We start from the raw sequence: 72089 nt of genomic DNA, 5'->3' as shown, positions 1-72089 counted from the left end.
AAGAAATTCGTAATACAGAGAATGAATTTTGTTGGTAAATAGTGGGAACGTTGAAATGTTCTCCTGAAAGTTCGAGATTAATGTTTCTACAAACTTTAATAAATATATTCACTCAATAATTCACCATCACTTTGTGTTAATAATGGGTACCTTTATTTCTGCTTCTTTATTGACAATCAATATTGAGTACAATCTCAACTGGAATTAATCAATATTGAGTCCAATATTGAGTACAATCTCAACAGAATCTGCTTCTTTATTGACAATCAATATTGAGTACAATCTCAAAATATAATAAACAAATTCCGTACACCATCACTGGTATCTCCTGGAATTAATATTGAGTACATTCATCGCAATAACGAGTGCAACAAAAACACTCTCTATCTTGTAAATTTTCAGTTCAATGTCTTGTGAGTAAAAATCTCCCTTAGAAGGGAGAGATGTAAAATATTATAGGAGTACTCCCATTTCGGGAGCTCTTTTATCAATAAATCTTTGTTTTGTTATACTTGAGTGTTCTTACAAAATAGAGTCATGAAACCTGTAAGTGACAGAGTGTCAGGTCGACGATGGTCAACAGTACCACAGGCATGAGGCCAACAGGGAAAGCAACCACATAGACCAATGATTGACACAGGCTGGCTTGAATAGTTTCTATCTATGTAAATAATACTCCTACTACAAAACACTTATTGATTAATGAGTTTTCTCTTTACAATTTTTTGCATCTATTTCCTTCTAAACATACAAAATTTCTCAACATAAAGATATACTTTTAAGTAATAAAAAAGATTTAGTGCATATAAATTTCAGAATTCTACAAGCACAAAATAAACATACTCACGAATATATACCAACCATGGTTAATATACGTAAGTACCTCCTTCATAGGCAAAAAATGCATCAAGAACACCTTGATAAAGCTTTAAACTCAGTTTCAGAACTCAGAAAAAGGATTTTAACTTGTTAACATTTCTTAAACATAAATAAAGAAATTTTCAACAATTCTGAAGAAAATGATTCAGAAGAAAAACAAATCCTAACTTATGTTGAGGATGAAGACGGCTTTCATGCAAACCTCTTAATAAAACAAGATCTTCTCTCTCGGGTCAAGAAAACAGATTTAAAAATAAAGAAAGAAAACATTTTCAAAAATGTTCCTTCTAAACTTAGTATTTTAAATCCGCTTAAAAGGAAAAATGAAATTTTCTACTTTGTTAGTACTAAAGAAATGTCTGTAGACATAAAAGACACAATAGGAGCTGTCTTTCTACCCCTTTTGACTAAAGAACAAATAAACAATAACTTAAAAAGTATTCCAGTTGAGATTAGATCAAAAGTAAGAATGGTCCATATCGGAGCTGTAAAAATTTTGATAAAATCCCAATTCCAAGCAGGAATAAATTCTCCCATAAAAATGGCCTTAATTGACAACAGAATTACTGACAGACAGGACTGCATCTTAGGTGCTGCTAGGGGAAACCTTGCATACCAAAAATTTATGTTTTCAGTCTATCCAAAATTTGCTCTAGATTTGAAATCTGCAAATATAGATAAAACTTTATCTTTTATACATCACTTTGAAAGAAGTGACCTTATGAACCCAGGTGATAAACCATTCACCATAACCTATCTCATAGGATATGCCCTGACCAATAGTCACCATAGCATAGACTACAAGAAAGACGAGTACATCGAACTTGATGATGTCTTTTCAGAAATAGGCCATGTCAAAGATAAACAATTCTGCGACATAAATCCTCAAGAAAACTCTTGGGTTTTAAATATAGCTAGAAACAAAAAAGCTCTAGGAGAAACTCTTAGACCAAGAATTTCTATGGATTCACTCCATATAGGAGAAAGCTCAGAAAGAAAAGATAGTAACTTAATAAGAAACATGTCTTTAAAAATTGATAGTCTACGTCAGAATATCAAACAAATCTCTGAGGTAATAAATGAGTAATAAAATAGATTTTCCTCATTTTTATAAAAAAGGTAAAACAGTAAAAATCAAAACCCTTGACGACAATACTGAAAAGAAAGAATACGTTTTCTCTACTTCTGGAAAAGCTGGTATTCAAACAATTGTAAATCATTGCAATAATCTCAACCAGATCATTGCAAGATGTCTCTTAAAAACTTCGAAAATATGCCATTACCTTGGTATTTCAAAAGATATTTCTAAAGATATTTCTAAAAATAAAATACCTTTTAACCAATTTAAAAACGATTTAGCCATTTTGGTTAAAAATAATCTTGATAAAAATAATTTTGAAAAATTCTTCGAAGTTATTGAAAGACAAAATAAACTAACTATCAAGCTAACCCAGTCTATTGACAAACATTCTATTCTTTTAGAAAACTCTTTAAAAAACAACCATTTTGTTGAAGAAGTCGCCAAAAAGGCAAATATTGAAGGCACTCTTAAAGAAAACAACCTTAAGATCACTAATATACAAGAGCAGTTAAAACAACTGATAGGATGACCTCGATACCCGAGCTAAATAGATCAATCAACCTCCTTAATGAAAAAATAGATGGGCTGATTATAAACTTTGACTTAACGGCCATTAAATACGTAACCACTACACAGTTAGAAGTAGCATCTGCAAAAATTATTGCAGACATTACTAAAGAGTTATCTGAAAAGATTGACTCTTGCCCTTGTAATAAAGACATTCTTGAACACATCAAGAATATTCCCATCATAGAACAAAAAACCAAAACTGGAAAATATTCAGGTCTTAAGAAATACTCACCTCCCAATCCAAGTATTGGAAACCCTGACTTAGGAAGCTCAAAAGACTCCCAGAAAATCGATATTTTCAAAAAAGAGCAAAAATGAAAGAAACAATCTCTGAGAAACTTGAGAAATATTTCTTTAACCTTCAATATGAAGATTATGATAAGGCTGACCAAAAACTTATTCAACTTTTATCTTTAGAAACTGAAGAATGCGAAGAATTGTATCAAAAAGAACCCAAACTTTTTGATCAATATTTTAGAATGACTAAAATAGATGAACCTGATACTGAATCAGAACAAGAAGATAACTTTAAGACTAATACAAAAACTGTAAAGTTCGAATATTCAGATATGGAAGATGATGAAGCAGAATCTTCTTATACAGCCGCTAGAAGAAGCAATAAAAAGAAATATGAGTTTAAAATGCCTGTCCACAATGGTATTCCAAATAGTGGTCAAGGATCCAATACGATCAATGTACTCAATATTGATTGTATCCAAGATCTAAAACTCAGAGAAAGAGTTGTAGAAAAATGGGTTACTGAGATTTCACTAATCTTACAGACAAACCCAGATGAATTTGAAAAAGCAAAAAATGTTCTACTACTTTTAGAACACAAAACTGATGGAATTGTGCAAAAATTCCTAAGAAACAATAATTGGAATGAAGAAATGCATGGTTCAGATCTTTTTGATAATATCATAAATGTCATATACACTACTTTCTTAGGTCTTGATTATATTTCTAATAAAGACTTCACCATTAATAAGAAAGTTGACATAGCAAGAGTTTCAATGACAAAACTCCAATTACATGATATTAGTCTTCTCGACAAATACACATGTATGTATGAATCATATCTGTATGATATTCCACAAAGAAGTGAATATGCGCAATGGATATCTGCTTACCTCATGAAAATTCCAATTATTGGAGAAACCTGTACAGACAGATGGAAAAAAGAAGTTACTGGAGAAATCCAGCAAACCAGTCTTTCTTATGCAACAAAAATTGCAAAAGAAGAAATTGATAGAATCTGTCAAGACAGATATAAACAACAAAAACTTAAAACAATAAGCAAAGATTGTTGTAGCATTCTCTCTGATTTCAAAAACTTTGATATTGGAAAGAAAAATTATAATAAGAAAAAGTATAAAAACAAAAAGAAATTCAAATCTTTTTGGAAAAAGAAAAGAAGAAAATTTTCACCAGGAAAATACTTCAAAAAACCTTCAAAAGAAACACCTAAGAAGAATACTTCCTGTCCGCAAGGAAAGAAAAAATGTAGGTGTTGGATCTGCAATGAAGAAGGACACTACGCCAATGAATGTCCAAATAGAAAAAAATACCCAGACAAAGTCAAGGTTTTACAAACCGCTAACAATGGGGGATTTGAAGCTCTTGAAGAAGAGTATGATGGTACACAACATGTTTTTATATATCATGTTGAGACAGAATCTTCATCAGACACTGATGAATACGAATCAACAACGGATGACTCAGACTAGTCCCATACAAACCCCACTTTTCAGAGAGGAGGAGATTAACCATTTTTGCGTAAACCTCCAGAAGATTGATGATTCCCTTATCATGAATCTTACTAATCCAAACTCTATCTATGTTTCTACTTTCCTTAACTTTAAAGGATATAAAAAATTTAGAGTACATTGTTTTGTAGACACAGGTGCATCTTTATGTCTTGCAAGCAAATTCATCATTCCGGATGAACTCTGGGAAAACGCTCCCAAAGAAATTAGTGCCACTATTGCAAATGGTGAAACCATAAAAATTAATAAAGTTTGTAGAAACATTAATCTCGAACTTTCAGGAGAACATTTCAACGTTCCCACTATTTACCAACAAAATTCAGGAATTGATATCATAATTGGAAACAACTTCTGTCAAGTTTATGGACCATTCATACAATGGATAGATAGAATCGCCTTTCATCTTAATAATGATATGGTAATTATAAAAAAGGTTACAGAAGCCTATAGCAAAGGAAAACCAGGTTTTCTTGAAACTCAAGAAAAAGGTTCTAAAGAAAAACAAATTCCAGGTACTAATATAACCCATGAAGGGATTAATAAAGAAAAGATTATTTCTATTCAAACTACCAGGTTCAAACAGATTGAAGATCTTCTTGAAAAAGTTTGTTCTGAAAATCCTATTGATCCAAATAAAACCAAAGGATGGATGAAAGCTTCAATTAAGCTTATTAATCCCAAGACGGTTATTAGAGAAAAACCTATGGTTTACTCTTTACAAGATAGAGAAGAATTTTCCAAACAAATCAAGGAATTACTTGATATGAGACTAATTATAGAATCAAAATCCCCTCATATGTCTCCTGCCTTTCTTGTCAATAAAGAAGCAGAGAAAAGAAGAGGAAAGAAGCGCATGGTTGTCAATTACAAAGCAATCAATGATGCAACTATTGGAGACTCACATAATCTTCCCAATATGCACGAACTCTTGACTCTTCTACGAGGAAAAAACATTTATTCAAGCTTCGACTGCAAGTCAGGTTTCTGGCAAGTTCTACTTGATGAAGAATCGCAGCTTCTCACTGCCTTCACATGTCCTGATGGACTCTTTCAATGGAAAGTACTACCCTTTGGGCTTAAACAAGCTCCTAGTATTTTTCAAAGACACATGCAGAACGCTCTTCGAGGCCTTGAAGGTTTCTGCACTGTATACGTTGATGACATCATGATCTTCAGCAAAAATGAACAAGAACACTATGTTCATGTCACACAGGTTCTCAGAACTATTTTAAAATATGGAATAATACTTTCAAAAAAGAAAGCTCATCTTTTCAAAACAAAAATCAATTTTTTGGGTTTAGAAATAAATGAAGGTACTCATTGTCCTCAAAAACATATTCTTGAACATTTACATGACTTTCCAAATGTTTTAGAAGACAAAAAACAACTGCAAAGATTTCTTGGTGTTTTAACTTATGCTGAAACATATATTGAAAAACTTGCAGCCATGAGAAAACCTTTACAGGTAAAATTAAAAAAAGATGTCATCTGGAATTGGTCAAATGCTGATACAGACTACATCAAAAAGATAAAGAAAGTTTTAATCAATTTTCCAAAACTTTATCTTCCAAACATTGAAGACAGTTTAATTATTGAAACTGATGCTTCTGATGAATTTTGGGGAGGTGTTTTAAAAGCTAAAAACCCCAAAAACGAAGAACAAATTTGCAGGTACACCTCTGGCAGTTTCAAAGCAGCTGAGAAAAACTACCATAGCAATGAAAAAGAATTACTCGCTGTAAAAAGAGTTATTACAAAATTCTCTGTATATTTAACACCAGTAAATTTCCTGGTTCGTACAGATAATAAAAATTTTACTTATTTCCTCCGAACGAAGATTGCAGGAGATAACAAATTAGGCCGGCTAATACGATGGCAAGAGTGGTTCTCACGATATACTTTCGCTGTTGAACATCTCGCAGGAAACAAAAACGTACTGGCAGACTGCCTCACTCGTGACTTCAGGTATGCCTTACATCATCCATGATCTCACTCGCTCCTCTCGAGCCCTATAAAAGGATATGATCCTCATGACATATTTCCTCACAAAAAACTTCACCTACAAAAAAGTGAGGAGGAGATTAGAGAGAAAAGTAAACAAAAATTGAGTTTACAAAAATGGAAGACCTCAACATTTTGAGGATGAAGAAACAAATGCTCCTCATAGAGCTATCTGCAATTGAGCAGAAAATCAACTTGTATGAACAAGTAACAACGGTCACCAATGTACCGGAAAGCGAAAGCTCAAAAACAAAGGCTATTCCAGTGCAAACGGCACCTGGTAAAGAATCAACAAATCCGTTGAAAGCTGATGCTTTGCTAAAAAGCATAATAAAGGAGACAGCTACTCCTCTTCCTAATGGAAAAACTAGCTTATTGGTTGATCCCAATCCTTGTACTGAAGGAATCAGTAAAATGACAACTTTGTCACCCACTAACAAATCTGTGCAGGAGTTCACACCAGATTACAAAAAAGCTCTTAACAAAGAAGCTGAAAGATTTTATGTAATCTATAAAGGACCCCATGCCGATGTTCATACTGACTGGGGAATTACAGAAACCTTCTGTAAAGTTGATAAAGTTACTTGCAAAAAATTCAGAAATGAAACATCTGCAAGATTAAGCCTTGCCACTTATCAAGACGATACAAGCAAGACTAACCAACCACTTCTTCGACCAAAAATTCAAAAAGTCAAAGAAGCCCACAGAGACCAAAGGTTTGACGTTCCAATTGACGTTCAACAAATGGTTAACTATCCTGAAATCTCTTTTGAAGATTTCAGAACAATCTGGAAGAAAGCAAGAGCTGCATGCCCAGAAGACCTTGTTCATGAAAAGTTTTTCACTACGGACAAGAAAACAAAAAGTCTGTTCAACTTTCTCGAAGGAGCAGATGCAAAATTAGTCTACCAAGCCTTTCAAGCTGGACTAATCGACAATATCTACCCAAGCTGCAACCTTCAAGAACTCAAATTCTTCCCAAGCAGCATGGTAGAATCCATTAAGAACTTTCGAAAGAAAGTACTTAAAGCAAAAGATAATCCGATCTACATCAGATGCATCTCTTCACTCCCAGAATGGATTCAAGAATCAACTCTTTCTCCATACCACTTTCTGGAAATTGGTCTTTCTAAAGCCAATAGAGAGATTGAACAATCTCAACCAATGGAAGATAAAGATCTACCTTTCACAGAAATTCTTCATCCTAACCGCGTCAATGGTTTAAGAAGAATATCAGAAAAAATCATTGAAATTATCTCTGGTTCAAAAAAGAAGATTAATTATACCGATTCACATTGTATAATTACAAGCTGGAGTTACAACAACACCAGCCAAGAAGATCTTCGTCAAGCCTCCAAGTTTGGAGAAAAATTCATGAACAATAGCATGGAAGTATCCAATGCTACACGCCAACACTTCTGCCGACATGCAGAACAACTTTTCGAAGAACATCTTTGTCACTTTTGTGATTGCAAAGATTCGGAGACAAAGGAGGGACCCCCCTCTGAAGATGACAAATCCTCATAATCTTAAAGAAAGATGCTTCACGTGTCAAATGGCCCCTCCACTCAAAATAATAATGCCTTTTCTCCATTATTAAAAGCTTTCCAGCTGTCCACAATAATGTAATCTTTAGTGGATAAAAACGTCATGCCTGACATAATAGGCAAGGATCAGACCCTCTCAATAGATCTATAAATTGAGAGTTATGTTTTGTAGAAAAAGATCATCGCAATAACGAGTGCAACAAAAACACTCTCTATCTTGTAAATTTTCAGTTCAATGTCTTGTGAGTGAAAATCTCCCTTAGAAGGGAGAGATGTAAAATATTATAGGAGTACTCCCATTTCGGGAGCTCTTTTATCAATAAATCTTTGTTTTGTTATACTTGAGTGTTCTTACAAAATAGAGTCATGAAACCTGTAAGTGACAGAGTGTCAGGTCGACGATGGTCAACAGTACCACAGGCATGAGGCCAACAGGGAAAGCAACCACATAGACCAATGATTGACACAGGCTGGCTTGAATAGTTTCTATCTATGTAAGTAATACTCCTACTACAAAACACTTATTGATTAATGAGTTTTCTCTTTACAATTTTTTGCATCTATTTCCTTCTAAACATAAAAAATATAATAAACAAATTCCGTACACCAACACTGGTATCAGAGCCTTGTTAAAAAATGGTACTACATTATAATAAAACACTTTACAGTGAATTATTTGAAGAAATTCGTAATACAGAGAATGAGATTTCTCAACATAAAGATATACTTTTAAGTAATAAAAAAGATTTAGTGCATATAAATTTCAGAATTCTACAAGCACAAAATAAACATACTCACGAATATATACCAACCATGGTTAATATACGTAAGTACCTCCTTCATAGGCAAAAAATGCATCAAGAACACCTTGATAAAGCTTTAAACTCAGTTTCAGAACTCAGAAAAAGGATTTTAACTTGTTAACATTTCTTAAACATGAATAAAGAAATTTTCAACAATTCTGAAGAAAATGATTCAGAAGAAAAACAAATCCTAACTTATGTTGAGGATGAAGACGGCTTTCATGCAAACCTCTTAATAAAACAAGATCTTCTCTCTCGGGTCAAGAAAACAGATTTAAAAATAAAGAAAGAAAACATTTTCAAAAATGTTCCTTCTAAACTTAGTATTTTAAATCCGCTTAAAAGGAAAAATGAAATTTTCTACTTTGTTAGTACTAAAGAAATGTCTGTAGACATAAAAGACACAATAGGAGCTGTCTTTCTACCCCTTTTGACTAAAGAACAAATAAACAATAACTTAAAAAGTATTCCAGTTGAGATTAGATCAAAAGTAAGAATGGTCCATATCGGAGCTGTAAAAATTTTGATAAAATCCCAATTCCAAGCAGGAATAAATTCTCCCATAAAAATGGCCTTAATTGACAACAGAATTACTGACAGACAGGACTGCATCTTAGGTGCTGCTAGGGGAAACCTTGCATACCAAAAATTTATGTTTTCAGTCTATCCAAAATTTGCTTTAGATTTGAAATCTGCAAATATAGATAAAACTTTATCTTTTATACATCACTTTGAAAGAAGTGACCTTATGAACCCAGGTGATAAACCATTCACCATAACCTATCTCATAGGATATGCCCTGACCAACAGTCACCATAACATAGACTACAAGAAAGACGAGTACATCGAACTTGATGATGTCTTTTCAGAAATAGGCCATGTCAAAGATAAACAATTCTGCGACATAAATCCTCAAGAAAACTCTTGGGTTTTAAATATAGCTAGAAACAAAAAAGCTCTAGGAGAAACTCTTAGACCAAGAATTTCTATGGATTCACTCCATATAGGAGAAAGCTCAGAAAGAAAAAAGATAGTAACTTAATAAGAAACATGTCTTTAAAAATTGATAGTCTACGTCAGAATATCAAACAAATCTCTGAGGTAATAAATGAGTAATAAAATAGATTTTCCTCATTTTTATAAAAAAGGTAAAACAGTAAAAATCAAAACCCTTGACGACAATACTGAAAAGAAAGAATACGTTTTCTCTACTTCTGGAAAAGCTGGTATTCAAACAATTGTAAATCATTGCAATAATCTCAACCAGATCATTGCAAGATGTCTCTTAAAAACTTCGAAAATATGCCATTACCTTGGTATTTCAAAAGATATTTCTAAAGATATTTCTAAAAATAAAATATCTTTTAACCAATTTAAAAACGATTTAGCCATTTTGGTTAAAAATAATCTTGATAAAAATAATTTTGAAAAATTCTTCGAAGTTATTGAAAGACAAAATAAACTAACTATCAAGCTAACCCAGTCTATTGACAAACATTCTATTCTTTTAGAAAACTCTTTAGAAAACAACCTTAAGATCACTAATATACAAGAGCAGTTAAAACAACTGATAGGATGACCTCGATACCCGAGCTAAATAGATCAATCAACCTCCTTAATGAAAAAATAGATGGGCTGATTATAAACTTTGACTTAACGGCCATTAAATACGTAACCACTACACAGTTAGAAGTAGCATCTGCAAAAATTATTGCAGACATTACTAAAGAGTTATCTGAAAAGATTGACTCTTGCCCTTGTAATAAAGACATTCTTGAACACATCAAGAATATTCCCATCATAGAACAAAAAACCAAAACTGGAAAATATTCAGGTCTTAAGAAATACTCACCTCCCAATCCAAGTATTGGAAACCCTGACTTAGGAAGCTCAAAAGACTCCCAGAAAATCGATATTTTCAAAAAAGAGCAAAAATGAAAGAAACAATCTCTGAGAAACTTGAGAAATATTTCTTTAACCTTCAATATGAAGATTATGATAAGGCTGACCAAAAACTTATTCAACTTTTATCTTTAGAAACTGAAGAATGCGAAGAATTGTATCAAAAAGAACCCAAACTTTTTGATCAATATTTTAGAATGACTAAAATAGATGAACCTGATACTGAATCAGAACAAGAAGATAACTTTAAGACTAATACAAAAACTGTAAAGTTCGAATATTCAGATATGGAAGATGATGAAGCAGAATCTTCTTATACAGCCGCTAGAAGAAGCAATAAAAAGAAATATGAGTTCAAAATGCCTGTCCACAATGGTATTCCAAATAGTGGTCAAGGATCCAATACGATCAATGTACTCAATATTGATTGTATCCAAGATCTAAAACTCAGAGAAAGAGTTGTAGAAAAATGGGTTACTGAGATTTCACTAATCTTACAGACAAACCCAGATGAATTTGAAAAAGCAAAAAATGTTCTACTACTTTTAGAACACAAAACTGATGGAATTGTGCAAAAATTCCTAAGAAACAATAATTGGAATGAAGAAATGCATGGTTCAGATCTTTTTGATAATATCATAAATGTCATATACACTACTTTCTTAGGTCTTGATTATATTTCTAATAAAGACTTCACCATTAATAAGAAAGTTGACATAGCAAGAGTTTCAATGACAAAACTCCAATTACATGATATTAGTCTTCTCGACAAATACACATGTATGTATGAATCATATCTGTATGATATTCCACAAAGAAGTGAATATGCGCAATGGATATCTGCTTACCTCATGAAAATTCCAATTATTGGAGAAACCTGTACAGACAGATGGAAAAAAGAAGTTACTGGAGAAATCCAGCAAACCAGTCTTTCTTATGCAACAAAAATTGCAAAAGAAGAAATTGATAGAATCTGTCAAGACAGATATAAACAACAAAAACTTAAAACAATAAGCAAAGATTGTTGTAGCATTCTCTCTGATTTCAAAAACTTTGATATTGGAAAGAAAAATTATAATAAGAAAAAGTATAAAAACAAAAAGAAATTCAAATCTTTTTGGAAAAAGAAAAGAAGAAAATTTTCACCAGGAAAATACTTCAAAAAACCTTCAAAAGAAACACCTAAGAAGAATACTTCCTGTCCGCAAGGAAAGAAAAAATGTAGGTGTTGGATCTGCAATGAAGAAGGACACTACGCCAATGAATGTCCAAATAGAAAAAAATACCCAGACAAAGTCAAGGTTTTACAAACCGCTAACAATGGGGGATTTGAAGCTCTTGAAGAAGAGTATGATGGTACACAACATGTTTTTATATATCATGTTGAGACAGAATCTTCATCAGACACTGATGAATACGAATCAACAACGGATGACTCAGACTAGTCCCATACAAACCCCACTTTTCAGAGAGGAGGAGATTAACCATTTTTGCGTAAACCTCCAGAAGATTGATGATTCCCTTATCATGAATCTTACTAATCCAAACTCTATCTATGTTTCTACTTTCCTTAACTTTAAAGGATATAAAAAATTTAGAGTACATTGTTTTGTAGACACAGGTGCATCTTTATGTCTTGCAAGCAAATTCATCATTCCGGATGAACTCTGGGAAAACGCTCCCAAAGAAATTAGTGCCACTATTGCAAATGGTGAAACCATAAAAATTAATAAAGTTTGTAGAAACATTAATCTCGAACTTTCAGGAGAACATTTCAACGTTCCCACTATTTACCAACAAAATTCAGGAATTGATATCATAATTGGAAACAACTTCTGTCAAGTTTATGGACCATTCATACAATGGATAGATAGAATCGCCTTTCATCTTAATAATGATATGGTAATTATAAAAAAGGTTACAGAAGCCTATAGCAAAGGAAAACCAGGTTTTTTTGAAACTCAAGAAAAAGGTTCTAAAGAAAAACAAATTCCAGGTACTAATATAACCCATGAAGGGATTAATAAAGAAAAGATTATTTCTATTCAAACTACCAGGTTCAAACAGATTGAAGATCTTCTTGAAAAAGTTTGTTCTGAAAATCCTATTGATCCAAATAAAACCAAAGGATGGATGAAAGCTTCAATTAAGCTTATTAATCCCAAGACGGTTATTAGAGAAAAACCTATGGTTTACTCTTTACAAGATAGAGAAGAATTTTCCAAACAAATCAAGGAATTACTTGATATGAGACTAATTATAGAATCAAAATCCCCTCATATGTCTCCTGCCTTTCTTGTCAATAAAGAAGCAGAGAAAAGAAGAGGAAAGAAGCGCATGGTTGTCAATTACAAAGCAATCAATGATGCAACTATTGGAGACTCACATAATCTTCCCAATATGCACGAACTCTTGACTCTTCTACGAGGAAAAAACATTTATTCAAGCTTCGACTGCAAGTCAGGTTTCTGGCAAGTTCTACTTGATGAAGAATCGCAGCTTCTCACTGCCTTCACATGTCCTGATGGACTCTTTCAATGGAAAGTACTACCCTTTGGGCTTAAACAAGCTCCTAGTATTTTTCAAAGACACATGCAGAACGCTCTTCGAGGCCTTGAAGGTTTCTGCACTGTATACGTTGATGACATCATGATCTTCAGCAAAAATGAACAAGAACACTATGTTCATGTCACACAGGTTCTCAGAACTATTTTAAAATATGGAATAATACTTTCAAAAAAGAAAGCTCATCTTTTCAAAACAAAAATCAATTTTTTGGGTTTAGAAATAAATGAAGGTACTCATTGTCCTCAAAAACATATTCTTGAACATTTACATGACTTTCCAAATGTTTTAGAAGACAAAAAACAACTGCAAAGATTTCTTGGTGTTTTAACTTATGCTGAAACATATATTGAAAAACTTGCAGCCATGAGAAAACCTTTACAGGTAAAATTAAAAAAAGATGTCATCTGGAATTGGTCAAATGCTGATACAGACTACATCAAAAAGATAAAGAAAGTTTTAATCAATTTTCCAAAACTTTATCTTCCAAACATTGAAGACAGTTTAATTATTGAAACTGATGCTTCTGATGAATTTTGGGGAGGTGTTTTAAAAGCTAAAAACCCCAAAAACGAAGAACAAATTTGCAGGTACACCTCTGGCAGTTTCAAAGCAGCTGAGAAAAACTACCATAGCAATGAAAAAGAATTACTCGTTGTAAAAAGAGTTATTACAAAATTCTCTGTATATTTAACACCAGTAAATTTCCTGGTTCGTACAGATAATAAAAATTTTACTTATTTCCTCCGAACGAAGATTGCAGGAGATAACAAATTAGGCCGGCTAATACGATGGCAAGAGTGGTTCTCACGATATACTTTCGCTGTTGAACATCTCGCAGGAAACAAAAACGTACTGGCAGACTGCCTCACTCGTGACTTCAGGTATGCCTTACATCATCCATGATCTCACTCGCTCCTCTCGAGCCCTATAAAAGGATATGATCCTCATGACATATTTCCTCACAAAAAACTTCACCTACAAAAAAGTGAGGAGGAGATTAGAGAGAAAAGTAAACAAAAATTGAGTTTACAAAAATGGAAGACCTCAACATTTTGAGGATGAAGAAACAAATGCTCCTCATAGAGCTATCTGCAATTGAGCAGAAAATCAACTTGTATGAACAAGTAACAACGGTCACCAATGTACCGGAAAGCGAAAGCTCAAAAACAAAGGCTATTCCAGTGCAAACGGCACCTGGTAAAGAATCAACAAATCCGTTGAAAGCTGATGCTTTGCTAAAAAGCATAATAAAGGAGACAGCTACTCCTCTTCCTAATGGAAAAACTAGCTTATTGGTTGATCCCAATCCTTGTACTGAAGGAATCAGTAAAATGACAACTTTGTCACCCACTAACAAATCTGTGCAGGAGTTCACACCAGATTACAAAAAAGCTCTTAACAAAGAAGCTGAAAGATTTTATGTAATCTATAAAGGACCCCATGCCGGTGTTCATACTGACTGGGGAATTACAGAAACCTTCTGTAAAGTTGATAAAGTTACTTGCAAAAAATTCAGAAATGAAACATCTGCAAGATTAAGCCTTGCCACTTATCAAGACGATACAAGCAAGACTAACCAACCACTTCTTCGACCAAAAATTCAAAAAGTCAAAGAAGCCCACAGAGACCAAAGGTTTGACGTTCCAATTGACGTTCAACAAATGGTTAACTATCCTGAAATCTCTTTTGAAGATTTCAGAACAATCTGGAAGAAAGCAAGAGCTGCATGCCCAGAAGACCTTGTTCATGAAAAGTTTTTCACTACGGACAAGAAAACAAAAAGTCTGTTCAACTTTCTCGAAGGAGCAGATGCAAAATTAGTCTACCAAGCCTTTCAAGCTGGACTAATCGACAATATCTACCCAAGCTGCAACCTTCAAGAACTCAAATTCTTCCCAAGCAGCATGGTAGAATCCATTAAGAACTTTCGAAAGAAAGTACTTAAAGCAAAAGATAATCCGATCTACATCAGATGCATCTCTTCACTCCCAGAATGGATTCAAGAATCAACTCTTTCTCCATACCACTTTCTGGAAATTGGTCTTTCTAAAGCCAATAGAGAGATTGAACAATCTCAACCAATGGAAGATAAAGATCTACCTTTCACAGAAATTCTTCATCCTAACCGCGTCAATGGTTTAAGAAGAATATCAGAAAAAATCATTGAAATTATCTCTGGTTCAAAAAAGAAGATTAATTATACCGATTCACATTGTATAATTACAAGCTGGAGTTACAACAACACCAGCCAAGAAGATCTTCGTCAAGCCTCCAAGTTTGGAGAAAAATTCATGAACAATAGCATGGAAGTATCCAATGCTACACGCCAACACTTCTGCCGACATGCAGAACAACTTTTCGAAGAACATCTTTGTCACTTTTGTGATTGCAAAGATTCGGAGACAAAGGAGGGACCCCCCTCTGAAGATGACAAATCCTCATCATCTTAAAGAAAGATGCTTCACGTGTCAAATGGCCCCTCCACTCAAAATAATAATGCCTTTTCTCCATTATTAAAAGCTTTCCAGCTGTCCACAATAATGTAATCTTTAGTGGATAAAAACGTCATGCCTGACATAATAGGCAAGGATCAGACCCTCTCAATAGATCTATAAATTGAGAGTTATGTTTTGTAGAAAAAGATCATCGCAATAACGAGTGCAACAAAAACACTCTCTATCTTGTAAATTTTCAGTTCAATGTCTTGTGAGTAAAAATCTCCCTTAGAAGGGAGAGATGTAAAATATTATAGGAGTACTCCCATTTCGGGAGCTCTTTTATCAATAAATCTTTGTTTTGTTATACTTGAGTGTTCTTACAAAATAGAGTCATGAAACCTGTAAGTGACAGAGTGTCAGGTCGACGATGGTCAACAGTACCACAGGCATGAGGCCAACAGGGAAAGCAACCACATAGACCAATGATTGACACAGGCTGGCTTGAATAGTTTCTATCTATGTAAGTAATACTCCTACTACAAAACACTTATTGATTAATGAGTTTTCTCTTTACAATTTTTTGCATCTATTTCCTTCTAAACATACAAAATATAATAAACAAATTCCGTACACCAACACTGGTATCAGAGCCTTGTTAAAAAATGGTACTACATTATAATAAAACACTTTACAGTGAATTATTTGAAGAAATTCGTAATACAGAGAATGAGATTTCTCAACATAAAGATATACTTTTAAGTAATAAAAAAGATTTAGTGCATATAAATTTCAGAATTCTACAAGCACAAAATAAACATACTCACGAATATATACCAACCATGGTTAATATACGTAAGTACCTCCTTCATAGGCAAAAAATGCATCAAGAACACCTTGATAAAGCTTTAAACTCAGTTTCAGAACTCAGAAAAAGGATTTTAACTTGTTAACATTTCTTAAACATGAATAAAGAAATTTTCAACAATTCTGAAGAAAATGATTCAGAAGAAAAACAAATCCTAACTTATGTTGAGGATGAAGACGGCTTTCATGCAAACCTCTTAATAAAACAAGATCTTCTCTCTCGGGTCAAGAAAACAGATTTAAAAATAAAGAAAGAAAACATTTTCAAAAATGTTCCTTCTAAACTTAGTATTTTAAATCCGCTTAAAAGGAAAAATGAAATTTTCTACTTTGTTAGTACTAAAGAAATGTCTGTAGACATAAAAGACACAATAGGAGCTGTCTTTCTACCCCTTTTGACTAAAGAACAAATAAACAATAACTTAAAAAGTATTCCAGTTGAGATTAAATCAAAAGTAAGAATGGTCCATATCGGAGCTGTAAAAATTTTGATAAAATCCCAATTCCAAGCAGGAATAAATTCTCCCATAAAATGGCCTTAATTGACAACAAAATTACTGACAGACAGGACTGCATCTTAGGTGCTGCTAGGGGAAACCTTGCATACCAAAAATTTATGTTTTCAGTCTATCCAAAATTTGCTTTAGATTTGAAATCTGCAAATATAGATAAAACTTTATCTTTTATACATCACTTTGAAAGAAGTGACCTTATGAACCCAGGTGATAAACCATTCACCATAACCTATCTCATAGGATATGCCCTGACCAATAGTCACCATAACATAGACTACAAGAAAGACGAGTACATCGAACTTGATGATGTCTTTTCAGAAATAGGCCATGTCAAAGATAAACAATTCTGCGACATAAATCCTCAAGAAAACTCTTGGGTTTTAAATATAGCTAGAAACAAAAAAGCTCTAGGAGAAACTCTTAGACCAAGAATTTCTATGGATTCACTCCATATAGGAGAAAGCTCAGAAAGAAAAGATAGTAACTTAATAAGAAACATGTCTTTAAAAATTGATAGTCTACGTCAGAATATCAAACAAATCTCTGAGGTAATAAATGAGTAATAAAATAGATTTTCCTCATTTTTATAAAAAAGGTAAAACAGTAAAAATGAAAACCCTTGACGACAATACTGAAAAGAAAGAATACGTTTTCTCTACTTCTGGAAAAGCTGGTATTCAAACAATTGTAAATCATTGCAATAATCTCAACCAGATCATTGCAAGATGTCTCTTAAAAACTTCGAAAATATGCCATTACCTTGGTATTTCAAAAGATATTTCTAAAGATATTTCTAAAAATAAAATACCTTTTAACCAATTTAAAAACGATTTAGCCATTTTGGTTAAAAATAATCTTGATAAAAATAATTTTGAAAAATTCTTCGAAGTTATTGAAAGACAAAATAAACTAACTATCAAGCTAACCCAGTCTATTGACAAACATTCTATTCTTTTAGAAAACTCTTTAGAAAACAACCTTAAGATCACTAATATACAAGAGCAGTTAAAACAACTGATAGGATGACCTCGATACCCGAGCTAAATAGATCAATCAACCTCCTTAATGAAAAAATAGATGGGCTGATTATAAACTTTGACTTAACGGCCATTAAATACGTAACCACTACACAGTTAGAAGTAGCATCTGCAAAAATTATTGCAGACATTACTAAAGAGTTATCTGAAAAGATTGACTCTTGCCCTTGTAATAAAGACATTCTTGAACACATCAAGAATATTCCCATCATAGAACAAAAAACCAAAACTGGAAAATATTCAGGTCTTAAGAAATACTCACCTCCCAATCCAAGTATTGGAAACCCTGACTTAGGAAGCTCAAAAGACTCCCAGAAAATCGATATTTTCAAAAAAGAGCAAAAATGAAAGAAACAATCTCTGAGAAACTTGAGAAATATTTCTTTAACCTTCAATATGAAGATTATGATAAGGCTGACCAAAAACTTATTCAACTTTTATCTTTAGAAACTGAAGAATGCGAAGAATTGTATCAAAAAGAACCCAAACTTTTTGATCAATATTTTAGAATGACTAAAATAGATGAACCTGATACTGAATCAGAACAAGAAGATAACTTTAAGACTAATACAAAAACTGTAAAGTTCGAATATTCAGATATGGAAGATGATGAAGCAGAATCTTCTTATACAGCCGCTAGAAGAAGCAATAAAAAGAAATATGAGTTCAAAATGCCTGTCCACAATGGTATTCCAAATAGTGGTCAAGGATCCAATACGATCAATGTACTCAATATTGATTGTATCCAAGATCTAAAACTCAGAGAAAGAGTTGTAGAAAAATGGGTTACTGAGATTTCACTAATCTTACAGACAAACCCAGATGAATTTGAAAAAGCAAAAAATGTTCTACTACTTTTAGAACACAAAACTGATGGAATTGTGCAAAAATTCCTAAGAAACAATAATTGGAATGAAGAAATGCATGGTTCAGATCTTTTTGATAATATCATAAATGTCATATACACTACTTTCTTAGGTCTTGATTATATTTCTAATAAAGACTTCACCATTAATAAGAAAGTTGACATAGCAAGAGTTTCAATGACAAAACTCCAATTACATGATATTAGTCTTCTCGACAAATACACATGTATGTATGAATCATATCTGTATGATATTCCACAAAGAAGTGAATATGCGCAATGGATATCTGCTTACCTCATGAAAATTCCAATTATTGGAGAAACCTGTACAGACAGATGGAAAAAAGAAGTTACTGGAGAAATCCAGCAAACCAGTCTTTCTTATGCAACAAAAATTGCAAAAGAAGAAATTGATAGAATCTGTCAAGACAGATATAAACAACAAAAACTTAAAACAATAAGCAAAGATTGTTGTAGCATTCTCTCTGATTTCAAAAACTTTGATATTGGAAAGAAAAATTATAATAAGAAAAAGTATAAAAACAAAAAGAAATTCAAATCTTTTTGGAAAAAGAAAAGAAGAAAATTTTCACCAGGAAAATACTTCAAAAAACCTTCAAAAGAAACACCTAAGAAGAATACTTCCTGTCCGCAAGGAAAGAAAAAATGTAGGTGTTGGATCTGCAATGAAGAAGGACACTACGCCAATGAATGTCCAAATAGAAAAAAATACCCAGACAAAGTCAAGGTTTTACAAACCGCTAACAATGGGGGATTTGAAGCTCTTGAAGAAGAGTATGATGGTACACAACATGTTTTTATATATCATGTTGAGACAGAATCTTCATCAGACACTGATGAATACGAATCAACAACGGATGACTCAGACTAGTCCCATACAAACCCCACTTTTCAGAGAGGAGGAGATTAACCATTTTTGCGTAAACCTCCAGAAGATTGATGATTCCCTTATCATGAATCTTACTAATCCAAACTCTATCTATGTTTCTACTTTCCTTAACTTTAAAGGATATAAAAAATTTAGAGTACATTGTTTTGTAGACACAGGTGCATCTTTATGTCTTGCAAGCAAATTCATCATTCCGGATGAACTCTGGGAAAACGCTCCCAAAGAAATTAGTGCCACTATTGCAAATGGTGAAACCATAAAAATTAATAAAGTTTGTAGAAACATTAATCTCGAACTTTCAGGAGAACATTTCAACGTTCCCACTATTTACCAACAAAATTCAGGAATTGATATCATAATTGGAAACAACTTCTGTCAAGTTTATGGACCATTCATACAATGGATAGATAGAATCGCCTTTCATCTTAATAATGATATGGTAATTATAAAAAAGGTTACAGAAGCCTATAGCAAAGGAAAACCAGGTTTTCTTGAAACTCAAGAAAAAGGTTCTAAAGAAAAACAAATTCCAGGTACTAATATAACCCATGAAGGGATTAATAAAGAAAAGATTATTTCTATTCAAACTACCAGGTTCAAACAGATTGAAGATCTTCTTGAAAAAGTTTGTTCTGAAAATCCTATTGATCCAAATAAAACCAAAGGATGGATGAAAGCTTCAATTAAGCTTATTAATCCCAAGACGGTTATTAGAGAAAAACCTATGGTTTACTCTTTACAAGATAGAGAAGAATTTTCCAAACAAATCAAGGAATTACTTGATATGAGACTAATTATAGAATCAAAATCCCCTCATATGTCTCCTGCCTTTCTTGTCAATAAAGAAGCAGAGAAAAGAAGAGGAAAGAAGCGCATGGTTGTCAATTACAAAGCAATCAATGATGCAACTATTGGAGACTCACATAATCTTCCCAATATGCACGAAATCTTGACTCTTCTACGAGGAAAAAACATTATTCAAGCTTCGACTGCAAGTCAGGTTTCTGGCAAGTTCTACTTGATGAAGAATCGCAGCTTCTCACTGCCTTCACATGTCCTGATGGACTCTTTCAATGGAAAGTACTACCCTTTGGGCTTAAACAAGCTCCTAGTATTTTTCAAAGACACATGCAGAACGCTCTTCGAGGCCTTGAAGGTTTCTGCACTGTATACGTTGATGACATCATGATCTTCAGCAAAAATGAACAAGAACACTATGTTCATGTCACACAGGTTCTCAGAACTATTTTAAAATATGGAATAATACTTTCAAAAAAGAAAGCTCATCTTTTCAAAACAAAAATCAATTTTTTGGGTTTAGAAATAAATGAAGGTACTCATTGTCCTCAAAAACATATTCTTGAACATTTACATGACTTTCCAAATGTTTTAGAAGACAAAAAACAACTGCAAAGATTTCTTGGTGTTTTAACTTATGCTGAAACATATATTGAAAAACTTGCAGCCATGAGAAAACCTTTACAGGTAAAATTAAAAAAAGATGTCATCTGGAATTGGTCAAATGCTGATACAGACTACATCAAAAAGATAAAGAAAGTTTTAATCAATTTTCCAAAACTTTATCTTCCAAACATTGAAGACAGTTTAATTATTGAAACTGATGCTTCTGATGAATTTTGGGGAGGTGTTTTAAAAGCTAAAAACCCCAAAAACGAAGAACAAATTTGCAGGTACACCTCTGGCAGTTTCAAAGCAGCTGAGAAAAACTACCATAGCAATGAAAAAGAATTACTCGTTGTAAAAAGAGTTATTACAAAATTCTCTGTATATTTAACACCAGTAAATTTCCTGGTTCGTACAGATAATAAAAATTTTACTTATTTCCTCCGAACGAAGATTGCAGGAGATAACAAATTAGGCCGGCTAATACGATGGCAAGAGTGGTTCTCACGATATACTTTCGCTGTTGAACATCTCGCAGGAAACAAAAACGTACTGGCAGACTGCCTCACTCGTGACTTCAGGTATGCCTTACATCATCCATGATCTCACTCGCTCCTCTCGAGCCCTATAAAAGGATATGATCCTCATGACATATTTCCTCACAAAAAACTTCACCTACAAAAAAGTGAGGAGGAGATTAGAGAGAAAAGTAAACAAAAATTGAGTTTACAAAAATGGAAGACCTCAACATTTTGAGGATGAAGAAACAAATGCTCCTCATAGAGCTATCTGCAATTGAGCAGAAAATCAACTTGTATGAACAAGTAACAACGGTCACCAATGTACCGGAAAGCGAAAGCTCAAAAACAAAGGCTATTCCAGTGCAAACGGCACCTGGTAAAGAATCAACAAATCCGTTGAAAGCTGATGCTTTGCTAAAAAGCATAATAAAGGAGACAGCTACTCCTCTTCCTAATGGAAAAACTAGCTTATTGGTTGATCCCAATCCTTGTACTGAAGGAATCAGTAAAATGACAACTTTGTCACCCACTAACAAATCTGTGCAGGAGTTCACACCAGATTACAAAAAAGCTCTTAACAAAGAAGCTGAAAGATTTTATGTAATCTATAAAGGACCCCATGCCGGTGTTCATACTGACTGGGGAATTACAGAAACCTTCTGTAAAGTTGATAAAGTTACTTGCAAAAAATTCAGAAATGAAACATCTGCAAGATTAAGCCTTGCCACTTATCAAGACGATACAAGCAAGACTAACCAACCACTTCTTCGACCAAAAATTCAAAAAGTCAAAGAAGCCCACAGAGACCAAAGGTTTGACGTTCCAATTGACGTTCAACAAATGGTTAACTATCCTGAAATCTCTTTTGAAGATTTCAGAACAATCTGGAAGAAAGCAAGAGCTGCATGCCCAGAAGACCTTGTTCATGAAAAGTTTTTCACTACGGACAAGAAAACAAAAAGTCTGTTCAACTTTCTCGAAGGAGCAGATGCAAAATTAGTCTACCAAGCCTTTCAAGCTGGACTAATCGACAATATCTACCCAAGCTGCAACCTTCAAGAACTCAAATTCTTCCCAAGCAGCATGGTAGAATCCATTAAGAACTTTCGAAAGAAAGTACTTAAAGCAAAAGATAATCCGATCTACATCAGATGCATCTCTTCACTCCCAGAATGGATTCAAGAATCAACTCTTTCTCCATACCACTTTCTGGAAATTGGTCTTTCTAAAGCCAATAGAGAGATTGAACAATCTCAACCAATGGAAGATAAAGATCTACCTTTCACAGAAATTCTTCATCCTAACCGCGTCAATGGTTTAAGAAGAATATCAGAAAAAATCATTGAAATTATCTCTGGTTCAAAAAAGAAGATTAATTATACCGATTCACATTGTATAATTACAAGCTGGAGTTACAACAACACCAGCCAAGAAGATCTTCGTCAAGCCTCCAAGTTTGGAGAAAAATTCATGAACAATAGCATGGAAGTATCCAATGCTACACGCCAACACTTCTGCCGACATGCAGAACAACTTTTCGAAGAACATCTTTGTCACTTTTGTGATTGCAAAGATTCGGAGACAAAGGAGGGACCCCCCTCTGAAGATGACAAATCCTCATCATCTTAAAGAAAGATGCTTCACGTGTCAAATGGCCCCTCCACTCAAAATAATAATGCCTTTTCTCCATTATTAAAAGCTTTCCAGCTGTCCACAATAATGTAATCTTTAGTGGATAAAAACGTCATGCCTGACATAATAGGCAAGGATCAGACCCTCTCAATATATCTATAAATTGAGAGTTATGTTTTGTAGAAAAAGATCATCGCAATAACGAGTGCAACAAAAACACTCTCTATCTTGTAAATTTTCAGTTCAATGTCTTGTGAGTAAAAATCTCCCTTAGAAGGGAGAGATGTAAAATATTATAGGAGTACTCCCATTTCGGGAGCTCTTTTATCAATAAATCTTTGTTTTGTTATACTTGAGTGTTCTTACAAAATAGAGTCATGAAACCTGTAAGTGATAGAGTGTCAGGTCGACGATGGTCAACAGTACCACAGGCATGAGGCCAACAGGGAAAGCAACCACATAGACCAATGATTGACACAGGCTGGCTTGAATAGTTTCTATCTATGTAAGTAATACTCCTACTACAAAACACTTATTGATTAATGAGTTTTCTCTTTACAATTTTTTGCATCTATTTCCTTCTAAACATACAAAATATAATAAACAAATTCCGTACACCATCACCAGTTTTCTCTTTACAATTTTTTGCATCTATTTCCTTCTAAACATACAAAATATAATAAACAAATTCCGTACACCATCACTGGTATCAGAGCCTTGTTAAAAAATGGTACTACATTATAATAAAACACTTTACAGTGAATTATTTGAAGAAATTCGTAATACAGAGAATGAGATTTCTCAACATAAATATATACTTTTAAGTAATAAAAAAGATTTAGTGCATATAAATTTCAGAATTCTACAAGCACAAAATAAACATACTCACGAATATATACCAACCATGGTTAATATACGTAAGTACCTCCTTCATAGGCAAAAAATGCATCAAGAACACCTTGATAAAGCTTTAAACTCAGTTTCAGAACTCAGAAAAAGGATTTTAACTTGTTAACATTTCTTAAACATGAATAAAGAAATTTTCAACAATTCTGAAGAAAATGATTCAGAAGAAAAACAAATCCTAACTTATGTTGAGGATGAAGACGGCTTTCATGCAAACCTCTTAATAAAACAAGATCTTCTCTCTCGGGTCAAGAAAACAGATTTAAAAATAAAGAAAGAAAACATTTTCAAAAATGTTACTTCTAAACTTAGTATTTTAAATCCGCTTAAAAGGAAAAATGAAATTTTCTACTTTGTTAGTACTAAAGAAATGTCTGTAGACATAAAAGACACAATAGGAGCTGTCTTTCTACCCCTTTTGACTAAAGAACAAATAAACAATAACTTAAAAAGTATTCCAGTTGAGATTAGATCAAAAGTAAGAATGGTCCATATCGGAGCTGTAAAAATTTTGATAAAATCCCAATTCCAAGCAGGAATAAATTCTCCCATAAAAATGGCCTTAATTGACAACAGAATCACTGACAGACAGGACTGCATCTTAGGTGCTGCTAGGGGAAACCTTGCATACCAAAAATTTATGTTTTCAGTCTATCCAAAATTTGCTCTAGATTTGAAATCTGCAAATATAGATAAAACTTTATCTTTTATACATCACTTTGAAAGAAGTGACCTTATAAACCCAGGTGATAAACCATTCACCATAACCTATCTCATAGGATATGCCCTGACCAATAGTCACCATAGCATAGACTACAAGAAAGACGAGTACATCGAACTTGATGATGTCTTTTCAGAAATAGGCCATGTCAAAGATAAACAATTCTGCGACATAAATCCTCAAGAAAACTCTTGGGTTTTAAATATAGCTAGAAACAAAAAAGCTCTAGGAGAAACTCTTAGACCAAGAATTTCTATGGATTCACTCCATATAGGAGAAAGCTCAGAAAGAAAAGATAGTAACTTAATAAGAAACATGTCTTTAAAAATTGATAGTCTACGTCAGAATATCAAACAAATCTCTGAGGTAATAAATGAGTAATAAAATAGATTTTCCTCATTTTTATAAAAAAGGTAAAACAGTAAAAATCAAAACCCTTGACGACAATACTGAAAAGAAAGAATACGTTTTCTCTACTTCTGGAAAAGCTGGTATTCAAACAATTGTAAATCATTGCAATAATCTCAACCAGATCATTGCAAGATGTCTCTTAAAAACTTCGAAAATATGCCATTACCTTGGTATTTCAAAAGATATTTCAAAAGATATTTCTAAAAATAAAATACCTTTTAACCAATTTAAAAACGATTTAGCCATTTTGGTTAAAAATAATCTTGATAAAAATAATTTTGAAAAATTCTTCGAAGTTATTGAAAGACAAAATAAACTAACTATCAAGCTAACCCAGTCTATTGACAAACATTCTATTCTTTTAGAAAACTCTTTAAAAAACAACCATTTTGTTGAAGAAGTCGCCAAAAAGGCAAATATTGAAGGCACTCTTAAAGAAAACAACCTTAAGATCACTAATATACAAGAGCAGTTAAAACAACTGATAGGATGACCTCGATACCCGAGCTAAATAGATCAATCAACCTCCTTAATGAAAAAATAGATGGGCTGATTATAAACTTTGACTTAACGGCCATTAAATACGTAACCACTACACAGTTAGACGTAGCATCTGCAAAAATTATTGCAGACATTACTAAAGAGTTATCTGAAAAGATTGACTCTTGCCCTTGTAATAAAGACATTCTTGAACACATCAAGAATATTCCCATCATAGAACAAAAAACCAAAACTGGAAAATATTCAGGTCTTAAGAAATACTCACCTCCCAATCCAAGTATTGGAAACCCTGACTTAGGAAGCTCAAAAGACTCCCAGAAAATCGATATTTTCAAAAAAGAGCAAAAATGAAAGAAACAATCTCTGAGAAACTTGAGAAATATTTCTTTAACCTTCAATATGAAGATTATGATAAGGCTGACCAAAAACTTATTCAACTTTTATCTTTAGAAACTGAAGAATGCGAAGAATTGTATCAAAAAGAACCCAAACTTTTTGATCAATATTTTAGAATGACTAAAATAGATGAACCTGATACTGAATCAGAACAAGAAGATAACTTTAAGACTAATACAAAAACTGTAAAGTTCGAATATTCAGATATGGAAGATGATGAAGCAGAATCTTCTTATACAGCCGCTAGAAGAAGCAATAAAAAGAAATATGAGTTCAAAATGCCTGTCCACAATGGTATTCCAAATAGTGGTCAAGGATCCAATACGATCAATGTACTCAATATTGATTGTATCCAAGATCTAAAACTCAGAGAAAGAGTTGTAGAAAAATGGGTTACTGAGATTTCACTAATCTTACAGACAAACCCAGATGAATTTGAAAAAGCAAAAAATGTTCTACTACTTTTAGAACACAAAACTGATGGAATTGTGCAAAAATTCCTAAGAAACAATAATTGGAATGAAGAAATGCATGGTTCAGATCTTTTTGATAATATCATAAATGTCATATACACTACTTTCTTAGGTCTTGATTATATTTCTAATAAAGACTTCACCATTAATAAGAAAGTTGACATAGCAAGAGTTTCAATGACAAAACTCCAATTACATGATATTAGTCTTCTCGACAAATACACATGTATGTATGAATCATATCTGTATGATATTCCACAAAGAAGTGAATATGCGCAATGGATATCTGCTTACCTCATGAAAATTCCAATTATTGGAGAAACCTATACAGACAGATGGAAAAAAGAAGTTACTGGAGAAATCCATCAAACCAGTCTTTCTTATGCAACAAAAATTGCAAAAGAAGAAATTGATAGAATCTGTCAAGACAGATATAAACAACAAAAACTTAAAACAATAAGCAAAGATTGTTGTAGCATTCTCTCTGATTTCAAAAACTTTGATATTGGAAAGAAAAATTATAATAAGAAAAAGTATAAAAACAAAAAGAAATTCAAATCTTTTTGGAAAAAGAAAAGAAGAAAATTTTCACCAGGAAAATACTTCAAAAAACCTTCAAAAGAAACACCTAAGAAGAATACTTCCTGTCCGCAAGGAAAGAAAAAATGTAGGTGTTGGATCTGCAATGAAGAAGGACACTACGCCAATGAATGTCCAAATAGAAAAAAAATACCCAGACAAAGTCAAGGTTTTACAAACCGCTAACAATGGGGGATTTGAAGCTCTTGAAGAAGAGTATGATGGTACACAACATGTTTTTATATATCATGTTGAGACAGAATCTTCATCAGACACTGATGAATACGAATCAACAACGGATGACTCAGACTAGTCCCATACAAACCCCACTTTTCAGAGAGGAGGAGATTAACCATTTTTGCGTAAACCTCCAGAAGATTGATGATTCCCTTATCATGAATCTTACTAATCCAAACTCTATCTATGTTTCTACTTTCCTTAACTTTAAAGGATATAAAAAATTTAGAGTACATTGTTTTGTAGACACAGGTGCATCTTTTTGTCTTGCAAGCAAATTCATCATTCCGGATGAACTCTGGGAAAACGCTCCCAAAGAAATTAGTGCCACTATTGCAAATGGTGAAACCATAAAAATTAATAAAGTTTGTAGAAACATTAATCTCGAACTTTCAGGAGAACATTTCAACGTTCCCACTATTTACCAACAAAATTCAGGAATTGATATCATAATTGGAAACAACTTCTGTCAAGTTTATGGACCATTCATACAATGGATAGATAGAATCGCCTTTCATCTTAATAATGATATGGTAATTATAAAAAAGGTTACAGAAGCCTATAGCAAAGGAAAACCAGGTTTTCTTGAAACTCAAGAAAAAGGTTCTAAAGAAAAACAAATTCCAGGTACTAATATAACCCATGAAGGGATTAATAAAGAAAAGATTATTTCTATTCAAACTACCAGGTTCAAACAGATTGAAGATCTTCTTGAAAAAGTTTGTTCTGAAAATCCTATTGATCCAAATAAAACCAAAGGATGGATGAAAGCTTCAATTAAGCTTATTAATCCCAAGACGGTTATTAGAGAAAAACCTATGGTTTACTCTTTACAAGATAGAGAAGAATTTTCCAAACAAATCAAGGAATTACTTGATATGAGACTAATTATAGAATCAAAATCCCCTCATATGTCTCCTGCCTTTCTTGTCAATAAAGAAGCAGAGAAAAGAATAGAGTCATGAAACCTGTAAGTGACAGAGTGTCAGGTCGACGATGGTCAACAGTACCACAGGCATGAGGCCAACAGGGAAAGCAACCACATAGACCAATGATTGACACAGGCTGGCTTGAATAGTTTCTATCTATGTAAGTAATACTCCTACTACAAAACACTTATTGATTAATGAGTTTTCTCTTTACAATTTTTTGCATCTATTTCCTTCTAAACATACAAAATATAATAAACAAATTCCGTACACCATCACTGGTATCAGAGCCTTGTTAAAAAATGGTACTACATTATAATAAAACACTTTACAGTGAATTATTTGAAGAAATTCGTAATACAGAGAATGAGATTTCTCAACATAAATATATACTTTTAAGTAATAAAAAAGATTTAGTGCATATAAATTTCAGAATTCTACAAGCACAAAATAAACATACTCACGAATATATACCAACCATGGTTAATATACGTAAGTACCTCCTTCATAGGCAAAAAATGCATCAAGAACACCTTGATAAAGCTTTAAACTCAGTTTCAGAACTCAGAAAAAGGATTTTAACTTGTTAACATTTCTTAAACATGAATAAAGAAATTTTCAACAATTCTGAAGAAAATGATTCAGAAGAAAAACAAATCCTAACTTATGTTGAGGATGAAGACGGCTTTCATGCAAACCTCTTAATAAAACAAGATCTTCTCTCTCGGGTCAAGAAAACAGATTTAAAAATAAAGAAAGAAAACATTTTCAAAAATGTTCCTTCTAAACTTAGTATTTTAAATCCGCTTAAAAGGAAAAATGAAATTTTCTACTTTGTTAGTACTAAAGAAATGTCTGTAGACATAAAAGACACAATAGGAGCTGTCTTTCTACCCCTTTTGACTAAAGAACAAATAAACAATAACTTAAAAAGTATTCCAGTTGAGATTAGATCAAAAGTAAGAATGGTCCATATCGGAGCTGTAAAAATTTTGATAAAATCCCAATTCCAAGCAGGAATAAATTCTCCCATAAAAATGGCCTTAATTGACAACAGAATTACTGACAGACAGGACTGCATCTTAGGTGCTGCTAGGGGAAACCTTGCATACCAAAAATTTATGTTTTCAGTCTATCCAAAATTTGCTCTAGATTTGAAATCTGCAAATATAGATAAAACTTTATCTTTTATACATCACTTTGAAAGAAGGGACCTTATGAACCCAGGTGATAAACCATTCACCATAACCTATCTCATAGGATATGCCCTGACCAATAGTCACCATAGCATAGACTACAAGAAAGACGAGTACATCGAACTTGATGATGTCTTTTCAGAAATAGGCCATGTCAAAGATAAACAATTCTGCGACATAAATCCTCAAGAAAACTCTTGGGTTTTAAATATAGCTAGAAACAAAAAAGCTCTAGGAGAAACTCTTAGACCAAGAATTTCTATGGATTCACTCCATATAGGAGAAAGCTCAGAAAGAAAAGATAGTAACTTAATAAGAAACATGTCTTTAAAAATTGATAGTCTACGTCAGAATATCAAACAAATCTCTGAGGTAATAAATGAGTAATAAAATAGATTTTCCTCATTTTTATAAAAAAGGTAAAACAGTAAAAATCAAAACCCTTGACGACAATACTGAAAAGAAAGAATACGTTTTCTCTACTTTTGGAAAAGCTGGTATTCAAACAATTGTAAATCATTGCAATAATCTCAACCAGATCATTGCAAGATGTCTCTTAAAAACTTCGAAAATATGCCATTACCTTGGTATTTCAAAAGATATTTCTAAAGATATTTCTAAAAATAAAATACCTTTTAACCAATTTAAAAACGATTTAGCCATTTTGGTTAAAAATAATCTTGATAAAAATAATTTTGAAAAATTCTTCGAAGTTATTGAAAGACAAAATAAACTAACTATCAAGCTAACCCAGTCTATTGACAAACATTCTATTCTTTTAGAAAACTCTTTAAAAAACAACCATTTTGTTGAAGAAGTCGCCAAAAAGGCAAATATTGAAGGCACTCTTAAAGAAAACAACCTTAAGATCACTAATATACAAGAGCAGTTAAAACAACTGATAGGATGACCTCGATACCCGAGCTAAATAGATCAATCAACCTCCTTAATGAAAAAATAGATGGGCTGATTATAAACTTTGACTTAACGGCCATTAAATACGTAACCACTACACAGTTAGACGTAGCATCTGCAAAAATTATTGCAGACATTACTAAAGAGTTATCTGAAAAGATTGACTCTTGCCCTTGTAATAAAGACATTCTTGAACACATCAAGAATATTCCCATCATAGAACAAAAAACCAAAACTGGAAAATATTCAGGTCTTAAGAAATACTCACCTCCCAATCCAAGTATTGGAAACCCTGACTTAGGAAGCTCAAAAGACTCCCAGAAAATCGATATTTTCAAAAAAGAGCAAAAATGAAAGAAACAATCTCTGAGAAACTTGAGAAATATTTCTTTAACCTTCAATATGAAGATTATGATAAGGCTGACCAAAAACTTATTCAACTTTTATCTTTAGAAACTGAAGAATGCGAAGAATTGTATCAAAAATAACCCAAACTTTTTGATCAATATTTTAGAATGACTAAAATAGATGAACCTGATACTGAATCAGAACAAGAAGATAACTTTATGACTAATACAAAAACTGTAAAGTTCGAATATTCAGATATGGAAGATGATGAAGCAGAATCTTCTTATACAGCCGCTAGAAGAAGCAATAAAAAGAAATATGAGTTCAAAATGCCTGTCCACAATGGTATTCCAAATAGTGGTCAAGGATCCAATACGATCAATGTACTCAATATTGATTGTATCCAAGATCTAAAACTCAGAGAAAGAGTTGTAGAAAAATGGGTTACTGAGATTTCACTAATCTTACAGACAAACCCAGATGAATTTGAAAAAGCAAAAAATGTTCTACTACTTTTAGAACACAAAACTGATGGAATTGTGCAAAAATTCCTAAGAAACAATAATTGGAATGAAGAAATGCATGGTTCAGATCTTTTTGATAATATCATAAATGTCATATACACTACTTTCTTAGGTCTTGATTATATTTCTAATAAAGACTTCACCATTAATAAGAAAGTTGACATAGCAAGAGTTTCAATGACAAAACTCCAATTACATGATATTAGTCTTCTCGACAAATACACATGTATGTATGAATCATATCTGTATGATATTCCACAAAGAAGTGAATATGCGCAATGGATATCTGCTTACCTCATGAAAATTCCAATTATTGGAGAAACCTGTACAGACAGATGGAAAAAAGAAGTTACTGGAGAAATCCAGCAAACCAGTCTTTCTTATGCAACAAAAATTGCAAAAGAAGAAATTGATAGAATCTGTCAAGACAGATATAAACAACAAAAACTTAAAACAATAAGCAAAGATTGTTGTAGCATTCTCTCTGATTTCAAAAACTTTGATATTGGAAAGAAAAATTATAATAAGAAAAAGTATAAAAACAAAAAGAAATTCAAATCTTTTTGGAAAAAGAAAAGAAGAAAATTTTCACCAGGAAAATACTTCAAAAAACCTTCAAAAGAAACACCTAAGAAGAATACTTCCTGTCCGCAAGGAAAGAAAAAATGTAGGTGTTGGATCTGCAATGAAGAAGGACACTACGCCAATGAATGTCCAAATAGAAAAAAATACCCAGACAAAGTCAAGGTTTTACAAACCGCTAACAATGGGGGATTTGAAGCTCTTGAAGAAGAGTATGATGGTACACAACATGTTTTTATATATCATGTTGAGACAGAATCTTCATCAGACACTGATGAATACGAATCAACAACGGATGACTCAGACTAGTCCCATACAAACCCCACTTTTCAGAGAGGAGGAGATTAACCATTTTTGCGTAAACCTCCAGAAGATTGATGATTCCCTTATCATGAATCTTACTAATCCAAACTCTATCTATGTTTCTACTTTCCTTAACTTTAAAGGATATAAAAAATTTAGAGTACATTGTTTTGTAGACACAGGTGCATCTTTATGTCTTGCAAGCAAATTCATCATTCCGGATGAACTCTGGGAAAACGCTCCCAAAGAAATTAGTGCCACTATTGCAAATGGTGAAACCATAAAAATTAATAAAGTTTGTAGAAACATTAATCTCGAACTTTCAGGAGAACATTTCAACGTTCCCACTATTTACCAACAAAATTCAGGAATTGATATCATAATTGGAAACAACTTCTGTCAAGTTTATGGACCATTCATACAATGGATAGATAGAATCGCCTTTCATCTTAATAATGATATGGTAATTATAAAAAAGGTTACAGAAGCCTATAGCAAAGGAAAACCAGGTTTTCTTGAAACTCAAGAAAAAGGTTCTAAAGAAAAACAAATTCCAGGTACTAATATAACCCATGAAGGGATTAATAAAGAAAAGATTATTTCTATTCAAACTACCAGGTTCAAACAGATTGAAGATCTTCTGGAAAAAGTTTGTTCTGAAAATCCTATTGATCCAAATAAAACCAAAGGATGGATGAAAGCTTCAATTAAGCTTATTAATCCCAAGACGGTTATTAGAGAAAAACCTATGGTTTACTCTTTACAAGATAGAGAAGAATTTTCCAAACAAATCAAGGAATTACTTGATATGAGACTAATTATAGAATCAAAATCCCCTCATATGTCTCCTGCCTTTCTTGTCAATAAAGAAGCAGAGAAAAGAAGAGGAAAGAAGCGTATGGTTGTCAATTACAAAGCAATCAATGATGCAACTATTGGAGACTCACATAATCTTCCCAATATGCACGAACTCTTGACTCTTCTACGAGGAAAAAACATTTATTCAAGCTTCGACTGCAAGTCAGGTTTCTGGCAAGTTCTACTTGATGAAGAATCGCAGCTTCTCACTGCCTTCACATGTCCTGATGGACTCTTTCAATGGAAAGTACTACCCTTTGGGCTTAAACAAGCTCCTAGTATTTTTCAAAGACACATGCAGAACGCTCTTCGAGGCCTTGAAGGTTTCTGCACTGTATACGTTGATGACATCATGATCTTCAGCAAAAATGAACAAGAACACTATGTTCATGTCACACAGGTTCTCAGAACTATTTTAAAATATGGAATAATACTTTCAAAAAAGAAAGCTCATCTTTTCAAAACAAAAATCAATTTTTTGGGTTTAGAAATAAATGAAGGTACTCATTGTCCTCAAAAACATATTCTTGAACATTTACATGACTTTCCAAATGTTTTAGAAGACAAAAAACAACTGCAAAGATTTCTTGGTGTTTTAACTTATGCTGAAACATATATTGAAAAACTTGCAGCCATGAGAAAACCTTTACAGGTAAAATTAAAAAAAGATGTCATCTGGAATTGGTCAAATGCTGATACAGACTACATCAAAAAGATAAAGAAAGTTTTAATCAATTTTCCAAAACTTTATCTTCCAAACATTGAAGACAGTTTAATTATTGAAACTGATGCTTCTGATGAATTTTGGGGAGGTGTTTTAAAAGCTAAAAACCCCAAAAACGAAGAACAAATTTGCAGGTACACCTCTGGCAGTTTCAAAGCAGCTGAGAAAAACTACCATAGCAATGAAAAAGAATTACTCGCTGTAAAAAGAGTTATTACAAAATTCTCTGTATATTTAACACCAGTAAATTTCCTGGTTCGTACAGATAATAAAAATTTTACTTATTTCCTCCGAACGAAGATTGCAGGAGATAACAAATTAGGCCGGCTAATACGATGGCAAGAGTGGTTCTCACGATATACTTTCGCTGTTGAACATCTCGCAGGAAACAAAAACGTATTGGCAGACTGCCTCACTCGTGACTTCAGGTATGCCTTACATCATCCATGATCTCACTCGCTCCTCTCGAGCCCTATAAAAGGATATGATCCTCATGACATATTTCCTCACAAAAAACTTCACCTACAAAAAAGTGAGGAGGAGATTAGAGAGAAAAGTAAACAAAAATTGAGTTTACAAAAATGGAAGACCTCAACATTTTGAGGATGAAGAAACAAATGCTCCTCATAGAGCTATCTGCAATTGAGCAGAAAATCAACTTGTATGAACAAGTAACAACGGTCACCAATGTACCGGAAAGCGAAAGCTCAAAAACAAAGGCTATTCCAGTGCAAACGGCACCTGGTAAAGAATCAACAAATCCGTTGAAAGCTGATGCTTTGCTAAAAAGCATAATAAAGGAGACAGCTACTCCTCTTCCTAATGGAAAAACTAGCTTATTGGTTGATCCCAATCCTTGTACTGAAGGAATCAGTAAAATGACAACTTTGTCACCCACTAACAAATCTGTGCAGGAGTTCACACCAGATTACAAAAAAGCTCTTAACAAAGAAGCTGAAAGATTTTATGTAATCTATAAAGGACCCCATGCCGGTGTTCATACTGACTGGGGAATTACAGAAACCTTCTGTAAAGTTGATAAAGTTACTTGCAAAAAATTCAGAAATGAAACATCTGCAAGATTAAGCCTTGCCACTTATCAAGACGATACAAGCAAGACTAACCAACCACTTCTTCGACCAAAAATTCAAAAAGTCAAAGAAGCCCACAGAGACCAAAGGTTTGACGTTCCAATTGACGTTCAACAAATGGTTAACTATCCTGAAATCTCTTTTGAAGATTTCAGAACAATCTGGAAGAAAGAAAGAGCTGCATGCCCAGAAGACCTTGTTCATGAAAAGTTTTTCACTACGGACAAGAAAACAAAAAGTCTGTTCAACTTTCTCGAAGGAGCAGATGCAAAATTAGTCTACCAAGCCTTTCAAGCTGGACTAATCGACAATATTTACCCAAGCTGCAACCTTCAAGAACTCAAATTCTTCCCAAGCAGCATGGTAGAATCCATTAAGAACTTTCGAAAGAAAGTACTTAAAGCAAAAGATAATCCGATCTACATCAGATGCATCTCTTCACTCCCAGAATGGATTCAAGAATCAACTCTTTCTCCATACCACTTTCTGGAAATTGGTCTTTCTAAAGCCAATAGAGAGATTGAACAATCTCAACCAATGGAAGATAAAGATCTACCTTTCACAGAAATTCTTCATCCTAACCGCGTCAATGGTTTAAGAAGAATATCAGAAAAAATCATTGAAATTATCTCTGGTTCAAAAAAGAAGATTAATTATACCGATTCACATTGTATAATTACAAGCTGGAGTTACAACAACACCAGCCAAGAAGATCTTCGTCAAGCCTCCAAGTTTGGAGAAAAATTCATGAACAATAGCATGGAAGTATCCAATGCTACACGCCAACACTTCTGCCGACATGCAGAACAACTTTTCGAAGAACATCTTTGTCACTTTTGTGATTGCAAAGATTCGGAGACAAAGGAGGGACCCCCCTCTGAAGATGACAAATCCTCATCATCTTAAAGAAAGATGCTTCACGTGTCAAATGGCCCCTCCACTCAAAATAATAATGCCTTTTCTCCATTATTAAAAGCTTTCCAGCTGTCCACAATAATGTAATCTTTAGTGGATAAAAACGTCATGCCTGACATAATAGGCAAGGATCAGACCCTCTCAATATATCTATAAATTGAGAGTTATGTTTTGTAGAAAAGGGGCATCGCAATAACGAGTGCAACAAAAACACTCTCTATCTTGTAAATTTTCAGTTCAATGTCTTGTGAGTAAAAATCTCCCTTAGAAGGGAGAGATGTAAAATATTATAGGAGTACTCCCATTTCGGGAGCTCTTTTATCAATAAATCTTTGTTTTGTTATACTTGAGTGTTCTTACAAAATAGAGTCATGAAACCTGTAAGTGACAGAGTGTCAGGTCGACGATGGTCAACAGTACCACAGGCATGAGGCCAACAGGGAAAGCAACCACATAGACCAATGATTGACAAGAGCAGTTAAAACAACTGATAGGATGACCTCGATACCCGAGCTAAATAGATCAATCAACCTCCTTAATGAAAAAATAGATGGGCTGATTATAAACTTTGACTTAACGGCCATTAAATACGTAACCACTACACAGTTAGAAGTAGCATCTGCAAATAATTCACTGTAAAATCTTATTAGAAACTATTCAAGCCAGCCTGTGTCAATCATTGGTCTATGTGGTTGCTTTCCCTGTTGGCCTCATGCCTGTGGTACTGTTGACCATCATTGTTTTTTAACAAGGCTCTGATACCAGTGAATAACAACTATTGGAGACTCACAAATTCCGTACACCATCACTGGTATCAGAGCAAGAGTTCGTGCATATTGGTCAGCCTTATCAGACACTGATGGTGTACGGAATGAATGTCCAAATAGACATTCATAATAAACAAATTCTCTACAACAAACACTACTACAAAACACTTATTGATTAATGAGTTTTCTCCGTACGCCAATGAATGTCCAAATAGAAAAAAATACCCAGACAAAGTCAAGGTTTTACAAACCGCTAACAATGGGGGATTTGAAGCTCTTGAAGAAGAGTATGATGGTACACAACATGTTTTTATATATCATGTTGAGACAGAATCTTCATCAGACACTGATGAATACGAATCAACAACGGATGACTCAGACTAGTCATTGGCGTAGTGTATGATGGTACCCCACTTTTCACTGGTATCAGAGCCTTGTTAAAAAATGGTACTACATTATAATAAAACACTTTACAGTGAATTATTTGAAGAAATTCGTAATACAGAGAATGAGATTTCTCAACATAAAGATATACTTTTAAGTAATAAAAAAGATTTAGTGCATATAAATTTCAGAATTCTACAAGCACAAAATAAACATACTCACGAATATATACCAACCATGGTTAATATACGTAAGTACCTCCTTCATAGGCAAAAAATACATCAAGAACACCTTGATAAAGCTTTAAACTCAGTTTCAGAACTCAGAAAAAGGATTTTAACTTGTTAACATTTCTTAAACATGAATAAAGAAATTTTCAACAATTCTGAAGAAAATGATTCAGAAGAAAAACAAATCCTAACTTATGTTGAGGATGAAGACGGCTTTCATGCAAACCTCTTAATAAAACAAGATCTTCTCTCTCGGGTCAAGAAAACAGATTTAAAAATAAAGAAAGAAAACATTTTCAAAAATGTTCCAGGTGATAAACCATTCACCATAACCTATCTCATAGGATATGCCCTGACCAATAGTCACCATAGCATAGACTACAAGAAAGACGAGTACATCGAACTTGATGATGTCTTTTCAGAAATAGGCCATGTCAAAGATAAACAATTCTGCGACATAAATCCTCAAGAAAACTCTTGGGTTTTAAATATAGCTAGAAACAAAAAAGCTCTAGGAGAAACTCTTAGACCAAGAATTTCTATGGATTCACTCCATATAGGAGAAAGCTCAGAAAGAAAAGATAGTAACTTAATAAGAAACATGTCTTTAAAAATTGATAGTCTACGTCAGAATATCAAACAAATCTCTGAGGTAATAAATGAGTAATAAAATAGATTTTCCTCATTTTTATAAAAAAGGTAAAACAGTAAAAATCAAAACCCTTGACGACAATACTGAAAAGAAAGAATACGTTTTCTCTACTTCTGGAAAAGCTGGTATTCAAACAATTGTAAATCATTGCAATAATCTCAACCAGATCATTGCAAGATGTCTCTTAAAAACTTCGAAAATATGCCATTACCTTGGTATTTCAAAAGATATTTCTAAAGATATTTCTAAAAATAAAATACCTTTTAACCAATTTAAAAACGATTTAGCCATTTTGGTTAAAAATAATCTTGATAAAAATAATTTTGAAAAATTCTTCGAAGTTATTGAAAGACAAAATAAACTAACTATCAAGCTAACCCAGTCTATTGACAAACATTCTATTCTTTTAGAAAACTCTTTAAAAAACAACCATTTTGTTGAAGAAGTCGCCAAAAAGGCAAATATTGAAGGCACTCTTAAAGAAAACAACCTTAAGATCACTAATATACAAGAGCAGTTAAAACAACTGATAGGATGACCTCGATACCCGAGCTAAATAGATCAATCAACCTCCTTAATGAAAAAATAGATGGGCTGATTATAAACTTTGACTTAACGGCCATTAAATACGTAACCACTACACAGTTAGAAGTAGCATCTGCAAAAATTATTGCAGACATTACTAAAGAGTTATCTGAAAAGATTGACTCTTGCCCTTGTAATAAAGACATTCTTGAACACATCAAGAATATTCCCATCATAGAACAAAAAACCAAAACTGGAAAATATTCAGGTCTTAAGAAATACTCACCTCCCAATCCAAGTATTGGAAACCCTGACTTAGGAAGCTCAAAAGACTCCCAGAAAATCGATATTTTCGAAAAAGAGCAAAAATGAAAGAAACAATCTCTGAGAAACTTGAGAAATATTTCTTTAACCTTCAATATGAAGATTATGATAAGGCTGACCAAAAACTTATTCAACTTTTATCTTTAGAAACTGAAGAATGCGAAGAATTGTATCAAAAAGAACCCAAACTTTTTGATCAATATTTTAGAATGACTAAAATAGATGAACCTGATACTGAATCAGAACAAGAAGATAACTTTAAGACTAATACAAAAACTGTAAAGTTCGAATATTCAGATATGGAAGATGATGAAGCAGAATCTTCTTATACAGCCGCTAGAAGAAGCAATAAAAAGAAATATGAGTTCAAAATGCCTGTCCACAATGGTATTCCAAATAGTGGTCAAGGATCCAATACGATCAATGTACTCGATATTGATTGTATCCAAGATCTAAAACTCAGAGAAAGAGTTGTAGAAAAATGGGTTACTGAGATTTCACTAATCTTACAGACAAACCCAGATGAATTTGAAAAAGCAAAAAATGTTCTACTACTTTTAGAACACAAAACTGATGGAATTGTGCAAAAATTCCTAAGAAACAATAATTGGAATGAAGAAATGCATGGTTCAGATCTTTTTGATAATATCATAAATGTCATATACACTACTTTCTTAGGTCTTGATTATATTTCTAATAAAGACTTCACCATTAATAAGAAAGTTGACATAGCAAGAGTTTCAATGACAAAACTCCAATTACATGATATTAGTCTTCTCGACAAATACACATGTATGTATGAATCATATCTGTATGATATTCCACAAAGAAGTGAATATGCGCAATGGATATCTGCTTACCTCATGAAAATTCCAATTATTGGAGAAACCTGTACAGACAGATGGAAAAAAGAAGTTACTGGAGAAATCCAGCAAACCGGTCTTTCTTATGCAACAAAAATTGCAAAAGAAGAAATTGATAGAATCTGTCAAGACAGATATAAACAACAAAAACTTAAAACAATAAGCAAAGATTGTTGTAGCATTCTCTCTGATTTCAAAAACTTTGATATTGGAAAGAAAAATTATAATAAGAAAAAGTATAAAAACAAAAAGAAATTCAAATCTTTTTGGAAAAAGAAAAGAAGAAAATTTTCACCAGGAAAATACTTCAAAAAACCTTCAAAAGAAACACCTAAGAAGAATACTTCCTGTCCGCAAGGAAAGAAAAAATGTAGGTGTTGGATCTGCAATGAAGAAGGACACTACGCCAATGAATGTCCAAATAGAAAAAAATACCCAGACAAAGTCAAGGTTTTACAAACCGCTAACAATGGGGGATTTGAAGCTCTTGAAGAAGAGTATGATGGTACACAACATGTTTTTATATATCATGTTGAGACAGAATCTTCATCAGACACTGATGAATACGAATCAACAACGGATGACTCAGACTAGTCCCATACAAACCCCACTTTTCAGAGAGGAGGAGATTAACCATTTTTGCGTAAACCTCCAGAAGATTGATGATTCCCTTATCATGAATCTTACTAATCCAAACTCTATCTATGTTTCTACTTTCCTTAACTTTAAAGGATATAAAAAATTTAGAGTACATTGTTTTGTAGACACAGATGCATCTGATGTAGATCGGATTATCTTTTGCTTTAAGTACTTTCTTTCGAAAGTTCTTAATGGATTCTACCATGCTGCTTGGGAAGAATTTGAGTTCTTGAAGGTTGCAGCTTGGGTAGATATTGTCGATTAGTCCAGCTTGAAAGGCTTGGTAGACTAATTTTGCATCTGCTCCTTCGAGAAAGTTGAACAGACTTTTTGTTTTCTTGTCCGTAGTGAAAAACTTTTCATGAACAAGGTCTTCTGGGCATGCAGCTCTTGCTTTCTTCCAGATTGTTCTGAAATCTTCAAAAGAGATTTCAGGATAGTTAACCATTTGTTGAACGTCAATTGGAACGTCAAACCTTTGGTCTCTGTGGGCTTCTTTGACTTTTTGAATTTTTGGTCGAAGAAGTGGTTGGTTAGTCTTGCTTGTATCGTCTTGATAAGTGGCAAGGCTTAATCTTGCAGATGTTTCATTTCTGAATTTTTTGCAAGTAACTTTATCAACTTTACAGAAGGTTTCTGTAATTCCCCAGTCAGTATGAACACCGGCATGGGGTCCTTTATAGATTACATAAAATCTTTCAGCTTCTTTGTTAAGAGCTTTTTTGTAATCTGGTGTGAACTCCTGCACAGATTTGTTAGTGGGTGACAAAGTTGTCATTTTACTGATTCCTTCAGTACAAGGATTGGGATCAACCAATAAGCTAGTTTTTCCATTAGGAAGAGGAGTAGCTGTCTCCTTTATTATGCTTTTTAGCAAAGCATCAGCTTTCAACGGATTTGTTGATTCTTTACCAGGTGCCGTTTGCACTGGAATAGCCTTTGTTTTTGAGCTTTCGCTTTCCGGTACATTGGTGACCGTTGTTACTTGTTCATACAAGTTGATTTTCTGCTCAATTGCAGATAGCTCTATGAGGAGCATTTGTTTCTTCATCCTCAAAATGTTGAGGTCTTCCATTTTTGTAAACTCAATTTTTGTTTACTTTTCTCTCTAATCTCCTCCTCACTTTTTTGTAGGTGAAGTTTTTTGTGAGGAAATATGTCATGAGGATCATATCCTTTTATAGGGCTCGAGAGGAGCGAGTGAGATCATGGATGATGTAAGGCATACCTGAAGTCACGAGTGAGGCAGTCTGCCAGTACGTTTTTGTTTCCTGCGAGATGTTCAACAGCGAAAGTATATCGTGAGAACCACTCTTGCCATCGTATTAGCCGGCCTAATTTGTTATCTCCTGCAATCTTCGTTCGGAGGAAATAAGTAAAATTTTTATTATCTGTACGAACCAGGAAATTTACTGGTGTTAAATATACAGAGAATTTTGTAATAACTCTTTTTACAGCGAGTAATTCTTTTTCATTGCTATGGTAGTTTTTCTCAGCTGCTTTGAAACTGCCAGAGGTGTACCTGCAAATTTGTTCTTCGTTTTTGGGGTTTTTAGCTTTTAAAACACCTCCCCAAAATTCATCAGAAGCATCAGTTTCAATAATTAAACTGTCTTCAATGTTTGGAAGATAAAGTTTTGGAAAATTGATTAAAACTTTCTTTATCTTTTTGATGTAGTCTGTATCAGCATTTGACCAATTCCAGATGACATCTTTTTTTAATTTTACCTGTAAAGGTTTTCTCATGGCTGCAAGTTTTTCAATATATGTTTCAGCATAAGTTAAAACACCAAGAAATCTTTGCAGTTGTTTTTTGTCTTCTAAAACATTTGGAAAGTCATGTAAATGTTCAAGAATATGTTTTTGAGGACAATGAGTACCTTCATTTATTTCTAAACCCAAAAAATTGATTTTTGTTTTGAAAAGATGAGCTTTCTTTTTTGAAAGTATTATTCCATATTTTAAAATAGTTCTGAGAACCTGTGTGACATGAACATAGTGTTCTTGTTCATTTTTGCTGAAGATCATGATGTCATCAACGTATACAGTGCAGAAACCTTCAAGGCCTCGAAGAGCGTTCTGCATGTGTCTTTGAAAAATACTAGGAGCTTGTTTAAGCCCAAAGGGTAGTACTTTCCATTGAAAGAGTCCATCAGGACATGTGAAGGCAGTGAGAAGCTGCGATTCTTCATCAAGTAGAACTTGCCAGAAACCTGACTTGCAGTCGAAGCTTGAATAAATGTTTTTTCCTCGTAGAAGAGTCAAGAGTTCGTGCATATTGGGAAGATTATGTGAGTCTCCAATAGTTGCATCATTGATTGCTTTGTAATTGACAACCATGCGCTTCTTTCCTCTTCTTTTCTCTGCTTCTTTATTGACAAGAAAGGCAGGAGACATATGAGGGGATTTTGATTCTATAATTGGTCTCATATCAAGTAATTCCTTGATTTGTTTGGAAAATTCTTCTCTATCTTGTAAAGAGTAAACCATAGGTTTTTCTCTAATAACCGTCTTGGGATTAATAAGCTTAATTGAAGCTTTCATCCATCCTTTGGTTTTATTTGGATCAATAGGATTTTCAGAACAAACTTTTTCAAGAAGATCTTCAATCTGTTTGAACCTGGTAGTTTGAATAGAAATAATCTTTTCTTTATTAATCCCTTCATGGGTTATATTAGTACCTGGAATTTGTTTTTCTTTAGAACCTTTTTCTTGAGTTTCAAGAAAACCTGGTTTTCCTTTGCTATAGGCTTCTGTAACCTTTTTTATAATTACCATATCATTATTAAGATGAAAGGCGATTCTATCTATCCATTGTATGAATGGTCCATAAACTTGACAGAAGTTGTTTCCAATTATGATATCAATTCCTGAATTTTGTTGGTAAATAGTGGGAACGTTGAAATGTTCTCCTGAAAGTTCGAGATTAATGTTTCTACAAACTTTATTAATTTTTATGGTTTCACCATTTGCAATAGTGGCACTAATTTCTTTGGGAGCGTTTTCCCAGAGTTCATCCGGAATGATGAATTTGCTTGCAAGACATAAAGATGCACCTGTGTCTACAAAACAATGTACTCTAAATTTTTTATATCCTTTAAAGTTAAGGAAAGTAGAAACATAGATAGAGTTTGGATTAGTAAGATTCATGATAAGGGAATCATCAATCTTCTGGAGGTTTACGCAAAAATGGTTAATCTCCTCCTCTCTGAAAAGTGGGGTTTGTATGGGACTAGTCTGAGTCATCCGTTGTTGATTCGTATTCATCAGTGTCTGATGAAGATTCTGTCTCAACATGATATATAAAAACATGTTGTGTACCATCATACTCTTCTTCAAGAGCTTCAAATCCCCCATTGTTAGCGGTTTGTAAAACCTTGACTTTGTCTGGGTATTTTTTTCTATTTGGACATTCATTGGCGTAGTGTCCTTCTTCATTGCAGATCCAACACCTACATTTTTTCTTTCCTTGCGGACAGGAAGTATTCTTCTTAGGTGTTTCTTTTGAAGGTTTTTTGAAGTATTTTCCTGGTGAAAATTTTCTTCTTTTCTTTTTCCAAAAAGATTTGAATTTCTTTTTGTTTTTATACTTTTTCTTATTATAATTTTTCTTTCCAATATCAAAGTTTTTGAAATCAGAGAGAATGCTACAACAATCTTTGCTTATTGTTTTAAGTTTTTGTTGTTTATATCTGTCTTGACAGATTCTATCAATTTCTTCTTTTGCAATTTTTGTTGCATAAGAAAGACTGGTTTGCTGGATTTCTCCAGTAACTTCTTTTTTCCATCTGTCTGTACAGGTTTCTCCAATAATTGGAATTTTCATGAGGTAAGCAGATATCCATTGCGTATATTCACTTCTTTGTGGAATATCATACAGATATGATTCATACATACATGTGTATTTGTCGAGAAGACTAATATCATGTAATTGGAGTTTTGTCATTGAAACTCTTGCTATGTCAACTTTCTTATTAATGGTGAAGTCTTTATTAGAAATATAATCAAGACCTAAGAAAGTAGTGTATATGACATTTATGATATTATCAAAAAGATCTGAACCATGCATTTCTTCATTCCAATTATTGTTTCTTAGGAATTTTTGCACAATTCCATCAGTTTTGTGTTCTAAAAGTAGTAGAACATTTTTTGCTTTTTCAAATTCATCTGGGTTTGTCTGTAAGATTAGTGAAATCTCAGTAACCCATTTTTCTACAACTCTTTCTCTGAGTTTTAGATCTTGGATACAATCAATATTGAGTACATTGATCGTATTGGATCCTTGACCACTATTTGGAATACCATTGTGGACAGGCATTTTGAACTCATATTTCTTTTTATTGCTTCTTCTAGCGGCTGTATAAGAAGATTCTGCTTCATCATCTTCCATATCTGAATATTCGAACTTTACAGTTTTTGTATTAGTCTTAAAGTTATCTTCTTGTTCTGATTCAGTATCAGGTTCATCTATTTTAGTCATTCTAAAATATTGATCAAAAAGTTTGGGTTCTTTTTGATACAATTCTTCGCATTCTTCAGTTTCTAAAGATAAAAGTTGAATAAGTTTTTGGTCAGCCTTATCATAATCTTCATATTGAAGGTTAAAGAAATATTTCTCAAGTTTCTCAGAGATTGTTTCTTTCATTTTTGCTCTTTTTTGAAAATATCGATTTTCTGGGAGTCTTTTGAGCTTCCTAAGTCAGGGTTTCCAATACTTGGATTGGGAGGTGAGTATTTCTTAAGACCTGAATATTTTCCAGTTTTGGTTTTTTGTTCTATGATGGGAATATTCTTGATGTGTTCAAGAATGTCTTTATTACAAGGGCAAGAGTCAATCTTTTCAGATAACTCTTTAGTAATGTCTGCAATAATTTTTGCAGATGCTACTTCTAACTGTGTAGTGGTTACGTATTTAATGGCCGTTAAGTCAAAGTTTATAATCAGCCCATCTATTTTTTCATTAAGGAGGTTGATTGATCTATTTAGCTCGGGTATCGAGGTCATCCTATCACTTGTTTTAACTGCTCTTGTATATTAGTGATCTTAAGGTTGTTTTCTTTAAGAGTGCCTTCAATATTTGCCTTTTTGGCGACTTCTTCAACAAAATGGTTGTTTTTTAAAGAGTTTTCTAAAAGAATAGAATGTTTGTCAATAGACTGGGTTAGCTTGATAGTTAGTTTATTTTGTCTTTCAATAACTTCGAAGAATTTTTCAAAATTATTTTTATCAAGATTATTTTTAACCAAAATGGCTAAATCGTTTTTAAATTGGTTAAAAGGTATTTTATTTTTAGAAATATCTTTTGAAATACCAAGGTAATGGCATATTTTCGAAGTTTTTAAGAGACATCTTGCAATGATCTGGTTGAGATTATTGCAATGATTTACAATTGTTTGAATACCAGCTTTTCCAGAAGTAGAGAAAACGTATTCTTTCTTTTCAGTATTGTCGTCAAGGGTTTTGATTTTTACTGTTTTACCTTTTTTATAAAAATGAGGAAAATCTATTTTATTACTCATTTATTACCTCAGAGATTTGTTTGATATTCTGACGTAGACTATCAATTTTTAAAGACATGTTTCTTATTAAGTTACTATCTTTTCTTTCTGAGCTTTCTCCTATATGGAGTGAATCCATAGAAATTCTTGGTCTAAGAGTTTCTCCTAGAGCTTTTTTGTTTCTAGCTATATTTAAAACCCAAGAGTTTTCTTGAGGATTTATGTCGCAGAATTGTTTATCTTTGACATGGCCTATTTCTGAAAAGACATCATCAAGTTCGATGTACTCGTCTTTCTTGTAGTCTATGCTATGGTGACTATTGGTCAGGGCATATCCTATGAGATAGGTTATGGTGAATGGTTTATCACCTGGGTTCATAAGGTCACTTCTTTCAAAGTGATGTATAAAAGATAAAGTTTTATCTATATTTGCAGATTTCAAATCTAGAGCAAATTTTGGATAGACTGAAAACATAAATTTTTGGTATGCAAGGTTTCCCCTAGCAGCACCTAAGATGCAGTCCTGTCTGTCAGTAATTCTGTTGTCAATTAAGGCCATTTTTATGGGAGAATTTATTCCTGCTTGGAATTGGGATTTTATCAAAATTTTTACAGCTCCGATATGGACCATTCTTACTTTTGATCTAATCTCAACTGGAATACTTTTTAAGTTATTGTTTATTTGTTCTTTAGTCAAAAGGGGTAGAAAGACAGCTCCTATTGTGTCTTTTATGTCTACAGACATTTCTTTAGTACTAACAAAGTAGAAAATTTCATTTTTCCTTTTAAGCGGATTTAAAATACTAAGTTTAGAAGGAACATTTTTGAAAATGTTTTCTTTCTTTATTTTTAAATCTGTTTTCTTGACCCGAGAGAGAAGATCTTGTTTTATTAAGAGGTTTGCATGAAAGCCGTCTTCATCCTCAACATAAGTTAGGATTTGTTTTTCTTCTGAATCATTTTCTTCAGAATTGTTGAAAATTTCTTTATTCATGTTTAAGAAATGTTAACAAGTTAAAATCCTTTTTCTGAGTTCTGAAACTGAGTTTAAAGCTTTATCAAGGTGTTCTTGATGCATTTTTTGCCTATGAAGGAGGTACTTACGTATATTAACCATGGTTGGTATATATTCGTGAGTATGTTTATTTTGTGCTTGTAGAATTCTGAAATTTATATGCACTAAATCTTTTTTATTACTTAAAAGTATATCTTTATGTTGAGAAATCTCATTCTCTGTATTACGAATTTCTTCAAATAATTCACTGTAAAGTGTTTTATTATAATGTAGTACCATTTTTTAACAAGGCTCTGATACCAGTGATGGTGTACGGAATTTGTTTATTATATTTTGTATGTTTAGAAGGAAATAGATGCAAAAAATTGTAAAGAGAAAACTCATTAATCAATAAGTGTTTTGTAGTAGGAGTATTACTTACATAGATAGAAACTATTCAAGCCAGCCTGTGTCAATCATTGGTCTATGTGGTTGCTTTCCCTGTTGGCCTCATGCCTGTGGTACTGTTGACCATCGTCGACCTGACACTCTGTCACTTACAGGTTTCATGACTCTATTCTTTTCTCTGCTTCTTTATTGACAAGAAAGGCAGGAGACATATGAGGGGATTTTGATTCTATAATTAGTCTCATATCAAGTAATTCCTTGATTTGTTTGGAAAATTCTTCTCTATCTTGTAAAGAGTAAACCATAGGTTTTTCTCTAATAACCGTCTTGGGATTAATAAGCTTAATTGAAGCTTTCATCCATCCTTTGGTTTTATTTGGATCAATAGGATTTTCAGAACAAACTTTTTCAAGAAGATCTTCAATCTGTTTGAACCTGGTAGTTTGAATAGAAATAATCTTTTCTTTATTAATCCCTTCATGGGTTATATTAGTACCTGGAATTTGTTTTTCTTTAGAACCTTTTTCTTGAGTTTCAAGAAAACCTGGTTTTCCTTTGCTATAGGCTTCTGTAACCTTTTTTATAATTACCATATCATTATTAAGATGAAAGGCGATTCTATCTATCCATTGTATGAATGGTCCATAAACTTGACAGAAGTTGTTTCCAATTATGATATCAATTCCTGAATTTTGTTGGTAAATAGTGGGAACGTTGAAATGTTCTCCTGAAAGTTCGAGATTAATGTTTCTACAAACTTTATTAATTTTTATGGTTTCACCATTTGCAATAGTGGCACTAATTTCTTTGGGAGCGTTTTCCCAGAGTTCATCCGGAATGATGAATTTGCTTGCAAGACATAAAGATGCACCTGTGTCTACAAAACAATGTACTCTAAATTTTTTATATCCTTTAAAGTTAAGGAAAGTAGAAACATAGATAGAGTTTGGATTAGTAAGATTCATGATAAGGGAATCATCAATCTTCTGGAGGTTTACGCAAAAATGGTTAATCTCCTCCTCTCTGAAAAGTGGGGTTTGTATGGGACTAGTCTGAGTCATCCGTTGTTGATTCGTATTCATCAGTGTCTGATGAAGATTCTGTCTCAACATGATATATAAAAACATGTTGTGTACCATCATACTCTTCTTCAAGAGCTTCAAATCCCCCATTGTTAGCGGTTTGTAAAACCTTGACTTTGTCTGGGTATTTTTTTTCTATTTGGACATTCATTGGCGTAGTGTCCTTCTTCATTGCAGATCCAACACCTACATTTTTTCTTTCCTTGCGGACAGGAAGTATTCTTCTTAGGTGTTTCTTTTGAAGGTTTTTTGAAGTATTTTCCTGGTGAAAATTTTCTTCTTTTCTTTTTCCAAAAAGATTTGAATTTCTTTTTGTTTTTATACTTTTTCTTATTATAATTTTTCTTTCCAATATCAAAGTTTTTGAAATCAGAGAGAATGCTACAACAATCTTTGCTTATTGTTTTAAGTTTTTGTTGTTTATATCTGTCTTGACAGATTCTATCAATTTCTTCTTTTGCAATTTTTGTTGCATAAGAAAGACTGGTTTGCTGGATTTCTCCAGTAACTTCTTTTTTCCATCTGTCTGTACAGGTTTCTCCAATAATTGGAATTTTCATGAGGTAAGCAGATATCCATTGCGCATATTCACTTCTTTGTGGAATATCATACAGATATGATTCATACATACATGTGTATTTGTCGAGAAGACTAATATCATGTAATTGGAGTTTTGTCATTGAAACTCTTGCTATGTCAACTTTCTTATTAATGGTGAAGTCTTTATTAGAAATATAATCAAGACCTAAGAAAGTAGTGTATATGACATTTATGATATTATCAAAAAGATCTGAACCATGCATTTCTTCATTCCAATTATTGTTTCTTAGGAATTTTTGCACAATTCCATCAGTTTTGTGTTCTAAAAGTAGTAGAACATTTTTTGCTTTTTCAAATTCATCTGGGTTTGTCTGTAAGATTAGTGAAATCTCAGTAACCCATTTTTCTACAACTCTTTCTCTGAGTTTTAGATCTTGGATACAATCAATATTGAGTACATTGATCGTATTGGATCCTTGACCACTATTTGGAATACCATTGTGGACAGGCATTTTGAACTCATATTTCTTTTTATTGCTTCTTCTAGCGGCTGTATAAGAAGATTCTGCTTCATCATCTTCCATATCTGAATATTCGAACTTTACAGTTTTTGTATTAGTCTTAAAGTTATCTTCTTGTTCTGATTCAGTATCAGGTTCATCTATTTTAGTCATTCTAAAATATTGATCAAAAAGTTTGGGTTCTTTTTGATACAATTCTTCGCATTCTTCAGTTTCTAAAGATAAAAGTTGAATAAGTTTTTGGTCAGCCTTATCATAATCTTCATATTGAAGGTTAAAGAAATATTTCTCAAGTTTCTCAGAGATTGTTTCTTTCATTTTTGCTCTTTTTTGAAAATATCGATTTTCTGGGAGTCTTTTGGGCTTCCTAAGTCAGGGTTTTGTTTTTTACTGTTTTACCTTTTTTATAAAAATGAGGAAAATCTATTTTATTACTCATTTATTACCTCAGAGATTTGTTTGATATTCTGACGTAGACTATCAATTTTTAAAGACATGTTTCTTATTAAGTTACTATCTTTTCTTTCTGAGCTTTCTCCTATATGGAGTGAATCCATAGAAATTCTTGGTCTAAGAGTTTCTCCTAGAGCTTTTTTGTTTCTAGCTATATTTAAAACCCAAGAGTTTTCTTGAGGATTTATGTCGCAGAATTGTTTATCTTTGACATGGCCTATTTCTGAAAAGACATCATCAAGTTCGATGTACTCGTCTTTCTTGTAGTCTATGCTATGGTGACTATTGGTCAGGGCATATCCTATGAGATAGGTTATGGTGAATGGTTTATCACCTGGGTTCATAAGGTCACTTCTTTCAAAGTGATGTATAAAAGATAAAGTTTTATCTATATTTGCAGATTTCAAATCTAGAGCAAATTTTGGATAGACTGAAAACATAAATTTTTGGTATGCAAGGTTTCCCCTAGCAGCACCTAAGATGCAGTCCTGTCTGTCAGTAATTCTGTTGTCAATTAAGGCCATTTTTATGGGAGAATTTATTCCTGCTTGGAATTGGGATTTTATCAAAATTTTTACAGCTCCGATATGGACCATTCTTACTTTTGATCTAATCTCAACTGGAATACTTTTTAAGTTATTGTTTATTTGTTCTTTAGTCAAAAGGGGTAGAAAGACAGCTCCTATTGTGTCTTTTATGTCTACAGACATTTCTTTAGTACTAACAAAGTAGAAAATTTCATTTTTCCTTTTAAGCGGATTTAAAATACTAAGTTTAGAAGGAACATTTTTGAAAATGTTTTCTTTCTTTATTTTTAAATCTGTTTTCTTGACCCGAGAGAGAAGATCTTGTTTTATTAAGAGGTTTGCATGAAAGCCGTCTTCATCCTCAACATAAGTTAGGATTTGTTTTTCTTCTGAATCATTTTCTTCAGAATTGTTGAAAATTTCTTTATTCATGTTTAAGAAATGTTAACAAGTTAAAATCCTTTTTCTGAGTTCTGAAACTGAGTTTAAAGCTTTATCAAGGTGTTCTTGATGCATTTTTTGCCTATGAAGGAGGTACTTACGTATATTAACCATGGTTGGTATATATTCGTGAGTATGTTTATTTTGTGCTTGTAGAATTCTGAAATTTATATGCACTAAATCTTTTTTATTACTTAAAAGTATATCTTTATGTTGAGAAATCTCATTCTCTGTATTACGAATTTCTTCAAATAATTCACTGTAAAGTGTTTTATTATAATGTAGTACCATTTTTTAACAAGGCTCTGATACCAGTGATGGTGTACGGAATTTGTTTATTATATTTTGTATGTTTAGAAGGAAATAGATGCAAAAAATTGTAAAGAGAAAACTCATTAATCAATAAGTGTTTTGTAGTAGGAGTATTACTTACATAGATAGAAACTATTCAAGCCAGCCTGTGTCAATCATTGGTCTATGTGGTTGCTTTCCCTGTTGGCCTCATGCCTGTGGTACTGTTGACCATCGTCGACCTGACACTCTGTCACTTACAGGTTTCATGACTCTATTCTTTTCTCTGCTTCTTTATTGACAAGAAAGGCAGGAGACATATGAGGGGATTTTGATTCTATAATTAGTCTCATATCAAGTAATTCCTTGATTTGTTTGGAAAATTCTTCTCTATCTTGTAAAGAGTAAACCATAGGTTTTTCTCTAATAACCGTCTTGGGATTAATAAGCTTAATTGAAGCTTTCATCCATCCTTTGGTTTTATTTGGATCAATAGGATTTTCAGAACAAACTTTTTCAAGAAGATCTTCAATCTGTTTGAACCTGGTAGTTTGAATAGAAATAATCTTTTCTTTATTAATCCCTTCATGGGTTATATTAGTACCTGGAATTTGTTTTTCTTTAGAACCTTTTTCTTGAGTTTCAAGAAAACCTGGTTTTCCTTTGCTATAGGCTTCTGTAACCTTTTTTATAATTACCATATCATTATTAAGATGAAAGGCGATTCTATCTATCCATTGTATGAATGGTCCATAAACTTGACAGAAGTTGTTTCCAATTATGATATCAATTCCTGAATTTTGTTGGTAAATAGTGGGAACGTTGAAATGTTCTCCTGAAAGTTCGAGATTAATGTTTCTACAAACTTTATTAATTTTTATGGTTTCACCATTTGCAATAGTGGCACTAATTTCTTTGGGAGCGTTTTCCCAGAGTTCATCCGGAATGATGAATTTGCTTGCAAGACATAAAGATGCACCTGTGTCTACAAAACAATGTACTCTAAATTTTTTATATCCTTTAAAGTTAAGGAAAGTAGAAACATAGATAGAGTTTGGATTAGTAAGATTCATGATAAGGGAATCATCAATCTTCTGGAGGTTTACGCAAAAATGGTTAATCTCCTCCTCTCTGAAAAGTGGGGTTTGTATGGGACTAGTCTGAGTCATCCGTTGTTGATTCGTATTCATCAGTGTCTGATGAAGATTCTGTCTCAACATGATATATAAAAACATGTTGTGTACCATCATACTCTTCTTCAAGAGCTTCAAATCCCCCATTGTTAGCGGTTTGTAAAACCTTGACTTTGTCTGGGTATTTTTTTTCTATTTGGACATTCATTGGCGTAGTGTCCTTCTTCATTGCAGATCCAACACCTACATTTTTTCTTTCCTTGCGGACAGGAAGTATTCTTCTTAGGTGTTTCTTTTGAAGGTTTTTTGAAGTATTTTCCTGGTGAAAATTTTCTTCTTTTCTTTTTCCAAAAAGATTTGAATTTCTTTTTGTTTTTATACTTTTTCTTATTATAATTTTTCTTTCCAATATCAAAGTTTTTGAAATCAGAGAGAATGCTACAACAATCTTTGCTTATTGTTTTAAGTTTTTGTTGTTTATATCTGTCTTGACAGATTCTATCAATTTCTTCTTTTGCAATTTTTGTTGCATAAGAAAGACTGGTTTGCTGGATTTCTCCAGTAACTTCTTTTTTCCATCTGTCTGTACAGGTTTCTCCAATAATTGGAATTTTCATGAGGTAAGCAGATATCCATTGCGCATATTCACTTCTTTGTGGAATATCATACAGATATGATTCATACATACATGTGTATTTGTCGAGAAGACTAATATCATGTAATTGGAGTTTTGTCATTGAAACTCTTGCTATGTCAACTTTCTTATTAATGGTGAAGTCTTTATTAGAAATATAATCAAGACCTAAGAAAGTAGTGTATATGACATTTATGATATTATCAAAAAGATCTGAACCATGCATTTCTTCATTCCAATTATTGTTTCTTAGGAATTTTTGCACAATTCCATCAGTTTTGTGTTCTAAAAGTAGTAGAACATTTTTTGCTTTTTCAAATTCATCTGGGTTTGTCTGTAAGATTAGTGAAATCTCAGTAACCCATTTTTCTACAACTCTTTCTCTGAGTTTTAGATCTTGGATACAATCAATATTGAGTACATTGATCGTATTGGATCCTTGACCACTATTTGGAATACCATTGTGGACAGGCATTTTGAACTCATATTTCTTTTTATTGCTTCTTCTAGCGGCTGTATAAGAAGATTCTGCTTCATCATCTTCCATATCTGAATATTCGAACTTTACAGTTTTTGTATTAGTCTTAAAGTTATCTTCTTGTTCTGATTCAGTATCAGGTTCATCTATTTTAGTCATTCTAAAATATTGATCAAAAAGTTTGGGTTCTTTTTGATACAATTCTTCGCATTCTTCAGTTTCTAAAGATAAAAGTTGAATAAGTTTTTGGTCAGCCTTATCATAATCTTCATATTGAAGGTTAAAGAAATATTTCTCAAGTTTCTCAGAGATTGTTTCTTTCATTTTTGCTCTTTTTTGAAAATATCGATTTTCTGGGAGTCTTTTGGGCTTCCTAAGTCAGGGTTTTGTTTTTTACTGTTTTACCTTTTTTATAAAAATGAGGAAAATCTATTTTATTACTCATTTATTACCTCAGAGATTTGTTTGATATTCTGACGTAGACTATCAATTTTTAAAGACATGTTTCTTATTAAGTTACTATCTTTTCTTTCTGAGCTTTCTCCTATATGGAGTGAATCCATAGAAATTCTTGGTCTAAGAGTTTCTCCTAGAGCTTTTTTGTTTCTAGCTATATTTAAAACCCAAGAGTTTTCTTGAGGATTTATGTCGCAGAATTGTTTATCTTTGACATGGCCTATTTCTGAAAAGACATCATCAAGTTCGATGTACTCGTCTTTCTTGTAGTCTATGCTATGGTGACTATTGGTCAGGGCATATCCTATGAGATAGGTTATGGTGAATGGTTTATCACCTGGGTTCATAAGGTCACTTCTTTCAAAGTGATGTATAAAAGATAAAGTTTTATCTATATTTGCAGATTTCAAATCTAGAGCAAATTTTGGATAGACTGAAAACATAAATTTTTGGTATGCAAGGTTTCCCCTAGCAGCACCTAAGATGCAGTCCTGTCTGTCAGTAATTCTGTTGTCAATTAAGGCCATTTTTATGGGAGAATTTATTCCTGCTTGGAATTGGGATTTTATCAAAATTTTTACAGCTCCGATATGGACCATTCTTACTTTTGATCTAATCTCAACTGGAATACTTTTTAAGTTATTGTTTATTTGTTCTTTAGTCAAAAGGGGTAGAAAGACAGCTCCTATTGTGTCTTTTATGTCTACAGACATTTCTTTAGTACTAACAAAGTAGAAAATTTCATTTTTCCTTTTAAGCGGATTTAAAATACTAAGTTTAGAAGGAACATTTTTGAAAATGTTTTCTTTCTTTATTTTTAAATCTGTTTTCTTGACCCGAGAGAGAAGATCTTGTTTTATTAAGAGGTTTGCATGAAAGCCGTCTTCATCCTCAACATAAGTTAGGATTTGTTTTTCTTCTAAATCATTTTCTTCAGAATTGTTGAAAATTTCTTTATTCATGTTTAAGAAATGTTAACAAGTTAAAATCCTTTTTCTGAGTTCTGAAACTGAGTTTAAAGCTTTATCAAGGTGTTCTTGATGCATTTTTTGCCTATGAAGGAGGTACTTACGTATATTAACCATGGTTGGTATATATTCGTGAGTATGTTTATTTTGTGCTTGTAGAATTCTGAAATTTATATGCACTAAATCTTTTTTATTACTTAAAAGTATATCTTTATGTTGAGAAATCTCATTCTCTGTATTACGAATTTCTTCAAATAATTCACTGTAAAGTGTTTTATTATAATGTAGTACCATTTTTTAACAAGGCTCTGATACCAGTGATGGTGTACGGAATTTGTTTATTATATTTTGTATGTTTAGAAGGAAATAGATGCAAAAAATTGTAAAGAGAAAACTCATTAATCAATAAGTGTTTTGTAGTAGGAGTATTACTTACATAGATAGAAACTATTCAAGCCAGCCTGTGTCAATCATTGGTCTATGTGGTTGCTTTCCCTGTTGGCCTCATGCCTGTGGTACTGTTGACCATCGTCGACCTGACACTCTGTCACTTACAGGTTTCATGACTCTATTTTGTAAGAACACTCAAGTATAACAAAACAAAGATTTATTGATAAAAGAGCTCCCGAAATGGGAGTACTCCTATAATATTTTACATCTCTCCCTTCTAAGGGAGATTTTTACTCACAAGACATTGAACTGAAAATTTACAAGATAGAGAGTGTTTTTGTTGCACTCGTTATTGCGATCCTCTTTTTCTACAAAACATAACTCTCAATTTATAGATATATTGAGAGGGTCTGATCCTTGCCTATTATGTCAGGCATGACGTTTTTATCCACTAAAGATTACATTATTGTGGACAGCTGGAAAGCTTTTAATAATGGAGAAAAGGCATTATTATTTTGAGTGGAGGGGCCATTTGACACGTGAAGCATCTTTCTTTAAGATGATGAGGATTTGTCATCTTCAGAGGGGGGTCCCTCCTTTGTCTCCGAATCTTTGCAATCACAAAAGTGACAAAGATGTTCTTCGAAAAGTTGTTCTGCATGTCGGCAGAAGTGTTGGCGTGTAGCATTGGATACTTCCATGCTATTGTTCATGAATTTTTCTCCAAACTTGGAGGCTTGACGAAGATCTTCTTGGCTGGTGTTGTTGTAACTCCAGCTTGTAATTATACAATGTGAATCGGTATAATTAATCTTCTTTTTTGAACCAGAGATAATTTCAATGATTTTTTCTGATATTCTTCTTAAACCATTGACGCGGTTAGGATGAAGAATTTCTGTGAAAGGTAGATCTTTATCTTCCTTTGGTTGAGATTGTTCAATCTCTCTATTGGCTTTAGAAAGACCAATTTCCAGAAAGTGGTATGGAGAAAGAGTTGATTCTTGAATCCATTCTGGGAGTGAAGAGATGCATCTGATGTAGATCGGATTATCTTTTGCTTTAAGTACTTTCTTTCGAAAGTTCTTAATGGATTCTACCATGCTGCTTGGGAAGAATTTGAGTTCTTGAAGGTTGCAGCTTGGGTAGATATTGTCGATTAGTCCAGCTTGAAAGGCTTGGTAGACTAATTTTGCATCTGCTCCTTCGAGAAAGTTGAACAGACTTTTTGTTTTCTTGTCCGTAGTGAAAAACTTTTCATGAACAAGGTCTTCTGGGCATGCAGCTCTTGCTTTCTTCCAGATTGTTCTGAAATCTTCAAAAGAGATTTCAGGATAGTTAACCATTTGTTGAACGTCAATTGGAACGTCAAACCTTTGGTCTCTGTGGGCTTCTTTGACTTTTTGAATTTTTGGTCGAAGAAGTGGTTGGTTAGTCTTGCTTGTATCGTCTTGATAAGTGGCAAGGCTTAATCTTGCAGATGTTTCATTTCTGAATTTTTTGCAAGTAACTTTATCAACTTTACAGAAGGTTTCTGTAATTCCCCAGTCAGTATGAACACCGGCATGGGGTCCTTTATAGATTACATAAAATCTTTCAGCTTCTTTGTTAAGAGCTTTTTTGTAATCTGGTGTGAACTCCTGCACAGATTTGTTAGTGGGTGACAAAGTTGTCATTTTACTGATTCCTTCAGTACAAGGATTGGGATCAACCAATAAGCTAGTTTTTCCATTAGGAAGAGGAGTAGCTGTCTCCTTTATTATGCTTTTTAGCAAAGCATCAGCTTTCAACGGATTTGTTGATTCTTTACCAGGTGTCGTTTGCACTGGAATAGCCTTTGTTTTTGAGCTTTCGCTTTCCGGTACATTGGTGACCGTTGTTACTTGTTCATACAAGTTGATTTTCTGCTCAATTGCAGATAGCTCTATGAGGAGCATTTGTTTCTTCATCCTCAAAATGTTGAGGTCTTCCATTTTTGTAAACTCAATTTTTGTTTACTTTTCTCTCTAATCTCCTCCTCACTTTTTTGTAGGTGAAGTTTTTTGTGAGGAAATATGTCATGAGGATCATATCCTTTTATAGGGCTCGAGAGGAGCGAGTGAGATCATGGATGATGTAAGGCATACCTGAAGTCACGAGTGAGGCAGTCTGCCAGAGGTGTACCTGCAAATTTGTTCTTCGTTTTTGGGGTTTTTAGCTTTTAAAACACCTCCCCAAAATTCATCAGAAGCATCAGTTTCAATAATTAAACTGTCTTCAATGTTTGGAAGATAAAGTTTTGGAAAATTGATTAAAACTTTCTTTATCTTTTTGATGTAGTCTGTATCAGCATTTGACCAATTCCAGATGACATCTTTTTTTAATTTTACCTGTAAAGGTTTTCTCATGGCTGCAAGTTTTTCAATATATGTTTCAGCATAAGTTAAAACACCAAGAAATCTTTGCAGTTGTTTTTTGTCTTCTAAAACATTTGGAAAGTCATGTAAATGTTCAAGAATATGTTTTTGAGGACAATGAGTACCTTCATTTATTTCTAAACCCAAAAAATTGATTTTTGTTTTGAAAAGATGAGCTTTCTTTTTTGAAAGTATTATTCCATATTTTAAAATAGTTCTGAGAACCTGTGTGACATGAACATAGTGTTCTTGTTCATTTTTGCTGAAGATCATGATGTCATCAACGTATACAGTGCAGAAACCTTCAAGGCCTCGAAGAGCGTTCTGCATGTGTCTTTGAAAAATACTAGGAGCTTGTTTAAGCCCAAAGGGTAGTACTTTCCATTGAAAGAGTCCATCAGGACATGTGAAGGCAGTGAGAAGCTGCGATTCTTCATCAAGTAGAACTTGCCAGAAACCTGACTTGCAGTCGAAGCTTGAATAAATGTTTTTTCCTCGTAGAAGAGTCAAGAGTTCGTGCATATTGGGAAGATTATGTGAGTCTCCAATAGTTGCATCATTGATTGCTTTGTAATTGACAACCATGCGCTTCTTTCCTCTTCTTTTCTCTGCTTCTTTATTGACAAGAAAGGCAGGAGACATATGAGGGGATTTTGATTCTATAATTAGTCTCATATCAAGTAATTCCTTGATTTGTTTGGAAAATTCTTCTCTATCTTGTAAAGAGTAAACCATAGGTTTTTCTCTAATAACCGTCTTGGGATTAATAAGCTTAATTGAAGCTTTCATCCATCCTTTGGTTTTATTTGGATCAATAGGATTTTCAGAACAAACTTTTTCAAGAAGATCTTCAATCTGTTTGAACCTGGTAGTTTGAATAGAAATAATGGTACTACATTATAATAAAACACTTTATTTTGCATCATTATTGTTTATTATAATGATACCAGTGATGGTGTACGGAATTTGTTTATTATATTTTGTATGTTTAGAAGGAAATAGATGCAAAAAATTGTAAAGAGAAAACTCATTAATCAATAAGTGTTTTGTAGTAGGAGTATTACTTACATAGATAGAAACTATTCAAGCCAGCCTGTGTCAATCATTGGTCTATGTGGTTGCTTTCCCTGTTGGCCTCATGCCTGTGGTACTGTTGACCATCGTCGACCTGACACTCTGTCACTTACAGGTTTCATGACTCTATTTTGTAAGAACACTCAAGTATAACAAAACAAAGATTTATTGATAAAAGAGCTCCCGAAATGGGAGTACTCCTATAATATTTTACATATCTCCCTTCTAAGGGAGATTTTTACTCACAAGACATTGAACTGAAAATTTACAAGATAGAGAGTGTTTTTGTTGCACTCGTTATTGCGATGATCTTTTTCTACAAAACATAACTCTCAATTTATAGATATATTGAGAGGGTCTGATCCTTGCCTATTATGTCAGGCATGACGTTTTTATCCACTAAAGATTACATTATTGTGGACAGCTGGAAAGCTTTTAATAATGGAGAAAAGGCATTATTATTTTGAGTGGAGGGGCCATTTGACACGTGAAGCATCTTTCTTTAAGATGATGAGGATTTGTCATCTTCAGAGGGGGGTCCCTCCTTTGTCTCCGAATCTTTGCAATCACAAAAGTGACAAAGATGTTCTTCGAAAAGTTGTTCTGCATGTCGGCAGAAGTGTTGGCGTGTAGCATTGGATACTTCCATGCTATTGTTCATGAATTTTTCTCCAAACTTGGAGGCTTGACGAAGATCTTCTTGGCTGGTGTTGTTGTAACTCCAGCTTGTAATTATACAATGTGAATCGGTATAATTAATCTTCTTTTTTGAACCAGAGATAATTTCAATGATTTTTTCTGATATTCTTCTTAAACCATTGACGCGGTTAGGATGAAGAATTTCTGTGAAAGGTAGATCTTTATCTTCCATTGGTTGAGATTGTTCAATCTCTCTATTGGCTTTAGAAAGACCAATTTCCAGAAAGTGGTATGGAGAAAGAGTTGATTCTTGAATCCATTCTGGGAGTGAAGAGATGCATCTGATGTAGATCGGATTATCTTTTGCTTTAAGTACTTTCTTTCGAAAGTTCTTAATGGATTCTACCATGCTGCTTGGGAAGAATTTGAGTTCTTGAAGGTTGCAGCTTGGGTAGATATTGTCGATTAGTCCAGCTTGAAAGGCTTGGTAGACTAATTTTGCATCTGCTCCTTCGAGAAAGTTGAACAGACTTTTTGTTTTCTTGTCCATAGTGAAAAACTTTTCATGAACAAGGTCTTCTGGGCATGCAGCTCTTGCTTTCTTCCAGATTGTTCTGAAATCTTCAAAAGAGATTTCAGGATAGTTAACCATTTGTTGAACGTCAATTGGAACGTCAAACCTTTGGTCTCTGTGGGCTTCTTTGACTTTTTGAATTTTTGGTCGAAGAAGTGGTTGGTTAGTCTTGCTTGTATCGTCTTGATAAGTGGCAAGGCTTAATCTTGCAGATGTTTCATTTCTGAATTTTTTGCAAGTAACTTTATCAACTTTACAGAAGGTTTCTGTAATTCCCCAGTCAGTATGAACACCGGCATGGGGTCCTTTATAGATTACATAAAATCTTTCAGCTTCTTTGTTAAGAGCTTTTTTGTAATCTGGTGTGAACTCCTGCACAGATTTGTTAGTGGGTGACAAAGTTGTCATTTTACTGATTCCTTCAGTACAAGGATTGGGATCAACCAATAAGCTAGTTTTTCCATTAGGAAGAGGAGTAGCTGTCTCCTTTATTATGCTTTTTAGCAAAGCATCAGCTTTCAACGGATTTGTTGATTCTTTACCAGGTGCCGTTTGCACTGGAATAGCCTTTGTTTTTGAGCTTTCGCTTTCCGGTACATTGGTGACCGTTGTTACTTGTTCATACAAGTTGATTTTCTGCTCAATTGCAGATAGCTCTATGAGGAGCATTTGTTTCTTCATCCTCAAAATGTTGAGGTCTTCCATTTTTGTAAACTCAATTTTTGTTTACTTTTCTCTCTAATCTCCTCCTCACTTTTTTGTAGGTGAAGTTTTTTGTGAGGAAATATGTCATGAGGATCATATCCTTTTATAGGGCTCGAGAGGAGCGAGTGAGATCATGGATGATGTAAGGCATACCTGAAGTCACGAGTGAGGCAGTCTGCCAGTACGTTTTTGTTTCCTGCGAGATGTTCAACAGCGAAAGTATATCGTGAGAACCACTCTTGCCATCGTATTAGCCGGCCTAATTTGTTATCTCCTGCAATCTTCGTTCGGAGGAAATAAGTAAAATTTTTATTATCTGTACGAACCAGGAAATTTACTGGTGTTAAATATACAGAGAATTTTGTAATAACTCTTTTTACAGCGAGTAATTCTTTTTCATTGCTATGGTAGTTTTTCTCAGCTGCTTTGAAACTGCCAGAGGTGTACCTGCAAATTTGTTCTTCGTTTTTGGGGTTTTTAGCTTTTAAAACACCTCCCCAAAATTCATCAGAAGCATCAGTTTCAATAATTAAACTGTCTTCAATGTTTGGAAGATAAAGTTTTGGAAAATTGATTAAAACTTTCTTTATCTTTTTGATGTAGTCTGTATCAGCATTTGACCAATTCCAGATGACATCTTTTTTTAATTTTACCTGTAAAGGTTTTCTCATGGCTGCAAGTTTTTCAATATATGTTTCAGCATAAGTTAAAACACCAAGAAATCTTTGCAGTTGTTTTTTGTCTTCTAAAACATTTGGAAAGTCATGTAAATGTTCAAGAATATGTTTTTGAGGACAATGAGTACCTTCATTTATTTCTAAACCCAAAAAATTGATTTTTGTTTTGAAAAGATGAGCTTTCTTTTTTGAAAGTATTATTCCATATTTTAAAATAGTTCTGAGAACCTGTGTGACATGAACATAGTGTTCTTGTTCATTTTTGCTGAAGATCATGATGTCATCAACGTATACAGTGCAGAAACCTTCAAGGCCTCGAAGAGCGTTCTGCATGTGTCTTTGAAAAATACTAGGAGCTTGTTTAAGCCCAAAGGGTAGTACTTTCCATTGAAAGAGTCCATCAGGACATGTGAAGGCAGTGAGAAGCTGCGATTCTTCATCAAGTAGAACTTGCCAGAAACCTGACTTGCAGTCGAAGCTTGAATAAATGTTTTTTCCTCGTAGAAGAGTCAAGAGTTCGTGCATATTGGGAAGATTATGTGAGTCTCCAATAGTTGCATCATTGATTGCTTTGTAATTGACAACCATGCGCTTCTTTCCTCTTCTTTTCTCTGCTTCTTTATTGACAAGAAAGGCAGGAGACATATGAGGGGATTTTGATTCTATAATTAGTCTCATATCAAGTAATTCCTTGATTTGTTTGGAAAATTCTTCTCTATCTTGTAAAGAGTAAACCATAGGTTTTTCTCTAATAACCGTCTTGGGATTAATAAGCTTAATTGAAGCTTTCATCCATCCTTTGGTTTTATTTGGATCAATAGGATTTTCAGAACAAACTTTTTCAAGAAGATCTTCAATCTGTTTGAACCTGGTAGTTTGAATAGAAATAATCTTTTCTTTATTAATCCCTTCATGGGTTATATTAGTACCTGGAATTTGTTTTTCTTTAGAACCTTTTTCTTGAGTTTCAAGAAAACCTGGTTTTCCTTTGCTATAGGCTTCTGTAACCTTTTTTATAATTACCATATCATTATTAAGATGAAAGGCGATTCTATCTATCCATTGTATGAATGGTCCATAAACTTGACAGAAGTTGTTTCCAATTATGATATCAATTCCTGAATTTTGTTGGTAAATAGTGGGAACGTTGAAATGTTCTCCTGAAAGTTCGAGATTAATGTTTCTACAAACTTTATTAATTTTTATGGTTTCACCATTTGCAATAGTGGCACTAATTTCTTTGGGAGCGTTTTCCCAGAGTTCATCCGGAATGATGAATTTGCTTGCAAGACATAAAGATGCACCTGTGTCTACAAAACAATGTACTCTAAATTTTTTATATCCTTTAAAGTTAAGGAAAGTAGAAACATAGATAGAGTTTGGATTAGTAAGATTCATGATAAGGGAATCATCAATCTTCTGGAGGTTTACGCAAAAATGGTTAATCTCCTCCTCTCTGAAAAGTGGGGTTTGTATGGGACTAGTCTGAGTCATCCGTTGTTGATTCGTATTCATCAGTGTCTGATGAAGATTCTGTCTCAACATGATATATAAAAACATGTTGTGTACCATCATACTCTTCTTCAAGAGCTTCAAATCCCCCATTGTTAGCGGTTTGTAAAACCTTGACTTTGTCTGGGTATTTTTTTCTATTTGGACATTCATTGGCGTAGTGTCCTTCTTCATTGCAGATCCAACACCTACATTTTTTCTTTCCTTGCGGACAGGAAGTATTCTTCTTAGGTGTTTCTTTTGAAGGTTTTTTGAAGTATTTTCCTGGTGAAAATTTTCTTCTTTTCTTTTTCCAAAAAGATTTGAATTTCTTTTTGTTTTTATACTTTTTCTTATTATAATTTTTCTTTCCAATATCAAAGTTTTTGAAATCAGAGAGAATGCTACAACAATCTTTGCTTATTGTTTTAAGTTTTTGTTGTTTATATCTGTCTTGACAGATTCTATCAATTTCTTCTTTTGCAATTTTTGTTGCATAAGAAAGACTGGTTTGCTGGATTTCTCCAGTAACTTCTTTTTTCCATCTGTCTGTACAGGTTTCTCCAATAATTGGAATTTTCATGAGGTAAGCAGATATCCATTGCGCATATTCACTTCTTTGTGGAATATCATACAGATATGATTCATACATACATGTGTATTTGTCGAGAAGACTAATATCATGTAATTGGAGTTTTGTCATTGAAACTCTTGCTATGTCAACTTTCTTATTAATGGTGAAGTCTTTATTAGAAATATAATCAAGACCTAAGAAAGTAGTGTATATGACATTTATGATATTATCAAAAAGATCTGAACCATGCATTTCTTCATTCCAATTATTGTTTCTTAGGAATTTTTGCACAATTCCATCAGTTTTGTGTTCTAAAAGTAGTAGAACATTTTTTGCTTTTTCAAATTCATCTGGGTTTGTCTGTAAGATTAGTGAAATCTCAGTAACCCATTTTTCTACAACTCTTTCTCTGAGTTTTAGATCTTGGATACAATCAATATTGAGTACATTGATCGTATTGGATCCTTGACCACTATTTGGAATACCATTGTGGACAGGCATTTTGAACTCATATTTCTTTTTATTGCTTCTTCTAGCGGCTGTATAATAAGATTCTGCTTCATCATCTTCCATATCTGAATATTCGAACTTTACAGTTTTTGTATTAGTCTTAAAGTTATCTTCTTGTTCTGATTCAGTATCAGGTTCATCTATTTTAGTCATTCTAAAATATTGATCAAAAAGTTTGAGTTCTTTTTGATACAATTCTTCGCATTCTTCAGTTTCTAAAGATAAAAGTTGAATAAGTTTTTGGTCAGCCTTATCATAATCTTCATATTGAAGGTTAAAGAAATATTTCTCAAGTTTCTCAGAGATTGTTTCTTTCATTTTTGCTCTTTTTTGAAAATATCGATTTTCTGGGAGTCTTTTGAGCTTCCTAAGTCAGGGTTTCCAATACTTGGATTGGGAGGTGAGTATTTCTTAAGACCTGAATATTTTCCAGTTTTGGTTTTTTGTTCTATGATGGGAATATTATTGATGTGTTCAAGAATGTCTTTATTACAAGGGCAAGAGTCAATCTTTTCAGATAACTCTTTAGTAATGTCTGCAATAATTTTTGCAGATGCTACTTCTAACTGTGTAGTGGTTACGTATTTAATGGCCGTTAAGTCAAAGTTTATAATCAGCCCATCTATTTTTTCATTAAGGAGGTTGATTGATCTATTTAGCTCGGGTATCGAGGTCATCCTATCAGTTGTTTTAACTGCTCTTGTATATTAGTGATCTTAAGGTTGTTTTCTTTAAGAGTGCCTTCAATATTTGCCTTTTTGGCGACTTCTTCAACAAAATGGTTGTTTTTTAAAGAGTTTTCTAAAAGAATAGAATGTTTGTCAATAGACTGGGTTAGCTTGATAGTTAGTTTATTTTGTCTTTCAATAACTTCGAAGAATTTTTCAAAATTATTTTTATCAAGATTATTTTTAACCAAAATGGCTAAATCGTTTTTAAATTGGTTAAAAGGTATTTTATTTTTAGAAATATCTTTTGAAATACCAAGGTAATGGCATATTTTCGAAGTTTTTAAGAGACATCTTGCAATGATCTGGTTGAGATTATTGCAATGATTTACAATTGTTTGAATACCAGCTTTTCCAGAAGTAGAGAAAACGTATTCTTTCTTTTCAGAATTGTCGTCAAGGGTTTTGATTTTTACTGTTTTACCTTTTTTATAAAAATGAGGAAAATCTATTTTATTACTCATTTATTACCTCAGAGATTTGTTTGATATTCTGACGTAGACTATCAATTTTTAAAGACATGTTTCTTATTAAGTTACTATCTTTTCTTTCTGAGCTTTCTCCTATATGGAGTGAATCCATAGAAATTCTTGGTCTAAGAGTTTCTCCTAGAGCTTTTTTGTTTCTAGCTATATTTAAAACCCAAGAGTTTTCTTGAGGATTTATGTCGCAGAATTGTTTATCTTTGACATGGCCTATTTCTGAAAAGACATCATCAAGTTCGATGTACTCGTCTTTCTTGTAGTCTATGCTATGGTGACTATTGGTCAGGACATATCCTATGAGATAGGTTATGGTGAATGGTTTATCACCTGGGTTCATAAGGTCACTTCTTTCAAAGTGATGTATAAAAGATAAAGTTTTATCTATATTTGCAGATTTCAAATCTAGAGCAAATTTTGGATAGACTGAAAACATAAATTTTTGGTATGCAAGGTTTCCCCTAGCAGCACCTAAGATGCAGTCCTGTCTGTCAGTAATTCTGTTGTCAATTAAGGCCATTTTTATGGGAGAATTTATTCCTGCTTGGAATTGGGATTTTATCAAAATTTTTACAGCTCCGATATGGACCATTCTTACTTTTGATCTAATCTCAACTGGAATACTTTTTAAGTTATTGTTTATTTGTTCTTTAGTCAAAAGGGGTAGAAAGACAGCTCCTATTGTGTCTTTTATGTCTACAGACATTTCTTTAGTACTAACAAAGTAGAAAATTTCATTTTTCCTTTTAAGCGGATTTAAAATACTAAGTTTAGAAGGAACATTTTTGAAAATGTTTTCTTTCTTTATTTTTAAATCTGTTTTCTTGACCCGAGAGAGAAGATCTTGTTTTATTAAGAGGTTTGCATGAAAGCCGTCTTCATCCTCAACATAAGTTAGGATTTGTTTTTCTTCTGAATCATTTTCTTCAGAATTGTTGAAAATTTCTTTATTCATGTTTAAGAAATGTTAACAAGTTAAAATCCTTTTTCTGAGTTCTGAAACTGAGTTTAAAGCTTTATCAAGGTGTTCTTGATGCATTTTTTGCCTATGAAGGAGGTACTTACGTATATTAACCATGGTTGGTATATATTCGTGAGTATGTTTATTTTGTGCTTGTAGAATTCTGAAATTTATATGCACTAAATCTTTTTTATTACTTAAAAGTATATCTTTATGTTGAGAAATCTCATTCTCTGTATTACGAATTTCTTCAAATAATTCACTGTAAAGTGTTTTATTATAATGTAGTACCATTTTTTAACAAGGCTCTGATACCAGTGTAAAGTGTTCTTTCTTTTAAGAAGGCTCTGGTTTAAGAAGAATATCAGCTTTTCCAGAAGTTGAGAAAACGTATTCTTTCTTTTCAGTATTGTCGTCAAGGGTTTTGATTTTTACTGTTTTACCTTTTTTATAAAAATGAGGAAAATCTATTTTATTACTCATTTATTACCTCAGAGATTTGTTTGATATTCTGACGTAGACTATCAATTTTTAAAGACATGTTTCTTATTAAGTTACTATCTTTTCTTTCTGAGCTTTCTCCTATATGGAGTGAATCCATAGAAATTCTTGGTCTAAGAGTTTCTCCTAGAGCTTTTTTGTTTCTAGCTATATTTAAAACCCAAGAGTTTTCTTGAGGATTTATGTCGCAGAATTGTTTATCTTTGACATGGCCTATTTCTGAAAAGACATCATCAAGTTCGATGTACTCGTCTTTCTTGTAGTCTATGCTATGGTGACTATTGGTCAGGGCATATCCTATGAGATAGGTTATGGTGAATGGTTTATCACCTGGGTTCATAAGGTCACTTCTTTCAAAGTGATGTATAAAAGATAAAGTTTTATCTATATTTGCAGATTTCAAATCTAGAGCAAATTTTGGATAGACTGAAAACATAAATTTTTGGTATGCAAGGTTTCCCCTAGCAGCACCTAAGATGCAGTCCTGTCTGTCAGTAATTCTGTTGTCAATTAAGGCCATTTTTATGGGAGAATTTATTCCTGCTTGGAATTGGGATTTTATCAAAATTTTTACAGCTCCGATATGGACCATTCTTACTTTTGATCTAATCTCAACTGGAATACTTTTTAAGTTATTGTTTATTTGTTCTTTAGTCAAAAGGGGTAGAAAGACAGCTCCTATTGTGTCTTTTATGTCTACAGACATTTCTTTAGTACTAACAAAGTAGAAAATTTCATTTTTCCTTTTAAGCGGATTTAAAATACTAAGTTTAGAAGGAACATTTTTGAAAATGTTTTCTTTCTTTATTTTTAAATCTGTTTTCTTGACCCGAGAGAGAAGATCTTGTTTTATTAAGAGGTTTGCATGAAAGCCGTCTTCATCCTCAACATAAGTTAGGATTTGTTTTTCTTCTGAATCATTTTCTTCAGAATTGTTGAAAATTTCTTTATTCATGTTTAAGAAATGTTAACAAGTTAAAATCCTTTTTCTGAGTTCTGAAACTGAGTTTAAAGCTTTATCAAGGTGTTCTTGATGCATTTTTTGCCTATGAAGGAGGTACTTACGTATATTAACCATGGTTGGTATATATTCGTGAGTATGTTTATTTTGTGCTTGTAGAATTCTGAAATTTATATGCACTAAATCTTTTTTATTACTTAAAAGTATATCTTTATGTTGAGAAATCTCATTCTCTGTATTACGAATTTCTTCAAATAATTCACTATAAAGTGTTTTATTATAATGTAGTACCATTTTTTAACAAGGCTCTGATACCAGTGTTGGTGTACGGAATTTGTTTATTATATTTTGTATGTTTAGAAGGAAATAGATGCAAAAAATTGTAAAGAGAAAACTCATTAATCAATAAGTGTTTTGTAGTAGGAGTATTACTTACATAGATAGAAACTATTCAAGCCAGCCTGTGTCAATCATTGGTCTATGTGGTTGCTTTCCCTGTTGGCCTCATGCCTGTGGTACTGTTGACCATCGTCGACCTGACACTCTGTCACTTACAGGTTTCATGACTCTATTTTGTAAGAACACTCAAGTATAACAAAACAAAGATTTATTGATAAAAGAGCTCCCGAAATGGGAGTACTCCTATAATATTTTACATCTCTCCCTTCTAAGGGAGATTTTTACTCACAAGACATTGAACTGAAAATTTACAAGATAGAGAGTGTTTTTGTTGCACTCGTTATTGCGATGATCCTTTTTCTACAAAACATAACTCTCAATTTATAGATATATTGAGAGGGTCTGATCCTTGCCTATTATGTCAGGCATGACGTTTTTATCCACTAAAGATTACATTATTGTGGACAGCTGGAAAGCTTTTAATAATGGAGAAAAGGCATTATTATTTTGAGTGGAGGGGCCATTTGACACGTGAAGCATCTTTCTTTAAGATGATGAGGATTTGTCATCTTCAGAGGGGGGTCCCTCCTTTGTCTCCGAATCTTTGCAATCACAAAAGTGACAAAGATGTTCTTCGAAAAGTTGTTCTGCATGTCGGCAGAAGTGTTGGCGTGTAGCATTGGATACTTCCATGCTATTGTTCATGAATTTTTCTCCAAACTTGGAGGCTTGACGAAGATCTTCTTGGCTGGTGTTGTTGTAACTCCAGCTTGTAATTATACAATGTGAATCGGTATAATTAATCTTCTTTTTTGAACCAGAGATAATTTCAATGATTTTTTCTGATATTCTTCTTAAACCATTGACGCGGTTAGGATGAAGAATTTCTGTGAAAGGTAGATCTTTATCTTCCATTGGTTGAGATTGTTCAATCTCTCTATTGGCTTTAGAAAGACCAATTTCCAGAAAGTGGTATGGAGAAAGAGTTGATTCTTGAATCCATTCTGGGAGTGAAGAGATGCATCTGATGTATTTCTCAACATAAAGATATACTTTTAATGTCTTGTGAGTAAAAATCTCCCTTAGAAGGGAGAGATGTAAAATATTATAGGAGTACTCCCATTTCGGGAGCTCTTTTATCAATAAATCTTTGTTTTGTTATACTTGAGTGTTCTTACAAAATAGAGTCATGAAACCTGTAAGTGACAGAGTGTCAGGTCGACGATGGTCAACAGTACCACAGGCAGTTCCTCCTCTAGAGACGTTATATAAACCTCGTGTCATTCCGTACGGAGGGCGTTGGCCGTCTTGTCGACTCCAATGGTTTATGTATTGGCCCCACTCAGGTATTGGTTCTTCTTTCTCTTGTCTTAGGGGACGCTCCCCAGGGTTGCAGACTTGTGGCTCTGTATCTGTACCACTTGATTCGCTGTCCTCAAAGGGTTCTTCGTCTGAGTCTGTGATCCAGCCTGCATTCTGTGGATTGTAGGGGTCTCCAGGTAAATTGGGTGCAGCCATAGGTTCTATATTAGAAGTAAGGTTAGTAAAATACTCTCCGTAGTATTTTAGTGTGTGTTTTCTGTTCTATAGTTCTTCTGTAGGTGTATGGTAAGTTTTAGACATGTCGCAACACCACTATCACTCCCAAACACATGTTGGTCATATCTCAAATCAATATAGTTGATCAGGCTATATTAATTCCAGATATGATTACATAACTGCCCAGGTTTGACTATAGTGTTCAACATCCAAATACTTTTAAGTTCTTATGATTGTGATATTGTACTTGTAAGTATGAGTGTGTTCTTATGACTGTGATACTGTACTTGTAGGTATGAGTGTTAGTATACTTCTTATAAAAATACTAAAATCTTTAAAAAGTATACTTGTAGTAAGAGCTCCTTGCCCCGATGTATTTATAGTTTATATATCTTTTATGGATTGATATACTGAGTTCACTATAAACAATGCTCTGATACCAATCTGTCACACCCCAAACCAGACGGCGGAAACGTCCGGGGGTGGAGGACTTCAATTGTAGTATCATAACACATGCATCATAGTAATCAAAGTACAAACAACCATTGTATTTTAAAGGTATAAGTATTTACATGTGTTCAATCATTGTATATTGAACCAAAATATAGTTATACAAAAGAAGATATGACTCAACATAGCTCCATCTTCTTAAAAGCTCGGGGAGTACCTGTGTATTATTTCCCTGGGAATACAAGTAATTTGAAAAGAGAGTATCAAAGTTGAGTGAGTGCATAAGTGTTTATGTTTAAAGGATGTCTCTGTATCTTGTATATGTAACTTGTTCCAGAAAATCCTATATTTTCCGTTGTATATGAAAAGTAGTTTTATTCCCATAAAACCGTTCTCTGTGTATTAATGTTTTGTATTTGTATTACTTATGAAAACTTGTAATTGAGAGTGTGCCTGGCTCCACCAGCTGTTGTTGAAAACTGTATTGAAACTTTGTATTTTGTATTCTGTAAACTGGTACTTTGAAGGTGTACTTTCGTTTAGTTATTTATACACTAACATATTGTTAATATCTTTTTAATGAGTTATTATAACCATACTATGACTGATGGCCTGAAACAAACGCTTTGTGAGCATTTAAACTGGTGATAACAATTGCCACTCATCTGACTGTAGCTAGCAGCCTGAGTGCGGGGTTGTCAATCCCCATATAGATCTACACACACTTGTTTCGATCCCCGGCTGGAGATTCTGGTTATAATGTCAGGACTTTTCCTATGTTGAGTGTCTCATAAAAAGCATATAAACGTTACATGTATATTAGTTTTGAAAACCCAATCATTCTGAAATAATGATTGACAATATGTTCTTGAATCAAAACCCAATCATTCTGAAATAATGATTGACAATATGTTCTTGAATTAGTATTCCAAACATGTATTTGATAAGTGTAAACCTTGATTTGTTCTGTATCAAAACCTTAGTTTCTTGTAAGACTGTGTATTCTAGTATACTTGTATCATGAGTTATTGTTCTATGTATAAATTATACCTATTATAATCTATATGTACTTTCTGACTGTGTATTTAACCATGTTTGCATGTAATCCCTTTCTCAGCATGTTACAAAGGTAGTTAATCTGATGAAATAACTATTATATTTATATACATATACAATTTTATATATAAGTAAAATTTAAACGTCACTCGGACAAATAACCGGTACTTTAAGCCCACATCCAAACAAGGAAAAGGACCCAGAATGAGTTATCAGTCCTAAGTCTTTTAAATCTCATATATATATATATATATATATATATATATATATATATATATACAAATATGAATTTTTGGGGAAAAATATAAGTTTATAAAAGAGTTTAATGTTTTGAGTATTTTTAATGATTTAATGTTGTTTTATCATGATTTGAAATCATGATTTTATAACACAAAGTTCTTGTGTTATGCTTGTATTCCCCCCTTAAAACAGTAGAAATTATGAAAATACGGGGGTATGTACTCACTTGATAGATGGTGAACCGGACAGAGTTTCGTTTCACGAAAAGGAGTTTATTTGTCGAGAAACCGGCTCAAATTGGGCAGAGTTTTGACAGGAGAGAGGTTACTTCTCGGGAATCTCATGGCTTCGAGGCTTGCTTAGGGTTCGAGACTTGATACCGGGGCTTTAGGGGTTGTATATGAGTTTGTGGAAGTGGAAAAATGTGAAAGAGAATGAAAATTGGGGTGAAAAGTGTAAATTAGTTCAGAACCCTCGTATGCCTTATATAGGCCGAAGCCTCGGATCCGAGGCTATGCGAGGCTGCCACGCATCGGACAGGTGGCAAAGGGTTGGGCTACTTCGGACCGCAGGCTCGCAGACATGGGAGGCTCGGATTGGACCATTCTTCGGTCTAGTAGAAAGAAGCCACGTGCGAAGGAGTGCATCCGAGGAGCGTACGAGGGTGAGGTCCGGTGTGTCTCATGCGAGGCTGTCCGAGTAGGATTGGACCGCGGAGTTGGTCGAATCAGGAGGTGCCACGCATGGCTTCGGTCCACTCAACAGCTGCCACGTGCGAGGGTGACGTGGCATGCGAAATTGCCCGGGTTTTCCTATTTTTCTTTATTTTTGTGCCAAAACTTGCGAAAATCATAACTTTGGCATACGAGCTCCGTTTTTGGCGTTCTTTATATGCACGCGTAGGTAAAATCATACTCTACGACTTTCGTTTAGACTTTGTCGGCTAATTTTGACTTTATTTTTAATATTATTATTTTAAACAGGCCGGGACGGGAATCCGTTAAAAATTCATAACTTCTTCATCC

Source organism: Lactuca virosa, chromosome 5 (assembly GCF_052849685.1).
Source record: "Lactuca virosa cultivar CGN04683 chromosome 5, Lactuca_virosa_CGN04683_v6, whole genome shotgun sequence".
NCBI lineage: Eukaryota > Viridiplantae > Streptophyta > Magnoliopsida > Asterales > Asteraceae > Lactuca > Lactuca virosa.
This window is presented reverse-complemented; position numbering follows the sequence as displayed.